This window comes from Sinocyclocheilus grahami, unplaced genomic scaffold (assembly GCF_001515645.1).
Source record: "Sinocyclocheilus grahami isolate Dianchi unplaced genomic scaffold, SAMN03320097.WGS_v1.1 scaffold46.1, whole genome shotgun sequence".
Lineage (NCBI taxonomy): Eukaryota > Metazoa > Chordata > Actinopteri > Cypriniformes > Cyprinidae > Sinocyclocheilus > Sinocyclocheilus grahami.
The window spans coordinates 751,152-808,428 of record NW_015505225.1 but is presented as its reverse complement, the minus strand read 5'-3'; the positions used below and the strand labels follow the sequence as shown (position 1 = coordinate 808,428).

The 57,277-nt window shown below is 37.1% G+C and overlaps 5 protein-coding genes and 2 pseudogenes across 5 annotated transcripts in view; all 7 read right to left on the bottom strand.

Annotated features, from left to right (window-relative positions):
- Nucleotides 1–1,115: 1,115 nt before the first annotated feature.
- Nucleotides 1,116–10,608, bottom strand: arcn1b (archain 1b). The gene is made up of 10 exons (XM_016268477.1): nt 10,413–10,608; nt 9,052–9,315; nt 8,787–8,966; nt 8,468–8,670; nt 8,224–8,388; nt 5,220–5,385; nt 4,420–4,567; nt 4,199–4,307; nt 2,374–2,578; nt 1,116–2,283 (listed from the first exon to the last, which is right to left on the bottom strand). The coding sequence occupies exons 1-10, from the start codon at nt 10,413–10,415 to the stop codon at nt 2,194–2,196; spliced, it is 1,533 nt and encodes a 510-aa protein (XP_016123963.1). The 5' UTR covers nt 10,416–10,608; the 3' UTR covers nt 1,116–2,193.
- Nucleotides 10,609–11,709: 1,101 nt separating this feature from the next.
- cryaba (crystallin, alpha B, a) lies at nt 11,710–13,873 on the bottom strand. The gene is made up of 3 exons (XM_016268476.1): nt 13,575–13,873; nt 12,733–12,855; nt 11,710–12,288 (listed from the first exon to the last, which is right to left on the bottom strand). The coding sequence occupies exons 1-3, from the start codon at nt 13,761–13,763 to the stop codon at nt 12,097–12,099; spliced, it is 504 nt and encodes a 167-aa protein (XP_016123962.1). The 5' UTR covers nt 13,764–13,873; the 3' UTR covers nt 11,710–12,096.
- Nucleotides 13,874–18,721: 4,848 nt separating this feature from the next.
- LOC107582624 (transmembrane protease serine 5-like) lies at nt 18,722–26,291 on the bottom strand (annotated as a pseudogene).
- Nucleotides 26,292–28,562: 2,271 nt separating this feature from the next.
- Nucleotides 28,563–29,543, bottom strand: LOC107582658 (olfactory receptor 6B1-like). Its single transcript, XM_016268569.1, has one exon. It carries the CDS (start codon nt 29,541–29,543, stop codon nt 28,563–28,565), a length of 981 nt encoding a protein of 326 aa, XP_016124055.1.
- A 7,938-nt stretch (nt 29,544–37,481) lies between these two features.
- On the bottom strand, nt 37,482–38,439 carry LOC107582623 (olfactory receptor 4N2-like; annotated as a pseudogene).
- Nucleotides 38,440–38,446: 7 nt separating this feature from the next.
- LOC107582657 (growth hormone secretagogue receptor type 1-like) lies at nt 38,447–38,995 on the bottom strand (the record flags this gene model as incomplete). Its single annotated transcript, XM_016268568.1, has 1 exon — nt 38,447–38,995. A coding segment is annotated over exon 1 (549 nt), but the record flags the coding sequence as incomplete, so codon positions are not given.
- A 3,507-nt stretch (nt 38,996–42,502) lies between these two features.
- Nucleotides 42,503–57,277, bottom strand: part of LOC107582577 (zinc finger and BTB domain-containing protein 16-A-like) — a 65,880-nt gene continuing 51,105 nt past the window's right edge. Inside the window, exons 5-7 of the mRNA XM_016268474.1 lie at nt 51,669–51,839; nt 46,527–46,694; nt 42,503–44,778 (exon numbers count right to left, since the gene is read on the bottom strand). Coding sequence (XP_016123960.1) covers nt 44,549–44,778; nt 46,527–46,694; nt 51,669–51,839 — 569 coding nt within the window. The 3' untranslated portion in view covers nt 42,503–44,548. The remainder of the gene's footprint in view (nt 44,779–46,526; nt 46,695–51,668; nt 51,840–57,277) is intronic.

The following is a 57,277-nucleotide window of genomic DNA, read 5'->3' as shown; positions in this document are numbered from 1 at the left end:
GCTGTGCTCTTGGGGTAATTTTGGTTGGCCGGCCACTCCTGGGAAGGTTCTCCACTGTTCCAGGTTTTTGCCATTTGTAAAAAATGGCTCTCACTGTGATTCGCTGGAGTCCCAAAGCTTTAGAAATGGCTTTATAACATTTTCCAGACTGATAGATCTCAATTACTTGCTTTCTCATTTGTTCCTGAATTTCTTTGGATCTCGGCATAATGTCTAACTTTTGAGGATCTTTTGGTGTACTTCACTTTGTCAGGAAGGTCCTATTTAAGAGATTTCTTGATTGCGAACAGGTGTGGTAGTAATCAGGCCTGGGTGTGGCTAGAGAAATTGAACTCAGGTGTGATAAACCACAGTTTTAACAGGGGGGCAAACACTTCTTCACACAGGGCCATGTAGTTTTGGATTTTGTTTTCTCTTAATAATAAAAACCTTCATTTAAAAACTGCATGTTGTGTTTACTTGTGTTATCTCTGACTAATATTTAAATTTGTTTGATGATCTGAAACATTAAAGTGTGACAAACATGCAAAAAAAATAAGAAATCAGGAAGGGGGCCAACACTTTTTCACACCCCTGTACACAAGTCCATCATAACCAATCAGAATCAAGTATTCCAAAGAGCCATGTCATAGCAGACGTAAATGATCTCTCACACAGTAATTGTATGAGACAAGGTGCCCATATCATTGTGGAAGTGATTCATTGGCAAGAATCTCCTCCACTCAACCATACTTAATGCATTATTAACTCTAAATACCATTGCCTCATCTCTGAGATTCCTGTATGAATCCAGAACAATCTCCCACTCCACTAGGCCATGACCCAAACCAGGCATAGGCATTGAATTTATCATTACAGAAAATACTCACCATTCTTACAGCAAAACAATGACTACAATCAGCCACTTAAACACAGCACTACTCAACAAGCCACACGATTTGAGGCACTGATTTATGATTTGATGGCACGATTTATGCTGATGTCTTTAATGCATTGGGTTAGGGATTTAAAATAACCCCTAACGCTAGCCTGCATCACTAATACACATATCACGCTGCTACAATACTCAAAATCCTAGGCAAAACCACATATTAAGGCAGGAAGAGCCCATAAAATACACTTTAATTAAATCTGACTTTATTATTGATTAAAGGTATTCATAAGTATATTACAGCAGAATGGAATGTCGTAACCCTCCCCTTGGCTTTCCATAATCACCTTTGAGTGTGCGCTGATAAATGTATTTGTTAACATTAAGGAAATACAAAAAAAAAAAAATCCATTCTTAATAACATCTGGGAAGCCAGAGAGAATATATTTCCTGTTTAGCCAAATAAATGCAGCAATGAATAAAAAGAAAGAAAAAACAACAACATTTAAACAGATTATGTGTAATATTACTTACAAAACAGAGAATGAAAAATCCTCCTGTTTAGATTATTACGCAAACAAATGATTACATAAATATAACTGCACCAAAAGAGGGGGGGGGGACTAAAAGGCAAATAGCATTTGTGCTTTTTTTTTTATGTAGACAATGATATTCATATTCACTAACAGCTAAACAGCAGAGGTGTCATTATAAAGAGATGAAAAATTATGAGTCTGAATTTGGACTGCACATTTAATGCAGTGTCAGTTCTTATTGCACAAGCACAGCTGATTTATTCATCACCCACACATTCATTTGGTACTACAATATTAGGTCTGTTTCCATATTAGAAACCAGCATTTATTCTTTGATGATTAGAAATAAAACCAAATTGCTAATGAGCCGATGCGGATCATGTGGTTTGAAAAAAGGTCAATTAGGTTGCAACTCCAAACAAAATCCTTGCAACAATTATTACGTTTTCGATTTGAATCTCTCTCTTTGAAGGGTCAGGAGGGTTCATACAGGCTTATAACGCATCTGCTGTAGGATGACACTGATCTTCCCTTGATGTCTACAGGTGCAGTGCTTTATTTTACTCTTTTGTCTTTTCTGTCAGGTGTTGCCGACTGCACTTAGTACTTGAGCAGCTGAAGGTCCAGTTTATATAAAGGTCGATTATTTTCCTTTAAGACAAACAGAAACACAGAAGCATTGCAGCCCATGTCAGAGAATGTTTTGAGTGCTCTGTTGATGTACAGCGTGCTCTCTGATCCGTTAAGCTGGCTGGCAGGTTAAAACGATCTTCCACCAGGAAACATTTACAGGATCTCATACTTATCCACAACAAATGACGTCTCGGAGGAGAATCTGACTGGACTGCCTCCTTCTATGTATGTCACCTTGGCCACCTGTGGAAACAATGGATATAAAGTAATTTCCTTTCTCACTAGGGCTCAATTTTGTTGTTTTGTTTATTTGTGAAATTTTTCATAACTTGCCTGAATGTCACAAAAGTTTCGCTTGGAGACAAAAGAAACATGGACTGGGAAGAAGTCATTAGGTTTGCCATCTATACTGAACTCCAGGCTGCCACTCTTGTTTTTCTCATCGATGACAGGAAGTGACCATTCCAGGATGTTTTTCCTGCTGTCATGGCTATACTGCCCATCCAGATCACCGACCACAGGCGCACCAACACCTGACCTACATGATCACAGAAGACAGAGGTTGTTTATGGATTTTGAGGTTTATGAGTATTTCGCTAATTGAAAACTATACTTAAAAAAAAATTATTATACATAGAGTTCAAATAAATGCAAAATATATATATATATTATTTTCTTTTTTAACTTTTATTTTAATTTCTTTGTATTTATTTAAATTATATGTATAATAATGTTTAAAATGTATTATATATAAACAGTATATTAGGGATGCACGCTATTGGGTTTTTGCCGATATGCCGATATTTTTCAACTTTTTTTGGCCAATAGCCGATGCCAATATATTTCCTTTTGTATGAGCCCATCCAGATCACCGACCACAGGCGCACCAACACCTGACCTACATGATCACAGAAGACAGAGGTTGTTTATGGATTTTGAGGTTTATGAGTATTTCGCTAATTGAAAACTATACTTAAAAAAAAATGATTATACATAGAGTTCAAATAAATGCAAAATATATATATATTATTTTCTTTTTTTACTTTTATTTTAATTTCTTTGTATTTATTTAAATTATATGTATAATAATGTTTAAAATGTATTATATATAAACAGTATATTAGGGATGCACGCTATTGGGTTTTTGCCGATATGCCGATATTTTTCAACTTTTTTTGGCCAATAGCCGATGCCGATATATTTCCTTTTGTATGAAAACAACACCAAGTCTCTCCTGTGTGGAAATTATAAGCAAATTATTTTTAATTTTGGTTAATTTTTAACAAGAACTTATTTGTTAGAATTAAACAATAATGAAGTTATTTTATAATGACTTTGCTTTATAATGCAATGCTTTGAAAATAACTATAAATAAACTATACATCAATCGCTGCATTTTTTTTCCAGAAAGATGCAGTCGTAACCTTAACATTTTATTTTAAGATTTAACATTTGTAGATAGTCTAAAGCAAGAGTATATTTTAAGAAAATATTTTAGAGCTCATAATTTGTTTAAAAAAATATAACATATTACACATTAATGAATAAATCACTATAGGCTATATAAGATTATTTAATTTACAAGTGTCATGTTTCTGATTTTTTTTAATTCATGTAAGCTATAGCTTCTGACCTTTAAATCAAAACATACTCATGATTTTATGACATCAATTACGGCTTTATTTAATAAGAAACAGTCAATGTTATTTGTGTATTTTACTTTCATTTTATTAAAAGTAGGCCAACAGTGCCCCCTACGGAATTAAAACTCCTTACCAAACGAGCATTAGGACCCAGGGGAGGCTGCTGCCATTGCACGTGCTATTACTGTTTACTCTATCACACACCAAATGCTCATTTTGTACATGCATTCTCAGTTTAAATGCAGCTATCCAAAACAGTGAATCTAATCATCATTCAGGCAAAACTTTGCTTCAAAAATGAGTCTCACTGCTAATCATATATAATCGCTAGCACACCCTGAGCACATGTCAGTTAAAGTATTCCTCTTATCGGCAAGACATATCGGCATAATTTTGCATATAGGGCCTATGCCGATATGTACATTTAAAGCCATTATCGGCCAATTCTGATATCGGTCCGATAATATCGTGCACATACATATATATCTGATCTAGATCTCTGAATAAGCACTTACGGCAGAGGGATAGTAATGACAACATCATTGAGTTCAAGCCCCTCGTCCTGAAGCTCATACTCAATGTTGACGTCACAGCCACTTCCACTTTCTGATGGCCAACAGTTAACTGAGAGCACAAAAGGTACATGCATGATTGAAATGTTTGTGAAAGTGCAGTTCTACTAAATCCTCGAGTTCTATAACTTTACTAATTAACAGTTAAGTAAGTCAAGACTCACTGGTTAAAGGAATGAGGGACTCATCTGTGCTCTGTAACCTCCATTTCAGAACCCCCAAATCACTGTTGAGAGGAAAGGACTTGTCCTGGTTTTTCAGAACGATCAGGGACTCGTTGGTGAACAGCTTTTTATCAACATGAGGATGAGTCTGAAGAATAAATAAAACAATGTGAGTCACATGGCCAAGACAAAAGATTTTTGAAGTTCTGAATTAGTGTTGCTTTCGTCAACGAAAATTATGACTAAATATCGTCGTCAACGAACCTTTATCACGTGACGAATACGAGACGAGACGCAACGTAAATACTGGTCATGTGACGATGACTATAATTAAATGTATAATGCAATATTGTTGACGAATAAAAACTAGACATTTACAAAATAAAAACTATGCTAAAATGTCTCTTCATTTTCGTTGACCAAAACGAGACGAAACGAAATGTTATAACGTTATTTTGTCTCGTTTAGTCGCGTTATTGTTATTATTATTTTGCAGTATTTCTGTTTCCTGTGTCTCACTTCAGGGGCTGCATCAGGTCGTACTGCGCAGACGCAGGCGACATCACTTCCTCAAGCCCCACTCGCGGCATTTAGAGTGACTAAAACTAATAAAAACTAAAATGACAGCTTCACACAAAGACTAGACTAAAACTAAAATTAAAACAGGCCGCCAAAAACAACACTAGTCTGAAGGTCACTGAGTGTGCAGTGTTCTTTTCTATAAATATCAGACTGTCAACAACTTTCCCTTCAAAATATATACTGAGATCCTGACATGCTGTGTTGTGTCTCACACACACCTGTAGTTGGGCTCCTTTCTTGTCATTGTTGTTGATGAGTATGGAAATGCGGCCATTTTTTTCATCTGTGACTTTCAAAGTGATCATGCCCAGAACCTCCATGTTCTGCAGCCCACCATCCCGACCACAGGTCAGAGATATCTTCTCCTCCACCCTCAAATGTACACTGGGAAACAGAGTTCATAAGCTATTAACAATTGGCATAATCAGAAAATAATATCATTATTATATGAAAATACAATACCGTTTACACAATACAAAAGCTTGTGGTCAATAGGATTTTTTAAATATTTTTGAAAGTTTCTGCTAACCAAGGCTGCATTTGCTTAAACTTACAGTAAAAACAATAATATTGTGAAATATTAATATTTAAAATAACCTTTTTCTATTAGAATATATTTTAAATAGTGCTGACAAACGATTAATCGCATCCAAAATGTAAATGTTTGTTTACATAATATATAGTATCATCTGTGACTTTCAAAGTGATCATGCCCAGAACCTCCATGTTCTGCAGCCCACCATCCCGACCACAGGTCAGAGATATCTTCTCCTCCACCCTCAAATGTACACTGGGAAACAGAGTTCATAAGCTATTAACAATTGGCATAATCAGAAAATAATATCATTATAATATGAAAATACAATACCGTTTACACAATACAAAAGCTTGTGGTCAATAGGATTTTTTTAATATTTTTGAAAGTTTCTGCTAACCAAGGCTGCATTTGCTTAAACTTACAGTAAAAACAATAATATTGTGAAATATTAATATTTAAAATAACCTTTTTCTATTAGAATATATTTTAAATAGTGCTGACAAACGATTAATCGCATCCAAAATGTAAATGTTTGTTTACATAATATATAGTACACACACACATATAATGTAAACAAACTTTTATTTTGGAAGCGATTAATCGTGATAATTCGTTTGACAGCACTAATTTTAAAATGTGATTTATTCCTGTGATACAAAGCTGAATTTCAGCAGCCATTACTCTAGTATTTATTGTCACATGATCCTTCAGAAATCATTCTAATATGATGATTTGGTTCTCGAGAAAGATCTCTTAAAATTATGAACACTGTAAAAGAGTTTTTTTTTTTTGTGTGTGAAAAAAATAGTATTTTGTGGAAACCGTGATACATTATTTTTTTCAGGATTCTCAGGATAAAAGTTTTTTTTAACATATATTTTACTGTCACTTTTCATCAATTGAATTCATCCTTGCTGAATAATATTTCTCTCAAAAAATGAAAAAGAAAAAAAAAAAAAAACCTGACAAACTAAGTGTAAGCAGGGCTGTACGTTAACCTTTTGTGCACATAGCACTGGTGCTACAGAGGTTGAAAATATTGTAGCACAGGCCAAAAAGTTGTAGCACAAGTATAAAACATCTGTTATCATATCTGAAAACAAACACAAGTAATGGAGTTCATCACTTAAACAAACATTGATGTTCCAAAGAGCACAAAAAATACAAACCATCACAAAAATTATTTTAAAATAGGGCTGCACGATAAATCGCATGTGATATTTAACACGCATTTTGTCAGTAAAGCCGGTTCTGTAATCAGCCATAAATCTCCATCACGTGCGGGCTTTCACATGGAGAAGCATTTACTACACAGAGCCATTGTTCACTGACAAGCTGCGCAAAACCACGATCATATTTTGCGCAGCTTGTCAGTGAACAGCGGCTCTGTATAGTTAATGCTGCTCAACGTGAAAGCCCGCAGGTGATGGAGATTTACCGCTGAATACAGAACGGCTTTACTGAAAAGACACGCATTAAATATCGCAATGCGATTTATCGTGCAGCCCTATTTTAAACAAAACAATCTGTTATGTACATACTACATTTTTCTTAATTTGCTAAAAATGGAAGAGTGCAGAAACATAACACCTCCTACACCTCAACAAAACATAAAATAAAAAAAAGAATGGCAGACATTTAGGCCAAAGTGGGTGAAGATAGAAATCCTTGTCATTATTTTATCTTTGTAATGGACCCTTTTCACAAAACTGTGATAACGCGTTTTAACGGTCATCAGCATCATTTCTTTCAAATTTTCATTTTTTTTTAATGTATGTACATTTATAACACTATATTTTGTATAATATTACCTTTGCATCAAATTACAAAAAACGAATTAACGCTAATGCAAGGGTGTTTCTAATACTGCATCTATGGGAGAGATGGTAAATTTGAAATCGTTTTCTCTTCTGACTATCATTATCAGTCTCTCGCTCTCTTTTTTTTATTTTTTGAAAGTCATGAAAACATTATCGTGGAGTTTTTACTTTTGCTATTTGAGCAAATGGGAATGCAAAAAAAAAAAAAAAAAAAAAAAAAAAAAAAAACATTTGTGTTAGTCTCCCATTCACCACTATAGATTTACCCATGATCTATGATGACTTCCGCTGCTGAGAAACCCGGAAATGTGAAAAGGGTCTATTAAAAAAATAAGACCGTTTGGTAACCCACATTCTTCAAAATATCTTATTTTGTGATCAGCACAAGAAAGAAATTAATACAGGTTTGGGACAATGTGAGTGAGCAAATAATGACAGAAATGTAATTTTTGGGTGAACTATTCCTTTAATGACAAGCAGCAGCATGTTTAGTAGCTACAGTCCCTTTAAGAGCTGCACGCATCAGTTTATCTCTCACCTGTTTTACTTTCATTTTAGACATAACCAACTGTTTAAATGTAAACCTTTGTGTTTTTGACAGTATTAGATGCTAAATCAATCAGACGCGAAAAACAACAGTAATCAGGTGCTGTTTGACAGGCTCTGTGCGAGCGCTTCAGGTGTATGCGTTCAGAAAAACCGCATGTCAGAACAGCTTGTGAATTAAATGTTTAAGCAGATGCAAATAATGTACTTTTGTGATTGTGCATGACTGGCAGCCCTGTGTAAGTAACTTTGGTAGTGTAGGTAACAGTATAGAGAGTAAAATGTGCCAGATACTGAAATAAAATGAGTAAGTGATACCTCTCTATATTCACTGGAGGCTGAAGGACTTTAGATGCCTCTGATGCCTTCCTTCCTGCACTGGATATGATGATATTTTCTCCTTCTGACTTTAGTTTGTCCACAAAGTTATCAACCTCTTTTCCTTTGACACCCAGCTTCAGTGCTTTACTGGACCCACTTGGCCTACAGGAAGAACAGGGCAGATTAACTTCTGTATGCTTATGTATTTAGATATATCATAGACCACAGTTACTGCTCATACCTGACAGAAGCAGGAGTCACTTTGGGCTTCTCTGGCTCTATTGTATCAGTGATGATGGTGGCTGATGTGACGCTGCTCATTCCTGAACTTCCAAAACCTCCGAAGCCTGGCGATTTCTTTCCGGCACGTTCAGCATCTTGTCTTGCTCGCTGCAGCTCTTTAGCCTTGCGTTTCATCTCAGCCTTTGCTTCTCTTTCTTGGGTCTGTTACAGTGGAAAATTGAGAAAAACTGAGAAAATTAAGAGTTGGTTCAATACAAACTTAAAGCAGAGAGTAATTTAGCTCTGGATATTTCATTAAACTTAAGAGAATATCGGACCTCTCTGACAGCCCTGAAGACCTTCTCTTCATGCGAGTCCATCTCAGTAAAAGTGCGAATCTGTGCCAGGTTAACGTTCTCCCGGTAGCCCAGAGCTACAATCTCATCAAATGCAAATATGATATCAAAACAGTGCTCTGAGATCTCGCTTTCCTCCAGCACTCTGCAATATTCAGGGATCTGGAAGAAACACAGAAATCAATCACTTAATTCAAGACACATCCAAGAAAGGCAATAATTGGAATAATAAAAAAGTAAGTTTTACCACTCGGGAGAAAAGTCTTAGTGTCTCCAAGTCCTCCAGAATGTTGCTGTTCTTTGTAGTGATCAGAACCATGTAGAGTTTCTCCAGGGGCTGGTAGACATAGCGCACACTCTCCGTTTCCACAAAAGTGTGCTGCTTTCCTGTATTCATCAGTTTGGGAAAGGCAGCCAGAAGACCCTCGACACGGGTTCGCGTCATCTCTACGAACTGTCGTGACACTATGGCTTTTCCTGCCTTAGTGCACACCGCCGCTGCCAAGAGCACCTGCAAAGATTTAAGTGACGTTAAAAACCTAATCAGATGAAGCACAATTAAAGACTATCTATCTATTATTTCAAAACTGACTATCAAGTTACATTACTAGTGCAAATAATAAAATAATACAAATGGACCATCAAAAGGTCATTTAAGACGAAGTGTGCAAATTTCGGACTTGTAAGTTAAGCTCAATGAGGCAATATAAATGCAAATTAAAGTATAATATATTGTTACTGTTAACTAAAACTATTATTATTTTTGTTGTTAATTTAAAATAAAGCTGAAATAAAATAATATCAAAAGTTTATTTTGTAGAAGTTGTTTTGGCATTTAAAAGAAATAAAATCATTACTAAAATTAATAAAACTGAAATTTAAATACATTTCAGCTAAACAGAAATATTTAAGAAAAATTACAAAACTAAATTACTAAAACTTAAACTAAAATTAAAATGAAAACTGAAAATATTCAAATAAATATTAACTCAAAATATAAATAATATAATAGTATTAAAAAAATACTAAGAGAATGAAGTTTTGTTTTTAGCAAAAACATGGGCTAAAACAAAGACAAAAAAAATCACTTAGATTTGCATAAATAATATTATACAGAAATGCTATGTTATGTTCTAATGGATTTTTTATTTATTTATAAAACCAGAATTAAATGTTTAGCTATACAGGCTTCATGATCTACAGGTCATTAATATTCCTGTCAACATCTGAATTGTCAAAGTCAGTTAGCTACAACCTGTTATCTGTATAGGCATTCAATATTAAAAAAAAAGACAAAATAAAAAGCAATGCACTATATCAACGTTTTGTCATATAGACAATGATTCGTTACTTACTTTAACTGTAATTATCCTAGTCACAATATAATTAGCTAGCTAGCCTTTAGCTGGCTAGCTGTATCATATATCAAAGACTATCTAACAACGTTTGTTTACTTTTATAATGTTATTTTATAACAAAACCAGATGGGATAGACACTGTATAGTAACTGACACTAGAAATGAAAAGAGTTTTACACAGTAGGAGTTATGAGCTATAACGCTAGCTGCTAGCTCCATCCTGCTAAACACACAAAACAAACAATCATACCATTTCTGATCCGTTTCAGACGAGGATCCGTCAGTGGACTCAGTCACGGACACTGTCTGTCCAGCTGTTTCTACAACACAAAATGTCAGAGAGGTGACTTATGCTCTGTTTTAACAGTAGCATATAGCTTGAGTCGTAATATTGAAGAAACAGAGCCACGTCTTCAGAGTCCAACCGGAACAAGTTGCGCCGTGTCAGAAACAGAAGAGAGCTGATGCAGGAGAGACGGCGACATCTACCGGCCGAGAACAGCTACTGCGCGTGCGAACAATACACTTCGCTGGGTCAAAGCAACCCAACCGCTGGGTCAAAACAACCCAACCGCTGGGTCAAAGCAACCCAACCGCTGGGTCAAAACAACCCAATAGCTGGGTCAAAGCAACCCAACCGCTGGGTCAAAACAACCCAACCGCTGGGTCAAAGCAACCCAACCGCTGGGTCAAAACAACCCAATAGCTGGGTTTGTCCCTTTTTAACCCAGCGCTGAGTTATATTTAATCCAGCATTTTTTTAGAGTGTAGATTCTCTGCTAGAGAAAGAAGAATTTATTTATTTAGAATGTTTTTTGATTTTTTAAGTTAAACAAAGAAAAGTAAAAAGAGGTATTTTGATACAATTTGATACATATTTTTAAACCATTAAAAAAAAAATAAGACTTTAAATATAAAGGGTTTAAAATCTTAAATCAAAATATTTATCTTTTGAGTTTTAACGTTCTATTGAAAGGCTAAATGGATGTGGTTTATATTGCAACTGCTACAAATAATCTGACGGCCACAGAAGACCAGATGTTCTTCCCTGAGAGGGTAATGAAGAAGTGGAAACAACCATTTATTTTTAGATTTTGTTTTTAATGCTGAAAGCAGCTACTGCAACAGTCACGCTTACTTGTTAGTTGTAACATGTCACTTTAAGAGGTATGGAAAATAAAATATTAAAAGCATATTGGGAAAGACTGGAATGAATTATTTCAATAACTACACCCCTGCCATCAGCAATCCAAATGTATATTTTTTTTCCTTCCACATGTGACAACCAACAACGTGATGATCCATGGTGTCTTTTTACACCACTGACTGAGACAATTTGTCTTACTGTCACAGAATCAATGTCTACAAGCATCACATATATAAGTTTACAAGGTCATCTTTATTACTGTCCATTAAGCGCAACAACATCAGCAAAACACATATTTAACTTGGTCTGTTGGTTTAGACCCCATATACAAGTGCGGCATACTTTACATTCAGATGAACAACATATGCTGAAAAATCACAGATGAGTTCATTATTCCAGCATTTATTTTTATTTATTTTGACCTGGGGATTTATTAACTTCAAAAGCAGAGGCCAGTGCTGCACAACATCCCACGTCAATACTGCTTGCTCTCAAAGCCGAAGTTACAATCATAACCCAAGTCAACCACATAATTACATGCAACGTCCAAATGTAGGCCATAAATATAACAAACCAAACCCAGCTCCAATGACAACCTGCATTCACTGACCTAAAGCACTGACTTACTGCGCATTTTGCATGATATTGTATTGTTCACAATGGACAGGTGTATTTCTGGTTATATTACTGTGTTACATGAATGCACATGGTCTTAATACAGTAGATGATTCTCTCAGTGGTGGGTTTTGTTTGGAGATGATTGGCAGAGGTGCAGCTGTCAACATGTTTACTTCTGCGCTGGTGGCTTCTCTCCACAGGTGATGGAGATGTTGCGTTCAGGGATGTCCAGCATGTGGCGTGGTGTGCAGATGGTCAGCACACCATCAGAGGACAGAGAAGCGGTGATGGCACCTGGATCTACACCAGCGGGGATCTTGCACTTCCTGTAAAACTCTCTTGCCACAGCACCATGCTCATCCTGTAACAGAGACAGATACTGTTGCTTCGAACTGAGGTGTATCAGTAACACAATAATGGCCATCAGGGTTATGCACCATTTAGAATTCAGTTGAGAATGTTTTCTTGAATTTGAATTGTATTGAACTGAGGTGGAAAACAAACTAGAATTGAAATTAGAATTTAAAACGCAGAGTTTACATAAAATGAAACTTTTAACAAGAAAAATGAATGATGTCAAATTAAAACAAAGTTCGAAAATCTTGATAGTTTTTTTGGGCATGGCAATTCAGTTAAACTGAAACTCATGAATTGAAAACAAGCTGCATTCTACTTCAATGTTATCTTTTGCCTCCCCAATCTTGAATATTTGATTTCCAACCTTGTTTTTATAACATAATATTACAAAAAACACTATTAAGTTCAAAATGGTGAATAAAATGAAGGTGAGTTTGTGTTTTGTTACCTGCCGTTCGTCATGTTTCCCATAAATCTCAATAAAATCATCATTGATCTTGACCATCAGTTCGTCTGGAGAGAAGTGCTTCACATCCAGGTTGATTACAAACCGATCTCTATCCATTCTCATCTGTGCGGGAGAATATGCAAACTTAATATGCAAAATCTCTGAAAACATACATAGTTTCTAATATTGTGACTGGCTTATTTGGAGTTAAGACTTTTCAATGTTTTTAAAAGAGGCTCTTATGCTCATCAAGGCTAATTATCAAAAATACAGTAGAACAGTAATGTTGTGAAATATTTGTATAATTTTACATGTTTTTAATATATTGCAAAATGTCATTTATTCCTGTGATGGCAAAGCCGAATTTTCACCAGCCATTGTGATTTCCTTCAGAAATCATTCTAATATGCTAATTTGCTGCTCAACATTTATTATTATTATTATCAATGTTGAAAACATTTGTGCTGCTTAATATTTTTGTTGAAACAGATTTTTTTTCTTCTCAGGATTGATTGATGAACAGCATTTATTTGAAACAGAAATCGTTTGTAACATTATAAATGTCTTTATTGTCACTTTTGGTCAATTTAATGCATCCTTGCTGGATAAAAATATGAATTTCTTTTTAAAAATCGTACTTACCAATTTTTGAATGGTAGTGTATACTGATACATTTTTTAAAAATAGTTGAATAATATTATTAACTACCATGAATTAACAATGATGAATTCAAATAATTAAAAAGTGCTGTTAAAATAGTTTATTGTTTTTTGCATGCTCTACCTAACGTTAACAAATTGCATCTCATACTAGATTGTATCAGCATAAGAAACTGAACTCACCTCTGACATGCCACTGTCCCACCAGTTTGGAAAACGCCAGAAATAAGGTCGATAGTAAAACATGTAGAAAGGTGAAAAAAGGTCACTGTCGGGTAGGTGCTCTCCGAAATACTGGTCATAAATTCGATAAGGGAAGTAGCCTGGGAACCAGGGCCGGCGGTACCAGGGATGTTGGATAGAAATTTCCATTGTATCTCAGCGAAGCGGCTGGAGTTGACAGCGGATCTGCTGCATGTTCTGCTGTGGGCCTGTATTTATGGCCCATCCATAAACCTTATGTCAGCTACCTACCCAGCTACCCGCTGATCCGTCTCCAGTTATGAGCTAAAGTGTTTTTTTGCTGCCCTCTTCCCCTCTGGCTCATTCAAACAAAAGGCTATTTAATCACCCTTCACTCTCTCTTAGATCATACAGTCTCAAACACCGGGCTCTGAATAGTGTTAATGCCCCTCTGCTCACAAGCCTGGAAAAATATTTGCCTGGCTAAGTTAGAATGGTTCTGAGCGAAGCCTCCATGTCAACTGGCCACATCCCCGGCAAACTCTTGTGCCAGGAGGGATTCTGCCCCCCGTGCCCTGAACGGGACATGGCCAGATACTATCTGCTCCCTCCTGGCTGCTATCAGAGGAGAACTCAGGCAGAAAGATAATATTATGCCCTAAAATGGACGGGACTGCAGGAATCAGCAAGACTGGTGATCCGCTGTAATTCAGACGTGATAAATGAGCCCTCTAGGCCAAGAGCATCACCACCATCCCATCTGAGGCACACAGGTGTCGTGGAATAGGGCTGGAAACAAGGCCTGTGGCTGTTTTATTCAACAAGTTTGTGATTAAAAACACACCATTGACATAGTTGCATTAAGGAACACTGAGTGTATGTCTGATTAATTCTAGATAATTGGTTCACACATTCAAAACCAAATTCACCCAGTCACAAAAAAGATTAAAAAAAAGGTATCTTTGTGAAATAAATAGTTAAATACTCATATCATAGTGTTATTGAATATACTAAATATAATAGGGCATATACGGCATAAGGCCTCAGCAAACAAGCAAGAGTGATGCAAGATGACCTAGACTTATTTAATTTAATTAATTTAAATTAATTAGATTAATAAAAGTTTTAATAAAAGTTGACTTTCTATGAAGTAGAAACACGATTTTTAAAATCTATTACATAACCAGAGAAAACAGGGGAAAAGGGCGGTGGCCAAAAAATGGTAGGAAAACTTCAACACCCATAATGCACTGGACTTGAGCAGATTATCCATGAGTGGGTATACAAAAATGCGGAAGTATGATCTGTAGTTTTCACAATATCATCATCCGATGACTTCTGTTGACAAATAAATGGGTATATCTTGGTGCAGGTAAAATGGAAAAATTAACTTATACTGCCAACAATGTAATATAATACAAAGCTGGTGAAAATCAGTTAACTTAAAAAAGGTTAAAAAGGTCCAGTGTCAATAGTGTAGTATGAAACACATCTCACACAGAAGTCAATTTCAAACCATGAAAATGGGCAGAACAATGGTAAATGTGACCACCTTTAGCAAAAATGTAGGCCCTTCAAATATTGTGTCGGACAGTGGGTTGTCTTCAAGTCAAAAAGTTTGAAAACCACAAAAGAGATCATCACTGTGATTGTACCAGATAACTTTCAGAAGTACATGCAAAGTAGGTTCAGTATATACTGTACATACAAATGCTATATGCTACGTATGCTAAAAAACTAGTGCATACTAATATGTAGCACAGTACACAGTCATGTAGCCTATTTCTACAATATAGCACAAACTATATCATGCACAGATGACTTCTATGTATTCTTTGTTCAACGTGTAGTTATATTTATATATTATATCCATGTACATGTTCATCATGACATATACCTACGAATGCAGTGGCAAGATGGGGGGGGGGGGTTCAAATGTAAGTGGTTAGACAATGAACAAAACTGCAGTCCAACTGTGGCTTAGCTTCTCCGAATTATAAATAGCTTGTAACTTTACCAAGCTACATTTACATAAATAGGAGCTTTCCCACCACTGGCCTTGACTTTCTGTAATCTCTTGCAGTAATAGGTTTTTTCTAATTCCACTCCAAATCCACTGCCAATATGATCATCCTGCTCAGCATAAACTGGGAATGTAGCCATTTAGGGATAAATGGTTTTCATGCATAACCATGTCCATGTATATCTCTGTAACTGCACTATTTCTTTCTTAAGCTTTTTTTATATAATAAGTGTATTGTATCAAATGATTATATAGTGGTTAAGGCCACCTAATATAAACTGGGGGACCAAACTTTTTTTTTTTAATTTGTAAATAAAGATTACTACTTCAGTTTTTCTACTGTCTATAAATGTAATTCAACGTGTTTCTTGCCTTTTCTTTGTAATTATTTATGAAATTTACAAGCAATTTCCAAGTGAAAATTTTTCAAAGTAAACACTAGTTTTTTTTTACTGTAACAAATATCATTAACAATCCTTAACACATTCTCCCCATGGAATAAGCATGTAACACACACACACACACACAAAATAAATAAATAAGTAAAAAATAATAATAAAATAAAAATTCCTAAAAAAAATCCACCTAAAAATGTTTTTGCAAAATTATGGGGATCTAAGTAATTTCCCTCTCAAAATGTCAGAAAAACAAAATAGTTTTATTATAATAAACAACAGTCTGACATCATGATTTCAGTAATCATCACTGGAGACAGTGTGGTGGAAGATTCTCAGATTTTAAACTGACGTGGTCATACTTAACATCCTCTTTCTTTTGGCCTTTCACACACACACACACACACACACACACACACTCACATTTACTCCCTCATTTTGCCATAATACAGCAGTATAAGATGCAATCCACACGGTGAATCAAGCCCTAATCATAACCATAATGTTTTTGGTTTTATGGAACTAGTTATTTAAAGTGTGTCATCTTCACACAGAGGACACATCCAGTCAGCATGGTTTACTGGAGATGCCCATTTTTTCATCCTGCCCACAACCCACCCACCCCCCTCCATCCCGGAGCCCACCGCTCTGTGCGAAAGGGAGGGGTGAAGATGGAGGAGGGGAGGGTAAACAGAGCCGGGCTGAACCACGTCTGACTCCTGAAAAAAAAGGAACAAGGGAGGGGGAAGACGAGGAGCGAAGAGAAACAGAAGGGCAGAGAAAAAATACCTTAAAACTGCCTCGAGAGAGGCACAAAAACAGGGAGAATGAGAAACAGGAGTCACAGAAGACATTGTAGAGATTCAAGAAGGGGGACGGGAGACCATTCAAAAGCTCTTTTCTCCCCTTTTGTGGCTCAGAACTGAAAACAGGATTACCTCATGCTTCTTATCATAGAAACACAAGCTGCCTCTGAACGGGATTTTCAACGTTGAGTCTGTGGGAATACCCATTTAATCTGGGTTTACAGTACTCTCCAAAGGAAGACCTGCCAAACAAGCAGGTTGGGTTCACACGGACCGAGACATTCGCATGGGCTGGGATCTGTTCTCCATCATCATCTCCATCAGACTTGACTGGCAGCTACGTGGACACTGGGGTTTGAGAGCGGGTCTCTGATGTGCACACCCTTTGGACCGGCGCAGTGCCGTCTGCTATGTTGATGACACACTGCTGCTTCCTCGAACCCTACGGGTTGGGCTGGATCAGAATGGGAGGTTAAAAGGGCAAATAGCATCTAAGTGTACAGTGTAATACAGGGACTTGGTTCTATGAATCATGATTCACAAGCACACTGCAAAATCCCAATCTAAATCAAATGATTTGCAATCCATGCTCCGAAGTTCCGATCTGAATCCAAAAATATTTGCGAGTTCTGATCTAAATCAAATGATTCGTAAACCATCATTTCAGATCGGGACTTCGGAGCACAATCACAAATCTTTAAATTCGCAAAATGATTCACGAACACACTACAAAGTTTTAATATGAATCAAAAGATTTGCGAACCCGCTACAAAGTTCTGATCTACTGTAAATAAAATGGTTCATGATACGCACTCCGAAGTCCCGATCTGAATCAAATGATTCACGATATGTGCTTTGAAATCTTGATCTGCAACAAATGATTCACAACATGCGATCCAATTGGAGCACTTTGAAACAGTGAATAATTTTGTGACGCAATGGTTTAACTGATTCAGAGTTTCGAAAAGCTCGGTTTCAAGGGTGTACTTTTCTAGCATATCAATGGTATGACCTATTTCAGATTCAGCCGAAACTACAACAACAGTGGTTACATATACATATATTTAATTGTTTGATCAAAACTATAGGGACGATTTAGTAGTTGCTGGATATTGGTAGGGACATGTCCCAAGCATCCCTACAACATTCTAAACCATTGAATGTGGGCATTGCACCCAAAAGTGGAGATGAACATGAGCCTGCAGGGGAGGGTTTACTGGGCTAAATATTTTAACAGCTATTTCGTACATCTAACAGGCTACCAAGTCTTATCTACTTGCAAGGGGAAATTCTGAAATTCTCAACTGAGCGTATTTTGCAGTATTTATACCGATTTCATCAGGCTCCGAAAATTCTTCTAAAAGAACACAAAGAATGGCCTTCTCAGCTGCCATAGTTGCAACTCTTGCGTCATCAGAACAGGGTGTTCAACGCACCACCGTTTCCGTTTAAAAAACGTTTTGCACTGTTTTTGTCGGGGCTGAACGCAGCCCTGGCATAGTGGCGTTCCAGTTGATTAAATAGGAGCCTGAATTAAATACTCTTGATTAGGCTTTAGACAAAAACAAAAACCAGTGCAAAAGTACAATAACAATAGTGACACCTGATGTGACACAACTGAAACTTGTTTTCTTTTTTAGGGTGGAGTGTCTGTGGGATGTTTTTTTTTTTTTTTTGGAAAAAAAATAGAAGAGCTCACATTTTCCTCTGTGTTGTAAATGTTAAACATTTATTTTAAAACCACAATTTTCTTAAGTAGCACAACATACAGTAAACATGTAATGTACAAACATCAAAACGTACTCATACCTATCTGTGTAAATGTTGAGGCTTTATCTAATAAAATATAATAAATAAAATAAGTACACAATTTAAAAAATGGTCAGGATAATCTTCTCCTCTTCTACTATCAAACATCAGTCTTTAGTAGCTCTAGGACAGGAATCAAGATATAAGAGATATAGATAATAATAGTAGGCCTACATCAATTAACAGCTTAAGTTTATGTTTCAAGGGTCACTGATGTCTGTCTCTTCATTTACTTACCTCTATAATGTCATATATCCACTCTAAAAACTCTTGGTATAAACTCCTGGATGGTTTGGTTCAGCACAGCCTGTTCCCCAGCTAACAACACCGACCAGCCTCCAGACATTCTCATCCTGGCAAACCAGAGGACCTCCACTGTCCCGCTAAGAAAATTAAATTCACGACTACTTTGTGTCTCCTCACAAATTTATTATATAAATGTCATATATTTTTGAAAAACAATTTGAGAAGCATGAAGCTCACCTGACATGCATCTACTTTTCCTTCTGTATATCCTGCACAGAGCATTCGAGGGGTGATCTCTCCATTGTACATGCAAGAGCTATTACATTTCTTTGCGCTTATTAAAGGAACTGGTGCTTCTTTGAGAACCTCTGGTATATGAACTTAAAAAATAAATACATTTATAATTCACTTTTACATACAGTACAAAGCATTTTGACAGCTTTTATTACTCCTAAAACATAAAAGAACTTTAATATACATGCATTTGTAGAAAAACAGTACCATCATCTGGCTGTGTATATCCCCAACCAGAGATCCAGCACTGGGTTCCTCCTGGTAGATCATAATCATACTGAGGTAGACACACAGGTCTGATGGTGTCTGGGTGTGTAAAGAAAGTTTAAAACCTGAAATAACTCATAGCCTAGATATTACATGTCACACACAGTGACACATTTACTGATTATTGGTTATGGTTACATGAGAAATTCAAAGGAGCTCTTAATTTCACCAAAGCGATATCATTGTCATGAGTCCTGTGGTTGTAATTCTTGTTGTAGATGATCCTCTCCACAGCTAAGCCTTGGTATTGAGCCAGTTTTGCCGAATTGCTGGTTACAATACCAGCATAAACCACCCAACTGGACACTTGAGGTAGCCTGTAGCTTCAATAAGCAAGCAAATCAGATAATATACACATTTAATCGGCTTATAATAAATTCCTTTGTAGAGATCAATGTGTAACAGTTGGAAGTGACATTATGTATTATGTTGCAGTGCCTGTCATCTATTTAATCCTGGACCTTTTGTATTCACTGCCCCACAATTCAACACTATTGTCAACAACTACACAGTTCCAGTGGGTAAGTCTCACAAAAACATGTCCTTTTAGGGTTAAAGGAATAGTTCACCCAAAAATGAAAATGTGCTGAAAATTGTACTCACCCTCAGGCCGTGCAAGATGTAGATGAGTTCGTTTCTTCATTGGAACAGTTCTGGGGAAATTTAGCATTAAGTCACTTGCTTAGAATGGGATGACATGCAACGAAAGGATGTCATCAGAATGTAAACAGCTGATAAAAAACATCACAATAATAGTAATTCACACGACTCCAGTCCATTAATTAACGTGAAAAGTTGTGTGTTTGTATAAAACAAATCCATCATTGAGGTGCTTTTAACTTCTAATCATTGCTTTTGGCTAAAATACAAGTACTCTATCCATGATATTACTTTCTCCAGTGTAAAAGGTGGCAGTTTAAATCTTTTAAAGTTCAAGTACCTTGATGGATTTGTTTATTACAATCAAGCAGCTTTCACTTCACAATACCTTAATTGATGGACTGGAGTTGTGTGGATCACTTGTGGATTATTGTGATGTTTTTATCAGCAGTTTGAACTCTCATTCTGATGGTACCCATTCAGTGCAGCGGATCCATTGGTGAGCAAGTGATGTGATGCTAAATTCCTCCACATCTGTTTCGATAAGGAAACAAATTCATTTACATTTACATTTAGTCATTTAGCAGACGCTTTTATCCAAAGCGATTTACAAATGAGGACAATGGAAGCAATCAAAATCAACAAAAGAGCAATGATACGCAAGTGCTATAACAAGTCTCAGTTAGCTTAACGTATAATAATAATAATTATATACATGTATTAATAATATTACATCTTGGATGGCCTGCGAGCGAGTACATTTTCATAAATTTTCCATTTTGGGTGAGCTATTCATTTAAACATAATTAACCTGAATATTTTATTCCTCTTCTTATTTTTTGATTTTGATTTTGGAGTTCTGGTTTAGATTTTTGACATGTTTTGTGAGATTCGTCTATTCATAGTTATTGTAAATGTTGAATCTTACTTGTGGACACAGTGAGCAGCTGTAACTATCCATTGGTTGGTGATGATGGATCCTCCACAGATGTGGCGGTTACTGTAATAGAGACTCACTTGCCAGGGCCATCTGCCAAGAGTGGCTTCCACTCCTCCAACAATCCTAGGTAGCTTTGCTCTGGTCCCGCACTCTACAAAGCAAATAACGAGTGCTCAGCCTCAAACAGATTTCAGATTATTTCAGATTTACATATTATGTAAGTTTAGACTCACCAAAACATTTCAGTGCTATAACCTTTCCTGTACTACAGCCTCCCCTGTTAAAAAAAAAACACATGTGACAGGTGTTCTGGAAGCTCATGCCAATTAAAATTATTTATGTTTTCCTTAAATACCTAAAACGCCATAAACTCTCCAAATTGCTTTGGTGTTCTGAGGTGATTTGGACAAATCAATCTGTGTAGTTTGGCCCAATATCAGTCAGATTCACCCATTTGTGCTTTGATAATCTGAAAGGAGATATTATTTGATAAATCTCACCACTTGCAACACCTAATTATTAATATAGTTTATTCTCATATCCTTCCAAAACAAATGTCTTGCTGATGACTGTAGTCAGATCATGCACTACTTTACCACACTATCACTGTGCTTTTTCATTTTTGGAGATTGACAGGATTTTTCACTTTCATTTTATGGAAAAAGCTGTTTTTGGAAACGGCTCCATGATTCTGCAAAATATCTCAACAGTAGAAACCTAACAGGAGAGTTGACAGAACTTTAATTTGTGGGTGAACTATCGCTTTAATATTGCTGCACGTCACGTTTTGAATTAGAAGTGAACGTGACTTCAAAGTACATTTCAACACTGCTGTCACTCTATGAATGGCTGACCTACAGAAAGTAGCCACAGCTGGTAGTCAAGTGAAAGGTTCTGAGAGCTGCATGTGTGTGTGTGTGTGTGTGTGTGTGTGTGTGTGTGTGATTCAGTTGTCAGCATGCTCACCTCAGATAGCCCAGCTGTCGACATACAAGCGTTCCCAGAGAAGAGTTCCACCCCTCGTAACATACAGGCAACCACGTCTGGAGCTTCTCCAGCTGGATCTCCAGAAGAGAGTTCTCAGCACTGATCCTGCAAAACACTGAGCCCCATTCAGTCAAAATCACTCCTAAAACAACATACTGTAGCACAGTGGACAGTACTGCGGGTTATATGATATTTTACCTGAATTTGTTTAGAGGATATATTTCAAATAAAAGCATTTGTTGATATGTTGATCTTTTGGGCAGGCGTGAATACAGCAATCGCACTCGGGTGCGCACCAAACAACCGTACCGAGACCCAGCTGAAGAGGTGGTCTCGGTCCGCTTCCAAACCAACTCTGGTACGGTTGAATAACCAATGAATGGATGTCCTTAGCACACGTGTTGTTTTGTTTACAATTTCTGGTTCACTTGCAAAAAGAGCAGTGTGAAAGCAAACCGCACCAAACAAACAAAAAAATCAACATTGTATTTGGTCCGGACCAAAGCAAGTGAACTAGTGGACTTTCCTGGTGTGAATTCACCACGCAAAGGTTCCCCTTTTTAGCATCATTTTTCGACGTGCAGGGTCCTCCGTTGCTTTAAATAAGAAACCCTTGGCGTCAATATGCCGACGCGAAAGGTAACATTACTGGGAATTTTATCGTCATAAATCAATTATATATTGGGTAATAATATGCCATTGTTGCATATAGTTGGGGTGTGATTTTTAAATGTAAACAGTCACAACAGTTAATACTTCCCCTCCCTTTAGTTTGCTTCTCTTGTTTATGTGTTTGTTACAGCTTTCGCTGGTCATTGTTTATGTCACTTTGTTTAAAGTGCCAGTGAGTTTGGATGAATGTCCACTGCATTGTTTACCTGCTATGTGCAAATAAAGGGTAAATTGCCTTTTCTGGGGTCTGCCACAGAGATGTCCTGGGATACATTGCAGAAGGACGTGTCTTTAGTGTCTCCTAGGCTCGCAGGGCTCTGTGCTGAGTTTGGCCTTAAGAGAATTTTCACTGTGGGACATTAAAGACATTATTTTGAGTGCTATGTGTTTCTACATTATAAGTGCACAAATTGAACCTTTTTAATTATTATAACTTCTTACCTATGAACCAAACACCAATGACAACACCTCCCAGCAGACAAAGTACACAAAGAGCTGCAAATACTTTCACCAATTTATGGGCCGAGACTTTGCCAGACACTATATGAAATAATAATAGTTGTTCAACAAATATCCAAAAAGCAAAACAACACTGACTGACAACCATTCAGTTATATGTGATTTTTCAGGTGAAGCTTATAAAGAAGAAGAATACTGAAATGTATCTACAGTGTAATATAATATAATATAATATATAGTATAATATAATGTAATACTAGTATAAAATAGTATAACCATTTTAAAACATATTTTAATGACCTTTACAAATGCTTTTAAAGGGACAGATGTCTCCTTAGGTGTGTGTTAATAACAGACTTGCCTGGATGGAGAAACTGTAGCTCTCTGATCCAGGTGGGATTATTCTGGCTCGTCTCAATCCTGTCCACCTGCAGATGTTCTGGATGGAAGGACTGTCTGACCACTACAGGATTCTCAATCACTGCCATGGCTTCTCTACTGAGACTCTGTAATAGAACCACTGATATGACCAATGCCAATAAACCATGATAAAAGAGATCTGATCACTGATCTATATATATGTCATGTAAATGGATCAATATTGACTTCAGAATTTGCATTCAGAATAGTGTTTTATTGGGGGTTTTTTTGCTTGCAAACAAACATAGTTTGTCAACATTTTTATAGCAAACACAATACAATTAAAATGCATTGCCAATTACTGACAGGCTATATATTTGTGACAAATTGTAGGAGGTTGTAGGTCATGTGATAACCTTTCAGTTTAAATAGGTTTATGCTTGCATGTGTACTATATCATACTTTAGAAATTAGAACACAGTTTTAAATACAGCATGAGCTAGCAAGGAGCACAACACTGGTAAATGTGTTTTGTTGTGAATATCCTTTTGCTGATCTAGTGGTCTTGTACACAACAGTAACAAAGTTATCATATTGTCAGGTATTACTGTAAAAAAGAAAAATGTAGAAAAGTAGCAGTGTAGCGATACTCTATGTGATGAGTTGATTACTACTTCCTTTGTTTACGTGTTTTGTTAACATATATACAATAAAAAAAGTTGTCAAGTAACCAAGTAATCCAAGTCAAATAACATTATGGTTTGTCACGAAAGATCTGAAATTATCCTGTAAACAACAGAATATGTTTTCATAACAATACATCATGTTTATTTCAATGTAAATGAAGAATTCATAAAGCACAAACAGGTTCTTTTTAAAAATATATAATGCAGACATTGTCTTAATCTGGCCAAACACAGCACATACTGCTAACAAAAGAAGCATATTATTAAATATGCTTCTGTATTTGAGCATAATGGGAGAAACTCACCATGTTTTGGTTGTTTGGATCCAGGGGTTTCCTGGCAGCTGCTCGGACTCTCTCTCTCTCATCCACTTACCTCCATCACAGCAGAGATGCTGCACACCTGCAGCTGTCTGACCACTGAGCAGAATGCAACTCTGGATTTTCACTCCACAAAGAGACAATAAGGTCAGCAGTGGAGCAAAGAATGAACCCTTTGTTTTGTTTTGTCTCAGTTATCAACATTAATACAGTAGGTTTTAAATGTTCAATGGGAACAGCTGGAAATATTACCAAAGAACAGATCATTGTGATCATAGTGTATTTGTGAATTTAGTGATTTCATGAGTTTATGTGCCCATATAATCTTAGTGTAAGTGGTAAACAGATTTGGCTTGCTGTCTGCTATAGAGGGGCTCAGAGAGGATATTCTACTCGAGCTCAGATTGCCCCCTATAACAGGCAAAATTGTACAAAAAAGGAGAAGGGGAGGAGGAGGGATGCCGAAAGAACTAACAACGGGAAGGGGTAAGAAGCTGGTTTTGGACCTTGGTATTAAGTGGAAGATTAGATGGGTGCACTCCTCTTGAAATTACGTTTAATAACTTCACTTCTTTAAATATATCACTGAGAGAGACAATGTGTCAGATGCTTTGACAGAAATCATCCTCCCTTAATGAAAGGGTTTTTAAATTATTTTTAACAAATACAAAATATGCACATCCAATACCCAGACTTGGGCTCAGGTGCAGGACAAATCACATTGAACAAAAACAAAAGGTTATATGTCTACACACTGAGATTCAAAAATGTTTATTAAACAGCACAACGTTTTGCCCAGGAACAATTAGTTATGCTATATCTATTATTATTTCATCTGCATGTGCCCTTAAATTTACATTTATTCATTTAGTAGACTCTTTTATCCAAAGCAATATGAGGTGTTATTCACTTATTGACCTCAAGGTTCTAAATAAATAAGAGCATTAATGCCAAAATAAAGTTATTTTACAAGATTTGCTGAGTTCCTCGTCTAGAGTCTCCTGCAGCTCTTTATAGCTCAATGAAGTGCTCCAGCTCTTCAGTCTGCTTCTTCTGCTTCTGCTCCATCATCTCCTGCAGCTCAGACTGACATCTCTTAATGGATCACATCAGATCAGTGAAGAGCTCAATACTGTCAGCTTTCTCTGATGCACTTTATCTTAGACTCAGTTTTCTGAGTGTTTCATGTGTTGTGTTGTGTTGTATTCTCTTCATTCTGTCCTGGATAAACTTTTCATCTTTATCAGCAGAGGCAACAGACACAACAGAATAAACAGAGTTCAGATTCAACCCTATTCGAACACCTGATCCAGCTAATCAAGTCCGTCAGGCTTATTTGAAAACTAAATGTTAAATGTGTGTAGGAACAGGGTTGGCCCTGCAGGAACTGAGTTTGACACCCCTGACTTAGAAGGTAGATAGTGACCTCTCGTGGTGAGTAAGAGATACTGCATGAGCAGATATAGTACAGTGCTGCTTTTGGATAAGGGATAATTTAACTCGTCAAAAGAAGCATATTATTAAATATGCTTCTGTATTTGAGCATAATGGGAGAAACTCACCATGTTTTGGTTGTTTGGATCCAGGGGTTTCCTGGCAGCTGCTCGGACTCTCTCTCTCTCATCCACTTACCTCCATCACAGCAGAGATGCTGCACACCTGCAGCTGTCTGACCACTGAGCAGAATGCAACTCTGGATTTTCACTCCACAAAGAGACAATAAGGTCAGCAGTGGAGCAAAGAATGAACCCTTTGTTTTGTTTTGTCTCAGTTATCAACATTAATACAGTAGGTTTTAAATGTTCAATGGGAACAGCTGGAAATATTACCAAAGAACAGATCATTGTGATCATAGTGTATTTGTGAATTTAGTGATTTCATGAGTTTATGTGCCCATATAATCTTAGTGTAAGTGGTAAACAGATTTGGCTTGCTGTCTGCTATAGAGGGGCTCAGAGAGGATATTCTACTCGAGCTCAGATTGCCCCCTATAACAGGCAAAATTGTACAAAAAAGGAGAAGGGGAGGAGGAGGGATGCCGAAAGAACTAACAACGGGAAGGGGTAAGAAGCTGGTTTTGGACCTTGGTATTAAGTGGAAGATTAGATGGGTGCACTCCTCTTGAAATTACGTTTAATAACTTCACTTCTTTAAATATATCACTGAGAGAGACAATGTGTCAGATGCTTTGACAGAAATCATCCTCCCTTAATGAAAGGGTTTTTAAATTATTTTTAACAAATACAAAATATGCACATCCAATACCCAGACTTGGGCTCAGGTGCAGGACAAATCACATTGAACAAAAACAAAAGGTTATATGTCTACACACTGAGATTCAAAAATGTTTATTAAACAGCACAACGTTTTGCCCAGGAACAATTAGTTATGCTATATCTATTATTATTTCATCTGCATGTGCCCTTAAATTTACATTTATTCATTTAGTAGACTCTTTTATCCAAAGCAATATGAGGTGTTATTCACTTATTGACCTCAAGGTTCTAAATAAATAAGAGCATTAATGCCAAAATAAAGTTATTTTACAAGATTTGCTGAGTTCCTCGTCTAGAGTCTCCTGCAGCTCTTTATAGCTCAATGAAGTGCTCCAGCTCTTCAGTCTGCTTCTTCTGCTTCTGCTCCATCATCTCCTGCAGCTCAGACTGACATCTCTTAATGGATCACATCAGATCAGTGAAGAGCTCAATACTGTCAGCTTTCTCTGATGCACTTTATCTTAGACTCAGTTTTCTGAGTGTTTCATGTGTTGTGTTGTGTTGTGTTGTGTTGTATTCTCTTCATTCTGTCCTGGATAAACTTTTCATCTTTATCAGCAGAGGCTACAGACACAACAGAATAAACAGAGTTCAGATTCAACCCTATTCGAACACCTGATCCAGCTAATCAAGTCCGTCAGGCTTATTTGAAAACTAAATGTTAAATGTGTGTAGGAACAGGGTTGGCCCTGCAGGAACTGAGTTTGACACCCCTGACTTAGAAGGTAGATAGTGACCTCTCGTGGTGAGTAAGAGATACTGCATGAGCAGATATAGTACAGTGCTGCTTTTGGATAAGGGATAATTTAACTCGTTATCATTCAAGGCCAAGGCACTCAAGGATAAGTAAATTATAAAAATGGTTTATTTTCCCCGTTCAACTACAGGGTCACTTAAGAGCCATTTTGGTTTCTTTTATTTTCTTCTTTTAGCTAAATTATTAACAGTTGTGCACACATTAAATGCTCCATTTCAACATAATATTCAGGAACAGGAATTAAGAATGGTTTAAGTTATAGCTGAGCAAATAACTTTATTAAAGCCTTGTGGTAGAACACCAAAAACACAGTCCACATGTAAATCTAGAATAATTTTGTTCAGTAGCATAACATATACTAGAGAGCTGTCATTCTTGGTTTATAAAGAACTTTTACAAGAGAAAACATTGAAAACACTGATGAAACTTTGGTAAGAAGAACTCTGTGAGCAGTTTTGAAAAAGTGACCTAAGTATTGAGAAATGGGTCGTAGCAATTGTATAAAAAATTATTTAAAAAATAGAAAAAAAAAAGATTTTGAGGGCCATTTTGTCTTGACTTTTTCCAATTTATTACATTTGACTATCTGTGTGATGATAATCTATCAGTAGAAAAAGGTCTGTCCCAAAGCTATCTTGATAAATAAAACAATGTATGTGCATTATATTATAATTAAACCACATTGCCTCTTATTTATTAGAAATGTTATGCCAAGTTGTTTCACCTATAGCTACTACCTGACATACTGTTACAACATATGGATATTATAGACAGTGACTTGACCTACTGACAGTCTTAATAAAAAAACAATGAGCATCTTTTATATACTGTCACAACCCTTGATATGTTTAATAGATTTTATTAAGTAAAATATTTAAGCATTAAATAATGCACATACATTTATTAATAAACTGTTTATTATATATTTTAATAATTTAATAAACATCAAATGTTTTGTCATACATATCATACCCACTGCAAGCCAAAATATATTTATAAATAAGTTATTATAAATGATTAAAATGAATGCTAAACATTGGTGCTGTTCATCTGAATGAAACAATATGCTACACAGTACATATTGTGTGAGGTTAATTGTGTATGGAAATGCTTACTACACCTCTAAAGGTTTTACCATCTCTTATTTTGTGCTTATTACAAACCAAAATGCCACAAAAGGCGTAATATTTAAGAGCATTATAAAACTTTTCATCTCGTAATCCATAAACTAAGGGACTCAGACAACGAGGCAAGATCAAAAACAAAATGAAATTTGAGTATCTTACATTCACAAATAGCATGACATTTACTTTCCATAAAGGCATTTCTATGTAAGGGATTAAAAGCTGCATCATACACAGAAGCAGCTGAACACCATGGAGAATTATAGTTTTGAGACCCTTATTTGTTGAGTTTTTCCTCTCTGAGGAGGCAGATCTGGCCGCCAACACAATCTTGATGTAGGTGGAGACAATAATACACAACATCATGATGAATAAGAGCTGCAGACTCGTCGCTCTCATGTCTGCCAGCCATTTTACCTGTAACATGGCCTCCACTGTACACACAACATAAAGGCGCAAGACACCAGGAGGAATATAGACAAAACAGACTATGAAAATAAACAATGGGATGATAAAACTGACACTCCATATGACAAGAATCCCAATGAAGGTGTTTTTAGGGGTGGAGATACTGGAATGTCTTAAAGGCATACATATGGCTACATAGCGCTCCAAACACATGGCTACAAGAGTCATGGGTGAAACAACAGAGACCAAAGATGTAAGTGTGCAGAAGATATAGCAAGGAATTATATGCACAGGGTACTGGTAAAACGACCCCATGAGGGTTAAATCAGTCAACAGCATAAGAGCAGAGTCAGCAAAAAGAGTCTGAGCAAACAGAATGTAGCGTGTTTCCCTGAAGGTCTCTTTCTTCAGAAAGGTGAAAATCATCAGTCCGTTTACATACAGAAGTATCCCCACCAGTACCTGCACCAGCAAAAGCTTCTCATTTCCTTTGTTCAAACTAGACGTGCTGTTCAAATTGTTGATTTTGGTTACGTTCATCTTGACAGCAAAACTTAGCCATAAAAAAACCTCATGAAGTCAGAAGGTGTGAGTTGTGATGTACCTCAAGGCAAATAGAATGAACCTCCTAACTCTCTCCTCCTCCCTTTGTGCTGTTTTTATAGAGCTTTAGATGGGCTGAGCCTTATTTTGTTTACAGAATTTCATATGTCATCAGTGCAGATGTTTCTATAATCGCAGTGCTGATTTCATCATTTGGCATGAATCTGACAGCAAAAACGTAAAATTTTAGATTTAAAGATGATATTGTGTGTGAGTGTTTTTTTTAGGCCTATAGAACCAAATCAAATAATCCAGTGTCATTAACATCATACTGTAGTTTAGCTTTACTGTAACAAAAAGGGAAAAATATACTGAATACTTTTAGGAAAATTCAGGCATTAAATCTGTTGTAGAAAATAGCCATGTTTTTTCTCTCTTTTTTGGGCCAGCACCCCCTATCCATTATCTGTGATAATTAAGCAATATTGACTCCAGTCGTTGAATTATTGCAAATTACACAACACCTAGCCTACTTCTGGTCCTCGAATCCGAGGTCAGGTTATTTTACTAAACCTGATGATGGAGTGGAACAGCATTTGACTCTTTATAATGAAAATATATTAAAACCACCAGCAGCTGGTTGCAAATCGTTGTCTTAATTAGTGAGTCATTGAATCATTTAGTCAAATGATTTGTTCAAAATGGCTTATTCATTTAGGGAAAAAGCAAGTGACTGGCTGCAGGGGCGGATCTACCGGGGTGGCAGCATAAAAGAAAAAGAATTTTTTTTTTAAAATAATTATCACAGAATAAAATATAATATGTAAGCAGTGTTTCATGTGCTACTTTTTAGCAGCGGTGATGACAGCGTAACGCAAAATAATGGCAAGAAAACATCTCTGTGCATTGCACGTGCACTCATACCCCTTTTCTTTCAACACCCAAAGCACCAGCTCTGAACCAGGAAAAGCATTTTTTTTATTATGCAGTAAAGCAACAACAAATACAATTACAAATACAAAATAAAAACAAAAGACAATGAGAGTTACATACATTAATCCAAAGCATAGTATGTTAGCTTATAAGACTTACACCATGAACGAGTCTTATGCAATAGAATTATTAGAGTTTCTTAACGTGTTTACATACACATCAAAATTTTCTTTGAAAATTTACATTTATGAATGTAAAATTTAGCAATAAATAGCAATACATTAATAATACATTTACAGTGAGAAGGGTTTAAATTCAAAGAGTAACCAAATAACACATTTTTTGGGGTTATACAGAAGTTTGGATATAAACCTTTTTTTAACAAAACTGGAAAAGTCAACCCAGAACACTTTACAATAAGCACAGTACCAAAATAAATTAATGATTGTTTCTTCAGACTGAAGACAAAAGGAGCAACTGGGGGAAATACTATTTTTAAATCTAGCAAGTTTGTAATTTACCGGATAGCAATTATGGATAATTTTGATAGAGACTTCAACAACTTTATTAGATAAGAAGAATTTTTGTCAAAGAAGCCAAAACTCTTCCCATTCTATATCACGAAATATGCTATTCCAAAAACTCACACAAGCAGGTAAAGAAATCTGAGATCTATTAATAAATGAACAAATGTCTTTGTTTGACGTGGTATTGAGAAGACTTTGGTGAACAAATAAGTTAGTGTTGTCAAAAATAGGAGTCTTAAGAATTTCTAGGGACAGACTTGACTACAGGTATGATACAATCAGGAATTGCACCAAAACAATGGCATATTCTCTTGAGTGGACTGGAAAAGAGAATTCTTGCATAAATTGTTCATAAGTAAAAAGGACACCATGTTCATCTAAAAGTTTACTAAATATAAGTATATTTTTATCAAACCGATTATGAAGAAAAAAATATTTATTTTTAAATCTAATATTTTTATTGTTCCAAATAAAATATATATTTTTATTAAATATAAGTAAACAATTTATTAAAGCCTGTTTCTGAAAACTAGATAAAGTTAAAGGCATTTTACAAATGTCAAAGTTGCAGTGCAACAACAAATATAAACTTCCAGCTGAATTAAATATATGATTTTGAATAAAATTCCAACAGGATGTGGGGTTGTTTAAAAATGTCTTTATCCAACCCAACCAGCTAGTATAACGCTTTTTTTAATTAAGTGAGTTTTCAAATTCCAAACAAAGTCAACTATAATTTTGTCCAGTGTTCTACAAATTTCCACAGAAACATCCAGCACCATTGCAGGATAGATAACCCGAGATAACCTGCTTTAGAAAGCAACACTCTTCCTGTTATTGACAGACAGAGACCTACTTTGTCTGGTACTACCAAATAAAACTGGATACTACCAAAGAAAACAAAGTCAGCATGGAGAGAGAAAAGTGTGCGTAGCTGGAAATACAATTAAAAATTAGCATATTTAGATTTCACCTTCACCTGTCCCTTAGTCTGGTTGACCGATGGGGCGCCACAGATGCTCTGGCAACCAGCTTCTTCCATTCTTCTCAGGTTTCTCAAGGTCTCGCCCAGCGTCAGGCCTGTCCACTCCTGAATGTTGTTTTCTCATCTCTTTCTCTGCCTGCCTCTCTTCCTCCCTCCTGGCACTGTGCCGTGCAGGAATGTCTTCGCAAGTCCTGATGATCATATTAAATGACCGTACCACCTCATCTTCCATTTTTTCACAACTGTCAGGAGGTCATCATATGGCCCAATGGTCCACCGAATTCTGTCATGTACTTCTTCATTGGAGATGTGATCTCTGTAGGAGATACCGAGGAGTTTTCTAGGGAGCACATCAGTCTGATCTTTGAGCTGAGGGCTATGTTCCTGTAAATCCTGATGGTCTTTAATTTTGTCAGCGCTGCTCTGGTCTTGGCGATCATGGCGAGTATCTCAGGTTTGGACCCTTCATCCGCGACGATAGCTTCCAGGTATTTAAAATTGTTTACACTGTCTAGCTTGTTGACGCCAATCCTGATGTCAGTGGTGAAGCCAATGATGTTGTTAGTCATCAGTTTAGTCTTCTCTGCATTGATCTGCATTCCAAAGGATATAGAGATCTTGTCAAGGTGCTCCACCAAGTTAGCCAAACAAACACCTTGTCTTACTCCAACTGTGGTTCTGAACCAGTCCCCTATGTTGCTGTTGAAGTAAACCGCACTGGTGGCCTTATCATAGAGTTTTTTTTTTATAATTTTGATCAGGTTGGCATTAATGTCATACTCTGTTGAACACCTTTCTGAAGTCCACAAAAATGTGGTAAGGGTTTTGTTGATGTTGTAGGTATTTCTCACATATTATCCTAAGGTTGAAGATCTGCACTGTTGTGCTGCACCCTTGTCTGAAGCCCGCTTTTTATTCAGCGATGATCTTGTCCGCTTGCGGCTTCAATCGATTCAGTAGGATCTTTAGCATAACCTTGCTTGGGTGGCTTATAAGGCTGATGGTACGATAATTCTGGCAAAGTTATAGATTGCCTTTCTTAGGGAGGATGATGATGAGAGACTGATGGTTTGGGCCATTCTCCTGTTTGCCAGATCTTTTGCAGATTTTCAGTAGGGCACTTATCATGGCATCTCCCCCTGCTTGCGTGAGCTCCGCATGGACGTTATCCCCCCCCCCGCCGACTTCCTCTTCTTAAGCGATTTCATTGCTCCTTCCACTTCTGTGTAAAGGATGGGGTACTTGTCATTGTCGGTTGCTGGGGGGACATTCAGTACCTCTGGATCTACTGTGGTTTCATAGCTGTACAGCTGAGCAGTACTCAGTCCACCTCTTTAGGATGTCCTGTTCTTCAGTGATACAATTAACGTCCTTGTCTTGTATGGTTGGTGTTCGCCCTTGCTTTGTGTTGGTCAGGTCTTTCACCAGCTGGTATGCTTTCTTGCTGTTATTCCTCTTCAGGCTGTCTTCAATGTCTTGGCACCGCTCTTCATTCCAGTTCTCCTTTGCTTTTATCAAGCCTTTCTTGATTGCCTGATTGACTTGCTTTATATTGCTTTGTTCCTTCTGCGTCTTCCATCTTCTTCTTCTACAGCTCCCTACACTTGTTGCATAGATCAAGTATATCAGCTGTGACCCAGGGCTTCTTGACAGGGCAATATTTGCTTAAGATTTCATTGGCTGAGTCAAACACTGCTGTGTTGAAGTTATCCACCACTGTGTCTATGTTTGTGCCATCAGCATCTAGAATGTTGAGTGCTGCAAATTTCCCACCTATTATAGCTTGGAAGTCTTCTGTTATTTTGGGGTCCTTCAGCTTTTCGAGGTCGAATTTAATCCTGATGTGACCCTGTTTCTTGATCCTCAATCCTTTTCAAATGCAACGTAAAGGACATCGTGACGAGGTCGTGATCACTTCCGATGTCAGCTCCTGGGAAGCTTTGTATTTTGGCAATGTTTACACTGGACCAGAAGCGCCTCTGCACCATGATGTAGTCTATCTGATTATGATGCAGTCCATTTGGGCTGTGCCACGTGGTTCTTCTGAATGTTTTGTGTGGACCTAATGTGTTAGCCACTATAAGTACATTGTTGTTAGCAAATTCCAGAAGTCTTAGGCCTCTCTCATTGGACTTGAAGTTGCCATATCGCCCACATGTGCCTTTCCAGTTCTCATAAGCATCCTCTCCTATCTTGGCATTCCACTCGCCCTGCACCACAAGAATGTCCTTCTTTGGAGTTCGGTCTAATATTTCCTGCAATTGTTCATAGAAGTATTTTATGTCATCATTGTCGTAGTCACATGTTGGTGCTTACGCCTGTATGATGGTGATATTGAATGGTGATGCCCTCAGACGGATGGTGATAAGTCGGCTCAATATTGGGCAACAACTCATGATGCAGTTTGTGGTGTTTTTATGGATGAGAAATGCGACTCCCTGTTCATGTTTGTCATCCCTTCCACTGTATAGTTTGTGACCTTCTTGGGTGGACGTTTCTCCAATGTTTTTCCATTGCACTTCACAGAATCCTAAGATGTTCCAGCGGTATCTATTCATCTCGTGGGTGAGTTCTTCCAACCTGCCTGTTTTTCTCAACGATCTTACGTTCCATGTGGCAATGGTGATGTTACATCTGGCACTGATCTTGTTATTTGACAGATCAGTAGCATATTTTCCACCTCCGTCCTGGTCTGCGGCGGCCCTTGGTAGCCCGGGTGACGTCCGAGCCGGTATGGGTTGGTTATTGGTTGTCATTATCATTATCTATGGCATAACTAGGGCAAATGTTGCATGGTGGTGTCCATCCCTCTCCATGCCACAGCCAATGACCTCCATCTAGGTAGCTCGACTTGGTCGCGAACACGTGGTCGTTGTAGTTCATCTGGGAACTCTTCCGCCATGGCCTATGCCCAGTGCCGTGCCGTGCCGCGTTAGCACCACCGCCTCACGCGGTTTGGTCCGCCAGCTGAAGCGGTTTACCAGGGCATGGCGCTTGGAGCCACATGTAAGAGATTTAGAGGATGGAAGGGGACCTGTGAAGCCATCCACCCGAATGCGCAGCATGCCAGACATCAAAGGTACTACCCCTTTCCAAAGCCCCTTATGCCCCATATTTAGATTTAAAGGGGTGCTATTATGCTTTTTCTCTTTTTCAACTTTAGTTAGTCTGTAATGTTGCTGTTTGAGCATAAAAAAGGCCTGCAAAGTTACAAAGCTCAAAGTCCAATTCAAAAGGAGATATTTTATTTAACAGAAATCACTTTTCAAAACTACAACGAACGACTCGTTTGGACTACAACGCATATTTTCCGGGATTTGTGATATCACAAATATCGTTGAATGGGACGAGACCTGGTTGAGCTGCACTAGAGAAGGCAACGAGTGTTATCACTATGTCGGAGACACGCTAGCTTTCTCAAGGCAGACGAACTTAGAGTGGTTACAATCATCCGGGTTTAAATCATGCTCAAATTAATTTGATTTTGACGCAATGTTTACACTGAAGCTCGCAGGCGGCTATGGTAAGGGGCGTGTCATTTCCTGACCAGGCGCAGAGTGCTGCCAATCACAACACACACTGGCCCAGCTAACCAATCACAGCACATTTCAAATGAAGGCGGGCCTTCATTTGATACAGGAATTATTCGAGACGTTCATGCCAGACTGTGGAGAGAGGTGTTGTAATAATGTAGAATATGCGAAAAATAATGTGTTTTTCGAACAACCTTGTATGAAAGCCTGTTCTAGTACACCCCCAAAACAAAATCAAGACTTTGTAAAAGAGCATAATAGGACCCCCCTTTAAAATACTGTAAATGTGTTTCTATTGAATTAAATAACTTGAGGTTATTTTTTTGTGTGGCATTAAATCCATAAACATTACCCAGGACACACACAAAAAAACATTTTATTATAACTTTCATTAATAAATCATTAACAAACATTATGTAATGCTTAACGGATCATTAGTTCATATATATTCACATACCTATAAACGTGAAATAACATGCTTGTCAAAGTTTACTAATAAATGTATAAAACATTACCTAATAATTAACATTTCATGTAAATTAAAATGCTTATAAATGTCATTAAACTTCTAATTCAAATGATCATGCACATTTTGAAAATCTACAAATGATGTTTACAGATGTTATACAATGATTAAAAGCTTTCGTTAATGCACAACACCTTTGCTGCTGTTGAGGTGTGATACGGGTAGGGTTAGGGACATGTTTGTTTGTATGGGTAGGTTTAAAGTTGGGTAAGGGGTCAACAAGTGTACAGGGGTCAGTTTGATTACTATAAGGGAACACGATGCAATCTGTTTATATTGTTTTGGTAAATGATAAATTAAGTATTTTCTTGACAATTTGTTACAACATTTACAAATTATGAATAGTCTCCACTTTAGACTGGGTACTGCAAAAACATGAACAAATTATTAATAAATGATTTGTAAAGATGTGAAAATAGGGTGAATTCTGGTCATTTGGGACACTTTTTGCCATCAAAATGACTGCTCATAAAGGTACTAATGATTAGTAAATGTTTATAAACATTTACAATTGATGAATAGTCTCCACTTTAGATTGGGTACTGCAAAAACATTAATAAATAATTAATGAATGATTTAAAATGTGCAAATAGTAGAAGTCTACACAACAAACAAAGACCAAATATATGACCTTTACAGACTGTGATTATGACTTAATGAATATATTAACATGAATAGTCTGTGAAGTGCTTAAAATGACTAAGCTATATTTTCACAACATTTGTAAATATAAAAATGAGCATTTGCTAATATGTGAAGTGAAGTTTAATGACATTTGTAAGCATTCAAAAGTACACAAACAAATAAGCTTGTAAATATTGTATAATTTCTGTTAAAATCATTTGCAGATTTTTAAAACGCATTGAAAGTTTAATGACATTTGTAAACAACTAATGAGCCGTTAACCATTATATAATGTTTGTTAACGATTTATGAATTAAGCTTTTAATCATTTGAAACCATCTGTCAAAATCATTTGAAGATAAAAAAAATGCATGATCATATGAATTGAAAGTTTAATGACATTTGTAAGCATTTCAATTTACATGAAATAATGTAACATAATAATCTGTTAATCATTTGGTAATGTTTAATAAGTTCATTAGTTAACATTGCACATTATCTAATTTCTAGATATGTGAATATAAAGTAATGATTAGTTAAACATTATATAATGTTTATAGATAGATAGATAGATACATACATACATACATACATACTAAATAATATAAATGTATTAATAAATATTTATTAAACACATTTTAAATATATTCAATAAACATGAAATATATTGTCATACATAGCATACTCAATGTGAGCCAAAATATAAAAATTTTATATGATTAAAATTATTGCTACATTACTGCTGTTAATATGAATGAAACAATACACTACATATTGTGTGAGGTTAATTGTGTATGGAAATGCTTTCTACACTTCTGAAGGTGTACCATCTCTTATTTTGTGCTTATTACAAACCAAATTGCCACAAAAAGCATAATATATAAGAGCATTATAAAACTTTTTGTCTCGTATTCCATAAACTAAGGGACTCAGACAACGAGGCAAGATCAAAAACAAAATGAAATTTGAGTATCTTACATTCACAAATAGCATGAAATCTACTTTCCATAAAGGCATTTCTATATAAGGGGTTATAAGCTGCATCATAGACAGAAGCAGCTGAACACCATGGAGGATAATAGTTTTGAGACCCTTATTTGTGGAGGTCTTCCTCTCAGAGGAGGCAGATCTGGCCGCCAATATAATCTTGAAGTAAGTGGAGACAATAATACACAACATCATGATGAATAAGAGCTGCAGACTTGTCGCTCTCATGTCTGCCAGCCATTTTACCTGTAACATGATCTCTACACTACACACAACATATAGGTGAAAGACACCAGGAGGAATATAAGCAAAAGAGGCTATTAAAACAAACAATGGAATGACAAAACTGACACTCCATATGACAAGAAGCCCAATGAAGGTATTTTTAGGGGTGGAGATACTGGAATGTCTTAAAGGCATACATATGGCTACATAGCGCTCCAAACACATGGCTACAAGAGTCATGGGTGAAACAAATATAGAGCAAAAACATAAATGTACAGAAGATATAACAAGGAATTATATGCACAGGGTACTGGTAAAACGACCCCATGAGGGTTAAATCAGTCAACAGCATAAGAGCAGAGTCAGCAAAAAGAGTCTGAGCAAACAGAATGTAGCGTGTTATCCTGAAGGTCTCCTTCTTCAAAAAGGTGAAAATCATCAGTCCGTTTACATACAGAAGAATCCCCACCAGTACCTGCACCAGCAAAGGCTTCTCATTAATTGCTTTCAAATGAAATGTGCTGCTCAAATTGTTGTTTTCGGTTAAGTTCATCTTGAATGTCTGCCAGCCATTTTACCTGTAACATGATCTCTACACTACACACAACATATAGGTGAAAGACACCAGGAGGAATATAAGCAAAAGAGGCTATTAAAACAAACAATGGAATGACAAAACTGACACTCCATATGACAAGAAGCCCAATGAAGGTATTTTTAGGGGTGGAGATACTGGAATGTCTTAAAGGCATACATATGGCTACATAGCGCTCCAAACACATGGCTACAAGAGTCATGGGTGAACAAATATAGAGCAAAAACATAAATGTACAGAAGATATAACAAGGAATTATATGCACAGGGTACTGGTAAAACGACCCCATGAGGGTTAAATCAGTCAACAGCATAAGAGCAGAGTCAGCAAAAAGAGTCTGAGCAAACAGAATGTAGCGTGTTTCCCTGAAGGTCTCCTTCTTCAAAAAGGTGAAAATCATCAGTCCGTTTACATACAGAAGAATCCCCACCAGTACCTGCACCAGCAAAGGCTTCTCATTAATTGCTTTCAAATGAAATGTGCTGCTCAAATTGTTGTTTTCGGTTAAGTTCATCTTGACAGCAAAAATAAGCCATAAAAAATTCAAAGTCAGAAGGTGTAATTTGTGATGTACCTCAAGGCAAATAGAGTGAACCTCCTAACTCTCCTCCCTTTGTGCTGTTTTTATAGAGATTTAGATGGGCTGAGCCTTATTTTGTTGACAGACAGTCATATGTCATCAGTGCAGATGTTTCTATGATCTGAATACTAATTTCATCATTTGGGATGATTCAGACAACAAAATGATAAAATATTAGATTTAAAGATAATATTGTGTGTGAGTGTTTTTTTAAAGGCCTGTAGCAAATTATCTCTAAAGGAAAATAATTTTTAATTACAATTATTGATTATTTATATCAGCTGCCAGTAGTAACTAGTAGTGCACTCTATCTGTCATGTGCCTTGTGCCACTTTATCTATCTTTTTTTACAATGTCCTTAACCACCTTATGTTCAAACATGGTGTTTGTTATGGCCAATCCATGCTGAGCACATAACTCCAATAATAAAACACCTCTCGGGTTCAGAGCAGGCAGGCCATTCCTCCAATTACCCCCCTCCAGGCTTCGTCCCCAACATGAACATTAAAATCACCCAGCAGAACTATGGAGTCCCCAGGTGGTAACTCTGGACCCAGGACCTACAAGAAGGCTGGACACTCTGAACTGTAGTTTGGCGCGTAAACACAGAATGACGACATGACCCTCTCATCTATCGGGCAAAACTCCAACACAGTGGCACAGAGTCGGGGACTTGTGAGTATTCCCACCCCCCACTCAAGTTCAAGTTCCAGTTCAAGCACCTCTCAGACTGATCGACTCCAGAGAAGAAGAGAGTCCAACCCCCATCTAGGAGTTTGGTTCCAGAGCCAGAGATTAACTTTAATTAAGATTGTGATTAGCTGTCATCAATAAACTTGAAGCACATGGTAATTGCATAACATATAACATTTACTTTACAGAATTGTAAAAGAATGTTTTATCTTATCAGGTGTTTTTTGGCATTCAGTTTGTTCATCTTTAATTTTATTGCTTGAATGTTTCCTCTCTGTCCATTTTCTGCATTGTGTCTGCATGGGAGAGAAATGTAAAAGGGCGAAATCATACATTATAAAAGACTGTTTTATCTCATCAAATTAAATGAAGAGTCGACCAGTCAGTTAATGTCTGTCTATTTATTCCAACAAAAACACATAACACAGACAACACCAGCTACAAATACTCCATCTGCCTGTGTTACTTCTGACAACAGGACAAATGGATTTGGAATGTTGGCTTTGGTGCTTCCAGTGTACACATGGTGTTAGAATTTTGCAAACCATAATCTTCTGCAAGTAGTTAAAATTTTCAGCTCATCTCATTATGAATTCATCAGGAGTTGTTTGAATCATTTGATCAATGTTGTTTGCTATTGGTGCAATTTCATTAGGTAAATTTAATTTTTGTGCCGATGATACACATTGTACATATCTACAAAACCCAATATTTCCCATCCCCCTTTCAAACTTACTAAATGTTTGCAGGGTGTTAACATATGGATGACTAAGAATTTCTTAAAGCTTAATACCAGCAAAACTGCCCAGTTAATATTTCCACCCAAGTGAAAAGTCTTGGTTTTGTATTTTATGGTTTGATTTCTTTTGATTCTCATTTTAATAATATTTGATGTACTGCATTTTTTAATTTATGTAACATTGCTAGACTCTGGTCACCACTTTCTTAGCATAGCACTGAAGGCCTCATTCTTGCTTTGGTAACATCTTGGATTGATAATTGTAACTCTCTCTTTTTTTTTTTTGGTGTTCCTGAAAAACAACGTCACCGATTACAGTTAATTTCAGGATAAGTTATTTTGGTGTTAGGGCCTTTAGTTGTGCAGCACCAAAATTATGGATTTTTTTTATTATTTTTTTTACCATGCATATCGCCTGCTGGATTCTATTTCCCAGGTTAAAACTCTGATTAAAACATATTTGTTTGTATTTTATTGATTTTGATTGCTTGATTTGTATGTTTGTGTTTTTGTATTGATTGTATTTTATTGATTTTGCTGTAAAGTGTCCTTGAGTGCCTAAAAAGGTGCCTATAAATAAAAGTTTATTTCATTTTACCCACTTAAAAAAAAACATTTACAAATTTAGCTCAAATTAAGTTGTCACAGAGTAATTGCTACTAGTTTATAATCAAATTTGATTAAGTGTTAAACATATTTTTTATAAAAATGTTTGATCAGTATTTCTTCCGACAGGGTTGACAAGGTTGACTAGCTTTTCATTTTAGGTAATTGATTTTATTTAAGATTATTTTATCCAACATCTAAGTTCTAACATCTAATAACAACCAAGCAAAAACATGGTAATTTGTCTCCAATATTTACTAAAATATCCATCATGGGAAACCATAGGCTATCATACACTGAACGACATCAATTTTCACTCTTGTAAATTGTACTACTTACAAAGAAATTACAAGTAACATGCTGAAGTTTTTGTAGTAGAAAGACTGGAATAGCATTTTCTTGTACAACATGAAGAAATACTCAGTCTCATGACATTTCTGTTACAAGTTTATTTTAGAACACTGACGTATACAGAGATGTGTCTGAACCCACATAGAGAAGGGAAAAGGAATCTACACCTCTATCTGCAGCATCAAATTCACTACACAGTGCTTCAAAACAGCATCTCTATGCTGAAACAAAGAGAAGAACAAAAACCCTACAAGGCTATAATACAAAATGTATGCACAAAACAAAGTAACAATAATTGGGCACCTTTTAAAAGTTACACAAAGAACTGGTGCTGAGGTAGACAATACGATAAAGTAAAACACAACGAATGTAAAACCATTTCGACACCAAGAACACGGTCTTGTCACTAGAACAAGGCAAATGGAGCGAAAATGGCTGTTTGGTCCCACGTGGATCCTCAGTCCGAGTATTAATTTGTGTAACAATGGCACAAATATGGGTGCACTGAGTGACATGGCTACATCATAAGCAAAAAGGGTCCATTGTCAATACTGTAGTGATGGGTGAATTTTATATGAATGCATATGTTACTTATATGAAAACGTATAATTTTTAGAGAATAAACGTAAGCATGAAGCGGTGAAAGAAACACGAGTTAATCTGATAGCGTTGCATTCAACCCTGCACCAAAGCAGTCTCTCATCGTGTCGCTGGTTAGCCTCTGGTTTGCCTGTGCGCGTTCATGTGATTTGGAGGAGGTGTGGCTTTGGAGAGTGATTTGCAGGGAGGGTGGGATCTTATGCATTAAAAGCTTGCTTGCTATTGCTAGCCTCTCCAAAATCACCTACCCTACCTTTAAACTCATTGTGAAATCTGTGCAATTGGAAATGTTTCACCCTCATGAAAAATTCCTGATCATGTTGAGTCCTATTGAAATGACTGGATTTCTAACCTGATCTCATAAGAAAAGGTAACTATTTAACGAGGTGGTGATTTCGTATGAATGCGAATAATGTGATTCATATGAAAATGTGCGAAAAAAAAAAGAAAAAAAAAAAGACGATTTTGAACCTGTTGCGAAATCTGCAAAAATGGAAATCTTTCGCCCTCATGTAAAATTCCTGATCATGTTGATTCCTATTGAAATGACTGGATTTCTAACCTGATCTCATGAGAAAATTTTACTATTTTACAAAGTGGTGATTTTGTATGAATTTGTACAATTTGATTGGTGCAGAAATGGATGATTTTTTGAAAAATACGTAAGCATGAAGGTCCACCCCTAAACTTAACCGTCAATGGGGCGTAAGCAGAGCGTTCAAAAAGTATAAATGAGATTGAACAAATTTACACCAATTGGTCACCAATTTGCCAAAACATAAAATAGTTACGTATTGCCATGAGTTAGTATTGCGATTTTGCCAGTTAAAATTCGCCAAACAAAAAGGCAAATGTTACCACACCTTTACAATTTTGTTAGTAGTGCAGAATACATTTAAACATAGTAAAATGCCTTAAATGTAAAGTACTACAGTCTTATTGATAGATAAAACATTTACCAATTAACCAAAACATAAACACATAAGGGGCAGCAGATATATAGAACGTTGCGAACAAACCTTCCAATTTTCTCTTAAATTTCTCTCTGATTCGGTGTAGGCCTGATGATGTGGCATTCTAAATGCGTTGTACAGCTCTTAAACAAAGCTCAGCAGGAAATGAGAGACAAAGACTACTACAAAAATAAATCTAGCATGTGAGGTAACAAAATTAGGCAATTCAAGTAAAACGTTCGAACAGAGATGACAGAACACAAACTACAACGGCGAGCTAACTACAGGTATCCTCAGCAGAAGACTGCAGAAACATATACTGCATTGCGGTTTTTAAATGTAAAAAAAAAAATCATCTCTTTTTAATTCATAATTTGATTTATGAGTACGATATTAACATTTCATTAGACTAAAATGCCTGCAGTTGCAAAACTGTGATTGCGTCATGTTACCATGTGAACATAAAAAAAGAAATCAACTGATATGCTGTACTATTTGGTGTGAAAGTGACTGAAATGAAAGCAAATCGCAGAGATTCACCTCTCTGGCTTCGTCTGAATGCACTAAATGCAGAAATGGTGCTGAAAACAACAAAAAAATAGGCCTCTGAAACTCTGAAAGTGCACAGTGTAGTTATTTAAGGTTTAATACATGTCCCTGAACATCCACTACAGTTGCTTGGCAGCACAATTTGGATGTACCACTGAGAAAAGCTGTTTTGTTAAGCACTTTATTATGCTTTAAAGAAAACGACTAATGGGTCCAACCCTGTGCATTTCCTCGCATGCGTTTATAAAAAAAAACATGAAAATTGAGGACTAGAGAGCCTAATAATGAACTTAAGGGAGCAATTTACTAAAAAAGGGCATAATTTCATTCACTAATGTGTTTAGCTCCTCTGTTCCATCATGTGTGTATGTTTTCAGCTTTGGTCCATGTTTTTATTTGACTCAGAATAGCTCCATTAAGACTCCATGAAATCAAAATAGGAGACTTTGAGTCCATGTGTGTTAGCTTTGAGGTTGCTAGCGTATTATAAACATTGACCTTTAACGGATATGCATTTAAAATTATGGTTGTGATGTAATTAAAGCCTACAGGATGATCCCTATGACAGATTTCATGGAGTCTTAAAAATCTATGGCTTATGTGTTGTCCGTGGAGATAAAAAAAAATTACGAGAATCCTTATTTGAATAAAACATTACAAGTACGACCATGCAGTGAATTTCTCCGATCAACAGGGTGGAATGCAGACAAATGGATTCTCGTCATAGTGGTGGACTGTACTACTAACACTTTCTCAAAATTCACATCCATTTATCACATATAACATTTCCATTTCATAAACATTTGCGAGTGCAGTTACATCCTAAAAATGTGCACAAATGCATGTCACAAACGAAAGGTCAAAAAAATCCACATCACATTTCATCACTTTGACCACGACCCCTCACCGTCTTTGGCCTGGACCAAAAGCAAACCTTCAGGTGAATTGTTCTTGGGCGCATCTTGCCACTTTCTCTTTCGGTTTTGTCGGCCCATCTCACACGTAGCAGAGGTACAGGTAGGTCTTCTCTATCCTCCAGTCTGGGGGCACGTCCTCGGGCTTGTGGGCCTTCATGTGCTTCTGCATGGACGAGAGGCTGGGGCAGTACTCCTGGCAGATGGTGCACTGGTAGGGAGAAGCGCCGTTGTGGGTACGCAGGTGTTTGATCATGGCGGAGTAGTCCCGAGAGCGCTGGTGGCACAGCTTGCACTCAAACGGCTTCTCACCTGTGGAGAACAAGTACAGAACATTTCAAACTACCAATAATGTGAAAATGACAGAAACAGCTGTGTTGATTAAAGACGGCATGAAATTGGAATCACAGCTCATTTTACTTCCATGATATGATGGATAATGTTCGAATTTATTCCAGAGTGATTATTTTTAACTAAAAGTAAAACTAAAATCATAAAAAAGATTTCCATTACTTAAAATAAAATAAACATTAACAGAAATATATATATATATATATATTAAAAATGACAAAAATACACGACAAATTACTTAATTTATTTCATTACGTAAATGTTAAATGTATATAAACTAGTAACTATATCTAAAATATAAATAATGAAATGATAAAAATTAGTAAAACTCATTAAAATGAAAAGTAATTCAAAATAAAATAAAAAATACAACTAATACAAACTATTCACAAAAAAAGAAAAACTATATAATAGTATAACAGTGATATTGAAATAAAATAACTAAATATAAACTAATAACTATATATAAAATAAAAATTATGAAAATGCAGCAAAACTAGTACAACTAATTAAAAACTAATTAAAAATAAAAACAGAAAATATACATATCAAATCTAATTCAAAATAAATAGATGCTACAATAAAAACTAAGAATTAAATTCTTGAAAAGAAAACCTTTTAAGCAGTTCCCTTTATGTACCATTTCTTAGAAAATGTTAAAATAAATTGAATAAAAATATATGAAACAGCCTCACTGCTTATTAATATTTGAAAAAAAGAAAAGATTTGTCTGTTAAAGTCAAGAAATTATATCGCAGAGAAAACCCTGCAGACACTCAAAACTGTGTCAAGGTCAATATGACTCTTAAAATATCAGACAATTTGACCTTTTTGTTGTAATTAATAATTCATGATATTTGTAAAACATACTTTTTACCTTAAAAAATATATTTAAAATCTTAATAACTGAAAAAATAAATGATGGTCAATATAAAAAAAGACTGTCCGGTACTGATGAAAGATTATCATGACAGCAACAGGTTCAAGATTTCCCATACTAGCTCTGCTTCCTGTCTGATAAGGTGGAGTTAAGCTGCCACCTGCTGTCCAGGATGGGAACGACAGATGTGTAGATCCGTGGGTGTGCAGCCTGCCACTGAGCACAGCAAACCGAGTATTGATCCGCCATTGACAGCAAGTGTAAATGTCAGTGATTCTCCGGCTGGTTGTGTGAAGGTGCAGTGGCCTTTCAGCCAAGAGTTTCTGCTCTTGTTATCTTCACCTGCCCGGTCTCGTGGCCGCAGCCCCGCTTGACACAAAGACAGCAATTATTTGACAGGCCTGCTGATAGGTTTGCTTTAGCAGCTGCCTTATTGAGGGCCAGAGAGCAGCAGCAATCAGTCTGTAATTCCAGCTCAGCCGAAAGATTTAATATGCCACCGTGGCGAGACCACGACAGAATAAAATAGATACAAGGAATTTAATCTAGCGTGGACCTGAAAATGTCAAGATCTGAATTCTTCGGGTGTAAAACTGCGGCCTTATAGTGTAATACAATTCATTTATCATCTTATAAAGCTGTTGCCTTGTTTTATTAGATCATATTTGCTAGAAGACACTACGCTGGCTCAGCCGTGTCAAAGATCTCCAACCTGGAAGAGCAGGTCAATGTGTTCCCGGTGTGTATCTATTAACCTGTGAGCTTCTACGGCTTTGGGAATCACTGCTGAAGTGAAGCAGTAATCAGATGAGGTGAGAATGTGGCTGACCTGTGTGGATGCGGTAGTGGGTCTCCAGCTGGTGCTTGAGGCTGAACCTCTTGCCACAGCCGTTACATTCATAAGGCTTCTCTCCGGTGTGGATGCGCTTGTGACCCTTCTGAGTGCTCTCGTCACGGAAGCAGCTCCCGCAGAACTCGCACTCGAACGGGTGGTCACCTGCCGTGCAGAGAGACAACAATAAAGTTCTTAATCTGAATGCATTTTTAATTGGGAGATTCTAGAAAGCATTTGATTGGAGAACAAGCAGTTTCCCGTACTGCTTTTCAGTAGAAGAGAATGGGAATGAATAATACATAAAACAGAGAGCGGGACCAGTGTAGTGTGATTCACGAACAAATGACTCGCATGAGCCAGTTCTTTTTAGTGAATCACAACCATACCGTGCTACCAGTGTAGTCTGATTCAGGAACAAATGATGCTTATGAGTCGGTTCTTTCTGATGAATCCAAAACACACAGCACCACAGCCCCTTCTATTTATAGGCATTATTTTGATTATCACTTTACTTTATTATTGTAATTGCATTTTTCCTCTCTTTTGTTTCATGGTTCTGGGCATTTCAAAGATTTTGTTGTTGTATATAACTTTTTTATTCTTTGTCATGTTTTTGTGCTGGCAAATAAAATAGGTTTATCAAAACAAAACAAAACAAATGCAAAAATGGACAGTAATCAAATAAATCAGAACTAAATAAAATAAAATAAAATAAAAAGATTGAGTCTGAATTACTATACTGAATAATTTATTTAGAATTAGCCATTTAGAATTTCTTATGCAAAAACTGACAATAATCAAATAAATCAGAACTAAATCAAATTGATCAGTGCTAGTGTTATTTTAGCATTAATTATATACTATTATAATCTTCATTAATATTTTGAATGATCTTATACACACACGTATATGTAAACTAAATGCAAAATAAACTCAATATTACATATATTTTATTTATAATTTATTTATTTTAGTTTAAGTTTTAATAATTATTTATGCTTTTGTAATTTTATTCATTTTTTTGTTTCATTTGTATTTATTTCAGTAGTAGTTTTAGTAATTTTAGAACTTTAAACATTTTATTTCAGTTGGCTGCCGAAGCAACGGTAACTTTTTATCTAGTATTGAAATTGTATTTTATTTAAATAATTTCACTTATTTCAAATAATAAAATATTTGTAATAGTTTTATTTTTATGTGTACATGGTTTCTAGCTGGTTAAAGCTGGTCATTAGTTGTTCCAAATTGGTTTAGTTGGTTGACTAGTTGCACTCCAAGCCGGTGGGGTCTTAAGGCAACCTGTTTGAAATGGTTAACCACATTTCAAAACATAACTTAAAAAAACATAACGTAGTCTGGTATGACTTGGATTTTCCAGTCAATCCCTATTAAACAAGAAGACTTACATTTCCTTAGTGATCAGTTGTATCGACACAGCTTGTAAATAAAAACAGGCAGAGAGTTGTGCTCAGATGACAGAGTTATTAATATCGAGTAAACATCACAAGGTGCTGAAAGGGAATAATCCAGGACATTTCTCTCCGCCGGCTGTTCTAATGTCAGTGATCAGTACGAGTCTGATATGTAGTGACTTCAAACGCCGGCCGATTGCTAATTGCTTTCCCGCTCTGACTAACAGCCCCTCATATCATTTCCTCAGACAGCAGCGGCATATAACGCTCGCAATATTTAATACATTTCAGCCTGGGCGGCGTGGTTTTAAAGTCATCGGCGGTGACCTATGCTCTTCATTATCTCCCTGTCCAAGTGCTAGCCGTGCTCGGGAATAAATTGCATCTCTTGTTATGTTCCGTCATGCTCCGACTTAAACCCTCCTCTTAAGAGACAATGCAGAAATTCCCTGAGCACGTTCTCTAAGCCAATCACAACCCGCCATTCACATTCAAATACACTTCTGTCGGAGATGAATGGGTTTCTATCTGGGCCGAGAGAAAAATAAAAGCAGACTGGGAGAGATGAGATCCCTAGTGAACAGATATGAGATGATAGATAGAGAGGCAGTCTTTATGCATCTGTATCAACTTATCCGATGCACCTTCTGAAAGCCCTCCAGCCTGTCTGTCATTAAAGTTAATTGCCCAGAGGCAGGCAGCAGGCAGGCCTGACTCACAACACCACAGGCATGCTAATGCGCTAACGCTGTCTACTGCGTGTGCATTCTGAACACGTCACTAACTACACATTGGAGGAAATATCCACAGGTATCAGCTTCGGTGCGTTTCCCCGTTTGAAAGTCTATTATTGTGCAGACAATGTCGAATTGGAAGTTAAACGCGGTGTCAAACGCACAAGAAAGTGTTTATTGACGATGGTACATTTTAGCTTACAGTGAGTTTTACATAAGCATTGTTAAATATTGAATAAGCCTGACAAAATGGCTTGAAAGTCAAGGCCGAACGACCTGCAGAGACTGTCTGTGCCATAAGCAATGTGAGCTTTGTGCTCTGTACCATCAAACACAGCTGTGAACATAGACAGCCGCCACTGTCTGCAAATGGCCTGGCAGTGAAATGGAGAGCGAACAGGAATGGCATATTAATGAGAACAGGCTACATGTGCAGAATGAAGAGAGGAACAACTGGAGACGCACGCAGCCCATTGTTTGATTTGCCCCTCGCATTGTAATTACAATGCAGATGAAATATACAGGTGGATGTTGCAGGAGCCCAGGTATTACTTGCTTACGTTTAAGGTTCTTTTTATTTATTAGTTATCATTTTGTTGTTGCGTCATGAAATATTTTAGCTGGAAAGACTAGTAGAGCTGATGATTTATGCTGCTTAGTGCTGGTAGATCAATATCAATGTTGTTTACCAGCCAAATGCAGTTTTTTTTTTCTGATGACGCTGACTAACCAAGAGAGGGTTTTGGTTAAGCTAGTTAAGAAGCCGGGTAGATGTTACACTCTTATAAATAAAGGTTCTTTATTCACATTGATGGTTCCATGAACAACCTTTAACATACATGGAATCTTTCCATACAAAAGGTTCTGTCTAGTGGAAGAAGTTCTTTAGATTTTTACAGTGTTCAAAACATGATTTCATGAAGAACTGTTTACTGAAAGAGTCTTTGGGGAACCAAAATTGGTTCTTTTATGGCATTGCTGCAAAAACTATTATTTGGAACATAATAGCATCCAAAACACAACATATACTGACATGAACAGCTGTACGCTAATTGGATTTACACCTACATCTCAACAAGATCTTTTTAATTTCATGCTATTTAAATAGCATTTTCGATTAAATAGAGAGCAAATTGGGACCTAAAAAATAAGTCAGAGACCTTCAATATGAACTCAAATATTTCTCATTAAATTCTTCCAAAAGTGGTCTGTTTTCCACATAAATGTTATAGCTCTTACTGTATGCAACAGTTGTCTCATTTCTTTCTGCTTTTTATTTTAGGATAAACATCTTAAGACTGTTTATTTAAATGAAGTGCACCTAAGATCATCAATGAGTCTCTTAGGCTTTGAAAGGATTTCTAAATTGCTAAAAATGATAGGCTTTTGACTTTGTTTTTCTATTGATATGTACACATTATATGTATGCATATTTGCATTGCTTTGACCGTTCTCTGTAGATCCCATCTTATTGCACATCACAACTGGTCGATTATGTACAATGCCTGTATGTTATTGGTCAGACTACTTTTCAGGTATTACCTTAAACAAGTATGAAATCAATAACTAGGAAAATAGGAAAACCAAGGCAAAACCTGGACATTTTTGACAATTTAGAAATGAACTCTTGAGATGCGGTCCAAACACCACAATTTCAGTAAGTTTATACTCACGTCTGCAAGCTGTTTAAAACCTCCTGCAATTCAAGTACAGAGAAATCAGATTTTGCTTGTTGAAATAGCTACAGAAGTTGACATTTACTCAGACTCCGTTAGGAACGTCAGAATGTCTTTTCAGATGTTGTTCTGGAAAAACTCATGTACCCTGCAGTCTGTGGCGAGATGGAGTGCATACGTAATGCCTCGACTCTTTAAAAAAACAACCTCACTTCATTTCTGGCCCCTCTTATCAAAAATTTACATGTTGAATCTAGACTTCAACTGCCTCTGAAAATCTTACTGGTATTTCAGGTCAGACAGAGAGAGCAAAAGTGAGAGAAAGATGCACTCTTGCAAGTAAATGGAGTAGGGGCAATTTGGTGCTCTTTCTGTTCACTGCCAGACCAGACAGATTCAATCATCACTGTTTGCCTAGTTATGAAGGAAAAACAGAGATAACTGTTAAACATGCTTGTACAAAGTACACTGATATAGTCTGTTCTAACAAATTGTAATGGATGTTGATTTATATTTATTCAATTTCTAGCTAATATTTGCTTGAGCATGCTTATATTTTGTAATCCTACCTGTTGCACTGAAAATAATCTCAGTGTCACCTTACCAAACATGCTTCTTCCACCTAAATTTCCTCTTTTTGTCGTCGTTATTGGGTCATTTGATAATTAAATTCTCACACTCAGAAATTCTCATAATATAGAATGGTAAAAAGGTCAGGTTTGACCTACTGTCTGTAATAGAGGGGCTTGACTTATGCTTAAAGTTTCCCTGAAGGAAACTAAGGGGAGAAAGAGGGAGGTAAGGTAGAGAAAGAGACAAAAGACTATCAGAAGATAGTCTGAGCCTCAGATGGGCCGCCCACAGACTATAGGGAGATCAAGTTTTGTTGACAAGTTACCACACTGGAAGAAGACACAGTATTGAGAAAGCCTGAGATGATTTTGACACTGAATATTTATTCAAACGTGAAGTTTGAGTAAGCTGAAGACATTCTAGCCATTGTTTGAGCAAACTAGCATTAGCATTGACATTTTATGTGTCAGATATTAGGCCCATTTCTCTCTAGGTGGTGGTTCTTTGGCATAAGCGTGACGATATGTACCTGACTTTGTCAATACTCAAAAATTGGGCTCGTCTGAGGATAAGCATGAGGTTTATATAACCCATGCTCCTCCTGAACTGTTTGAAACTTTGCCACATCTCAGCTTGTGGCCCGTTTGCCCTTTTCTGCATTACATGGAGGTGTAAAGCTGTTAATGTGCTTTTAGATGACTCAGATATTGGCGGTGGGAGGGATGTTCAGGTAAAGCTCACCTGTGTGCGAGCGAAGATGGCGTTTGAGCGCCGTGTGGCTCGGGAAGGTGCGCTCGCACTCGCTGCAGACGTAGCTGCGCATGCCGGCGTGAATCTCCATGTGCTGCTGCAAAGCCTTCTGGGTCTGGAAACGCTTCCCACATAGGAGACAAAACACTGCCATGTCTGAGCCTTAAGATGAGAGACAAAACGAGAGGGGGTTTAATTAGTGTTTAGTGCAAAGAATGCAGAATTTGGATTTCATCCATTTTGTTGTTAAGTACATTTTAGCAAAATGAATGAATAAGTCTATGTGTTTCATAATGGATGGGGTTGAAGAGACTTAAATGTATCGTCTTAGTTTCTCTTTTCTCCACAACAAAAAAACAGTGCTTTCAGTATCTATGGCCAATCAATAATGTATCTTTCAAGTAAAGCTGTCTCTAATTTAAAATCTTTGTGAAAGCCCAGTGTTGGGCTCGTGAACAGCAGGCTGGGATTGACTTCTCACTCAATCAATCAGCATTTACGACAGAGCTCAGAGTAAAAAAAAGCATTAGTGCCTGAGACACATAAAAATGAACCTCTACACTTCACTGACAGCTCGTCTGTAATGTGAGTTTGGTGTAAATGTACTTAGACAAGTTGCCCGATTTCTCTTCCATTCTCTCCAAGTTTAAGAGCCGACATTGATTACGAAGGGCCATTCAGGGGCCGGGAGAAGACATTCAACCTTGAAAACTTTTTGAGTAAGATCAACGATACAAAAGGAACAAGTTTTAGGACTATTGTTGTTAAAAAAAAGAAAGAAATTTGCAAGAATGTAAAAAGAAAAAGAAACATTTCAGATTCTGCAGTTTTTCTAGATCACTAATCAAATGTAATGATCATGAACTCCTTTGTAAACATGGCAAGATGTTCTTGGTTTGATCAAATAAAATAATAATTATAATAATTATATAACAATAATGATTATTATTATTATTATTATTTGAATAAATTCATGAATATTTTTTCAGGTGTCCTAGCAGGTTGTTATGCTGAAATTATCATTTGAAATGTATTCAATTAAAAAAAACTGCAAAAAGGAAGCAGTTTCATGGTCTCTTTTGGATGTCAGTCTAGCTCGAGGATAACAAAAAAGCAGAAGAAAACCATTCAAGGCAAACCTCGCTGTGAAATACTGCAGAAATACAAATGATGACACATTCTTGAGCTTCATTATATCAGACACATAACAGATATTTGTGTTGTCAGCTCTTTTCAGAAGAAAAAAATAACCGAGGCAATCCAGCACAAGCATAAATATATGAGACGACTGTGGTAAAGAAAGAGAAAGCATGAGGGGAAGAGAGAGAGGGAGCTTAGCTTCACTAGTGTTTAATGTCTTTAGGAATAATTTACCTCTACAACTCCAACTATTTATACCATCACTCAGCTCCTCTGAGAGCATCCCCCTGTTTCTATTTTTCCTCATTCTTCTCTCTCTTTCTCTCTCCTTCTGTCTCCCTCCTTCTCTGTGTCTAGCTCCCAGCAGAGCTTTAATGGTTCTGAAGTGGCTGACAGAGTAGCTTAAGCCGGGTGAATAGGGCTGTTAATGGAGCCAGCTCCTCTCTCGGAGTGAGTGTCAGAGACTCGGCTCTCCTCAGCAGCTGCTCTGCTCTGTTTCCCACAGACTGCAGAGCTGCCCGCTACCCACACTACACCTCATCCAGATGCACAACAGGAGAAAGAGCTGTGTCACTCGCTACTCCAGTACATCAAAATGATGAGAAGATTGTAAAACAGTATGTGTTTTTCAACATAAAGACATCAGGGTTGGGCAAAATACAGAATTTAATCATCGTCTCACTTTCAGTTCATGAATGGGAATGTGATTTAAAATTTTAATATTATTTCATTATATGACTGTATTTTTGATCAAATAAATGCAGCCTTGGTGAACATATAAGAGACTTGTTTTAAAAACATTGCACAATCCTACCAACCCCCAACTTTTGAACAGTAGTATATATAGAAAATAAACAAAAACTTTTTGGATTACGTTAAATAATAAGAAAACCAAATATAATGCTTTTTTTTCATAAATACAGCCTTCAGACTAATCAGAATCAAGTATTCCAGAGAGCCATGTAATAACTCATGAATTTCTGTAAAAAAATGTTTTATATCTCTGCTTTTAAATCTAACATAAGATAATATATACTGTATGCTATGATATGACACATATGGGCTTTCAGAGATGAAGAAAGGATAAAATGGAGGGTAAAAGTTGAAGTTGGGAGGTTTGGCTCATTGTGTGGTGCATGTGAGTGGGGTCAGAGGTCAAGAGCGCACAAGGCAGATGTGAGACGTGAGAAAGGACCCACCTGTCCCAGAATGCAATGACGAGAAAATCAAAATATAATTGAACGCTGTAAAATAATCTCCAGATGAGATTGAGTTGAGATGTTTCTTACATAAATTCTGATTATACTGTTGTGTGGATGTAAATAATTTAGTACAAACAGGTAACTCCATGTAATTTTTGACAGTTTTGCCGAAAAAATAATTTAAACGCTCCAGTTAATACTTAAAAACGTTCAAGTTAGTTTATTACTTAGGCTTAATCTTGATTAAAAGTAATGGCAATGCAAGCCAACACCAGAAAAACTCATCATCTATTAACCATTTGGTCTAGACATGGAGCTCAAAAGGCCATGAAGGCATGTTTTTCTCTGTTGTGTCTAGGATATTCCTTTAGCCCTGCTTATGTAGAATTAATGAAGATACACTCTCTTGAAGATAACACATTAATCATAAAGCATGCTTTAAAAATTCATATAAAGCACCGGCTCCTATTTCACATGCAGAGCCAGAGCCACCTTCCCACATCACACCTGAACTTTAATGTCAAAACTTCGTTTAAACAGATTAAACGGCATTATGCGGCGGAGAACATCTTCGCCTCTTAAAACGAAAATACACAAGAAGCCTGTTCTGGCCCAATATCATTTACAATGGAGAGAGAGGCTGCATGCATCTCGACGATTCTTACAAATCCCCTTTAATCAGATATGAGAGGAACAGAGACGAGAGCGCGGGGGGAGGATGAGCATTAGTAAACACGAGGCTGTTCGGTGCTTCATTGGCATTCGAGTGGGGTTAGAGTGCTGCATTTAAAATGCTGCCTGATGAGGACTACAAAATCAAACCATTTGTTACCACTATTGAGGAGCCTGCAGGCAACAGGCAATTAAATTGGAATTAGTGCAGGGAGATCAGATACAGATGATTCACACACACAGAGAGGGGGAGCTGTCAAAGCCCAAGTTTCATTTCGTTTGGAGGGGACAAATACTTCAAGAGTAAACACATTTATCCCTCTGGCTTGCAAGCTCACCAGCCGCAGCGAATATAACTCTGCCATGATTCCGAACTGGATACGATTTACTAACATGGATTGTAAATACAAGAAACAAACATGCGTCTCAAGAACAGAATAAACACATCATCATTGGAATGACTGCGCTGGCTCCAAATCAAAGCTGCAGTGTAGCATTTTTACAGCACCAAAGGAGAAAATAATGTCCCCTGCCTGCCACAGTTCGGGCCTAAGGCGCTCTAATATACCTGGAATTGGCATTCCCATCATCTCAATGGCAGTTGCTCTGCTGGAGCATGTAGATTTGGATGTATATGGTTGGATTTCTGCCAGCTTTGCTTCAAGGGCATTTTGGAAGTTTGTTTTCAGTGAATCACCTGAGATGTAAATGTCATGTGATAGATAGCAGAATATTCTGTGTCTAAAAACCAAAATGTAAAACTATTTATTTATTAATTTATTTATTTTTGCCTGAATGACACAGTGATAAATAATCATTAGACTACTATGAAAATATGCATTTTATTATTTCCATAAAATTAGATTTTAAAATAACAATATTATAATAAAGAAATAACTAATATTTTTTTATGTTTATACACACTACTGAGAAAGTGTGGGATTGGTAAGGTTTTTTTTTTTTAATGTTTTTGAATTAAGTCTCTTATGCTCACCAAGGCTGCATTTATTTGATCCAAAAATATATTAAAAACAGAAATATTGTAAAATATTATTCAAATTTAAAACAACCAATCTCTCTTTGAATATATTATCAAATTTAATTTATATCTGTATAAATTGTCTTATATTTACGATTTAGTTTTCATCTAAATGATGCGTGCTAAGTGAGCGAACATCAATAAAGACCACACAAAATTGCGCACTCTCTCTCTCTCTCCCTACCATTAAGTAACTTGAGCATTGTTTTACTTACTTCTTTTTGACATATCCGACCAAACTACAAACTTTCCAGTGATGTCTGTGAGAAAGGGATATTCACTCGACAAGCTCGTGCATCTGCGCCGCCGCGCGCTCAATCCACTCAGCGTGATTTGCTAACCAGCTGGCGCAAATCAGCTATACAGGCATTGATACTGAATGTTTTATATTCATTGTATACATATACTTTGTAGACATCTTTAATCTCTAATAACTCCATTCTGCCAACTGTTGTCTGTATTTCTTTGTCTGAATATGGCACTTATCACATGCTGTGTGGTATCGGCGTTTGGTATCGGGGCATTTTAACGAGTATGAGTACGAGTACAGGAGACCAGTATCGGGCCCGATACCGATACCAGTATTGGTATCAGTATTGGTATCGGTGCATCCCTACTGTCCGGTATTGTACGTCTACCTCTCCTGCTACGTGTGTTTTCCTGGTTCCCTTGTGTTGGATGAATAAAGTCTCCTTACTGATGTACTCCCCGTCTACGAAGTAGCGAACGTGACAGAATACCGGACCAAGACAGAAAAGTAAGTGGCGCTCCTTCTCCCCGTTTTGTTTTCGTTTTAAAAGTCTTTTGTTTTCCCTTGTTTCCCCCCCTGCGATTATGGAAATCACCGCTAGATTCATTGCGCTAGCCCGTAGAGATCTCCCCTTCGTTGAGTATGCCAGAGAGTCTTGTGGTCTCGCCACGGCGACGGCTTTAGATGACGCCACCATCAACTCTTTGTTCTGGCACGTGGCCAATTATCATCGCCCCGTGGACCTCCCAGACACCACGGGACTAAGCTGGAGGGAAGGGATCCTCCGGTGTCTGGAGAGCGTCCGGCCCCATGCTGATGTCAAGCCCGCCGGCTGCAGCATTCTCTAGCCCGCCAGCCGCTCTGAAGTTAAGCCTGCCAGCCGTGGCATACTGAAGCCCGCAGGCCGCACCGTTGTCAAGCCCGCCGGCCGCTCCAGTGTCAAGTCTGCCAACCACGCCTTTCACCCCGAACCTAACTAGGAATCTAAGTAGGAAAAGGCGGTTGGTGCTAGTCCCTAGGCTCGCTCCAGTGTCGGCTCCAGCCCCAGAGCCCGCTCCAGTGTCGGCTCCAGCCCCCGAATCCAGCCCAAAAAGGGCTCCAGTTCCTGAGTTTAGCCCACAGAGAGCTCCTGTCCCCGAGTTTAGACCAGAGAGGGTCCCAGTCCCCGAGTTTAACCCAGTGAGGGCTCCTGTCCTCGGGTTTAGCCCAGAGAGGGCCCCAGTCCCAGAATTTAGCCCAAGGAGGGCTCCAGTCCCCACGTCCAGTCCAAAGAGGGCTCCAGTCCCCACGTCAAGCC

Coding starts and splice junctions, on each gene's coding strand:
- LOC107582658 (XM_016268569.1), bottom strand. CDS start 29,543: ATGAACGTAACCAAAATCAACAATTTGAACAGCACGTCTAGTTTGAAC.
- cryaba (XM_016268476.1), bottom strand. CDS start 13,763: ATGGAAATTTCTATCCAACATCCCTGGTACCGCCGGCCCTGGTTCCCA. Junction 12,856..13,574: donor GGGACAGTGGCATGTCAGAG/GTGAGTTCAGTT, acceptor TCTCCCGCACAG/ATGAGAATGGATAGAGATCG. Junction 12,289..12,732: donor GGAAACATGACGAACGGCAG/GTAACAAAACAC, acceptor TCTCTGTTACAG/GATGAGCATGGTGCTGTGGC.
- arcn1b (XM_016268477.1), bottom strand. Junction 8,671..8,786: donor TCTTCAGGGCTGTCAGAGAG/GTCCGATATTCT, acceptor CCACTGTAACAG/ACCCAAGAAAGAGAAGCAAA. Junction 2,579..4,198: donor GTCATTACTATCCCTCTGCC/GTAAGTGCTTAT, acceptor GTGATCATGTAG/GTCAGGTGTTGGTGCGCCTG.